The sequence below is a fragment of the Micropterus salmoides genome, unplaced genomic scaffold, assembly GCF_014851395.1.
Source record: "Micropterus salmoides isolate LMB-PRFRI ecotype aquatic unplaced genomic scaffold, ASM1485139v1 Ms_hic_scaffold_15, whole genome shotgun sequence".
In the NCBI taxonomy this organism is placed as follows: domain Eukaryota; kingdom Metazoa; phylum Chordata; class Actinopteri; order Centrarchiformes; family Centrarchidae; genus Micropterus; species Micropterus salmoides.
The window spans coordinates 17796342-17868430 of NW_024040596.1; the positions used below are offsets into that span (position 1 = coordinate 17796342).

The window sequence follows — 72089 nt, forward strand, 5'->3', positions numbered from 1 at the left end:
CTCTCTTGTCACCAGACGGACAAACAGAAAACAGAGGCTTTGACCCCTGGCTATCTTCATAAACATGTCTAACAAGCCTTGACCCCTGCCAAGTCAAGGTCACTGAAGTAGGAGTCACCCTGGACAGCATACCACAACAAAAGGCCAAATGACCAAAGTATGACTGAGATCAACGGCCTAATGACCATGATCAAGATCTTGCTGCAAGGCTGAGGTGTCTGCAGTTAAGCCGAAGGCTACATTCACAACCTGTAACACAACAGGCAGTTGACATATTTTCTTAAAAATCCAAGTCAGTTTTTGTTTTGTACCATGGTTATGTTTTTCTCAAGTGATGATTGAAAATGTCAAGCTTAGTTTACAGCTTGTATTTAATTGTTGTCTGGTGTTTACTGATACATGTGTCAGTACATTTAATAGTACGTTACAGTATGTCCATCCATCCATCCATCAACCGCTTATCCCGCATACAGGGTTGCGTGATGTTGTGTCTCATAACAAATTATTTTGAAGAGAGAATCATTTGAGTTTCCGAGATATTCACTTGCACATTTCATGCATCACTTTTTCTATTAGAGAGCTCTACTACCTTGGAGTGAAATGCTTCAATTTGATCCTATCGGTTGTTTGCTAACACTGCTAAGTTAAGACCTGATTTAAGACTTACAATCACCTTCAGAGAACTGGGGATTATGCTTGTAAAACATTAGCGCAATAATCTGCCCATAATTATGCATAATGAACAAACTGACAGCAAATTGATCAAATAATAATATATAGAATTACAATTTGTGATAACAGGTTTTTTTTTTGCTCAGATGACGTTGCGATGAACAAACTGAATTATAATTAGAGACTGGCCTTGATTGTTGCTGAGAGTTCACTATAGTCAATATATTTCAAACTGATAACAAGAACTTAAAGTTCCTGTAACTGAATATGTTGTGTTTTCCAGAATGTGTTTACGATATAGTGCGGGAATGCGTCAGGAGGTTTGTATCACCCTAACTATTCTCCTGAGTGGATCAAGCACTGAGGCCACAACCTCAGCGACACCCCCTTGACCACAGCAGGCCAAATTCAGGTTAGTTTGGAACACAGTACGCGCCACTAAATGTAACAGAAGCCATACATGGCAAACATCCACAAACATTCTCACACACAACTGTAAGAGAGGGACGTTTGCATCAACCTGGGTTACACAACAGCTACAATCAGAGGTACATACGGTGAGAGCTTTGGCGAAAATGCTTCCCTTTCTTACACACAGGATAAGAAATACTTAACTTTTTGTTTCTACTGTCTGTCCATTTCATATAGCATTGCTGTTATAGGTGGCGAGAAACTAATATTTTTAATAATTAATGTTTTTCTTTTTTCTTTTTATTTTGCATTGTTACTTCAGCATTTGAAGAGGCAATATCTAGCTGGAAACATTCACTTTATATCTTCTTTTGCTGCCAGATTGATGTTTCCATCCTGCTGTAGCTCCATTATTAGCTCTGACACAAAGACCATTAGCAACACCTTTGAAATGGGTTCCTCCCCCATTTCCCCATCTGCTTGTTCATGAGTAAATGATCATGTGTTGACTGGACATGGTGCAACCCTAAGCCCTTTGACCTCTTAAGCCTCCATGTCTTCATCTCTGTGTCAGGCATAAGCATAATTTAATCTGCAGCATTTGGTGCCACTAACTAATTGTATCATGTGTCTTCACCATCCTAACAACTAACCTACAGAGTAATTTTACCCGTATTTCAAAAAGTGGTATCAAGTACAGTGGAGGTGTATGGACCCACAGACCTCATTGTGAGCAGTTATAAGTGGAACTTCTTTATACTGAAGAAATAGTGGTAATGTGGTAATGTGGCCTTGAATGGGGACTGCAGTTCATTGCTCTGCAAGTTTAGGGATAGTAATGAGCTTGATCCTGTGGTCAAGGCCTCACACTTTGGGGCAGGATATTTGGGGTTTAAACCTGGGTAATGATTATTGCTCAGATGAATGTTAGTTCAGTATTCATTACCTAGCATTTCATTTATTTCTTTTTTTCAGTTTTAGGTGTCACATCTTCTGCTTTTTCTATTTTTTCACCATTTTAGCAAAGACATAAAGTCAACTTGTTAACTTAGGCTCAGGAGCAGGGCTACCCCTCAACCGCACTTGTAATCACTGTGAGGGACCAAGCAGGTAAGCAAGAAGAGTCACAAGGGAAGTTCAAAAGTAAGGGTTTTAATTTACCAAAAATGATTACAACAAAATAAAAATAAACTTTTGGGCCCATAAAAGAGGTCAAATAAACAAACAGTAACTAAAGCTCTGAACATAAGAGACTCAAAAATACAACTGACCTACTACAATAGAAACAAAGGGGACTTATATATTGGTTGATCAGACCAATTTTGACACACAGGGGAAGAGTAACAACAACACTACTACATAACTACAAATAACAGCAAAACCTACCTAAAAACTTATTCCAAAAGAAATGTACGTTTACTTAACCTTAACTCAACAAAAATACCCAATATAATATAAATCTAAACCCCAAAATATCTAAGGAGAGAATAAAGCCACCCCCCGGACATAACAAGCAGTGGTAGTGTCCAATTAGGCCACCTCCCCTTTAAAGCTGCTCCTGCTCCAAGTGCCAACCCTTTAACCCAGCAGACTTCCTGGATCCCTCCTGGGTGTGGCATCCAACACTGGTAAGCTCAGAAACAAATAATTATACAAACAGAATGACAATCCAAAAGTAACTAATGGTGCGTGCTCTCAAAAAGATGCTTCTGTATGGTCAACTAAATAAAGTATAATGTATGTGAAATGAACTAAGTGTCCTGTGAGTTATTTGTAACCAAATAAATATTTGCAACAAATGGCTAATGTGTATGAAAAAAGTATATAAACTAATCCTAAAGAAAACAGCATAAACTGTGCATGAGGTTACCGCTCATAAACTGGTTGTAAGGGCCAGGGCTGTGGCCATCACAATCACCAATTAAGCCTATCTGTACCTGGTCTACCCATCCTGATCTGTTTGTCTCAGATTGTGCGACCCACCCTCCCTTTCCTTTCATCTGTTCACTTTTCCACCTCATCCCGTCCTCTGTTCATCTCTACCCACATACCTTCATCCTCCCTTCCCCCTCCCCTCATCCCTTCCTATTCAGTCTGGTGCACACCTGTCTTATGTCTCATAGGTACCATCTGGGGGCCCGTAATAAGCTTGAGTGAAAACACATCTGAGACAGAACCGCACACTGAGTTTCCCTCTGCTCAGTCTTCAGTACATCCTCCCAGAGCAGCCTGACAGACGACATCCTTCTTTCACTATCAACCTTTGCCTTTATATCCATCCATCCTCAAACATCTGTACCTTCTGAATTTCCATTTAACCTTTAAATGATACATTGTTGTGGCATGGTCCTTCCTAGTGAAATTATATCAACACTTCATCTATTACATCGTTTATGTTTTGTTGTACTGTAAAGTGTGTCAAAGATCTAAAACAGGAACAGACTGAAGGGCAAATCCGCAGATAATTCACAAGAGAAAAATAAAAGAGTGTGAAGCACATTCAAACGTTTAATAAAAAATGAAGTTCATAAAGGATCATTAGCATTTAAATCAATTACATCAGTCATCTGTGTCAAAATGACTTTCTTTTGTTCCTTTTAAAAAAAAAGAAAGTTCAGAAATTTCATAGTGTCTCTCACTGTTCAGGTCAGGATTTCACATCATGTGCCAAAGGGTTACATATAATACACATCACACAATTACACACATGAATAATATACCCTTTGGAACACACTGCAAGTGTAGTAGCTTGAGCAGTTCACAGTAAACATCCTCCCTAAACTTGAAAATGAAAATGATACTCTTGAGATTCTTCAAAATATCTCCTTAGGCACTGGCAGATCATAATGTACTAATCTCACCAATTTTGCATGGCACAGCACACATTCTTGTTTCTCACAATGATTATTGGAAAGGGAAGGCTATTGACCATTCTGGGTCGCTATGACTCCTGTGGTTTGCATAATAGGGACTTAGGTGGGAGGAACTAAGTTAAAAATGCATAATGTTTGTTGTTTTTTAGTTAAAATAATAAAACTGTATTATTTTTGTAATTAGAGAGACTGTCGTAGTAATTGGAGAAAAATTCCTGTATCATGTTTTTGGCTCAATTTCCCTTGTAGATGACATAATTCCATCTGTACAGCTTGGCTCTCATGTGATGTCTGATCACGATCTCAGCATGATCGGAAATCTGATGTGCTCGGATGAAGCCAAACATGGTACTTCCTCCTCCTCCTCTGCCATCTCCTCTTCCTCCACAGAAATTTCAACTCAGTGCACAGTGTCCACCCAGAAATATGGAAATAACGTGGCAGTGTATGAATGAGAGGAGAACAGAACGCCTCCACAGCCAAGCGGAGGAGTAAAAAGGAAGAGTGGACGTCACAGTAACAGAGAGTGTGTGGGCAGAAGAGGAAGAGTGGGAGTGAATTTGTGGGAGGATTTCCAGTATAACTCTCAATCTATCTTTTCTCTTTATTCATCTCATATATCACGCTTAATCTTTTAAATAATTCTTTACACTTCTTACGCTACAATGCTTTACACTCAGTACCTTCCGCTTTTATTTATAGGCAAATCAGTACTCTCCTGTAACCCCGCACTGTTATCTATACATTCAATGGCGCTTTGCAATTACCCTAAAACACCATTAGCACCAGTCAATATTTTCTCTAGCCCAAAATCTTGTTTTGCCTCGACTTGCCCATCTGTTGAGGAGACCTCAACAGGAAGGAAGATCCCACTAAAGAGACACTGGCTTATCTCTCTCAGGGATAAACATAAAATGAATAGAGAAACAATGTCATTTGCTGACAGCAAACAACTGCCCTTGATCATGTTATTATAATAATACATTGCTACCTCACAGTTAGCTTAGCTTAGCATAAAGACTGGAAACAGGGAAAAGGTAACAAAATCCGCCTGCCAGTTCTTCTAAAGCTCACTAATTAACACGTTATATCTTGTTTGTTTAATAGTACAAAAGCAAAAGTGTAAAACTGACATGTTTTACGGGGGTTTTAGCAGGGACTTCCTAAAGTCTTGTCGTCACTTTAAGGTTGTCAGACAACCAGTGGAAACTTCAGAACCTCCCTGCTTCCTCCTGCTGAGCTAAGATAACCGGCTGCTGGCTGTAGCTTCATATTTCATGGACAGATATTAAAGTGGTATCTATCTTGTCATCTAACTCTTTGTTTGAAGCACATTACCAAAATGTTGCTAAAGAAGCTCCTGAAGTGTATTCACAGCAATCTCAGAATTTAAGCTGTAGCAGGAAGCAGCACAGCATTTGGGACAATTATTGTGGTAAAATGACTGGCAGTCAGTACAGGACGGTCTGCCCAGCCCTTCTGGACCGTTAGTATGATCAGATGGTTGGCATTCATGGACCTTCCGTGTCTAGAACTGGAAACTGAGACTGAGGAATGGACATGGTGAGTGTGGAAGTCAGACAAAAAGGGAACCATAGAAACGGTCCATAAAATTGGAGGGTGATCTACCAGACAGAAGAGAGAGGGCAAAAAGTTCATGAAATACACTGTGTGAGGTCACATCCCATTGCAACCTGGCTCTGACATCTTGCCTGTCATAACTACACATGCGGAAATCAAACAGCTGATTAATATGTAGAGAAAGCAGAGCAGGAATATTTGTTTGTGGATATTTGGTGTGCCACAAATTCATTTATCTGAACAGAGCATCCGTTATTTGAAAAGGGCCTTTCAGACAGGGAGAATAGCACAGTGTGTGGATGTATGCATCCATTTTTACATGCAGTTCATGTTTGCCGTATTAAACCACAGAGAGAAAAAAGGTACACTCTGTAAGGTCCAGTCTTCACACCAATGAGGAATAGTGATTAGGTACTGTTCTTTCTGAGAGATAGTGGGTGTTGTGTGAACATTAGCAGCTAAGGGTGTGAATGCTCGAATACTCAGTTAACATTACATTTTCAGCACAGCACAACTTTTCCTTCTTGTAATTTACCAGACTTGTCAATAAGGAGAACACACATGATTAGTTGAAAATGATCTGTATTGTAGTCTAAACACAAATAAGAAAGATTGAACTATCTCATCCATGACTGATTATTTCAGTCAGTCAGTTCAGTATTTCAGTCATGATGAACTAAACTAATGGCAACACTTTCTTCAGCTTTTGGTCTTGTCACATCATAATGTAAATTAGCCACTAATTATTATTAAACTATATGTTGAGAAGAAATGCACAATTGATTATGCGTGACACTGCCATCTATCTTAATGTCACTTCATCGTGTAAAGGGTTGGGGGAGAGCTCTTGGCTCACTGCACAGTACGTATCGTGTGTGTTTTAAAAGACTACACTGTGACTTACATTGTAATTTACAGAGTAGACAAATCTATAACAGCATATCATACTTAGTAAATAACCTTTTACCATGTTTCATGCTAAATTACCTCAGTTAATATTACAAGCTGGATGCAGGAATCTCTCACTGACTTGGCTGCTTAATTTACACGCTGAATGAAGTCATCACTTACCTCAAGCACCATTAACAAATGTGCTCCCACTAAAAGAAGCACAACTACAACAGATGAAAGGGCCATGCATGCTGAAGCCAACCAGCAGCTATGCTGAGAATGCTCAATAACTACATGTATGGTGAGGTTGTCAACAAAAAAAGATCACAAAAGTGGGTCAAATAAAACCATTTCACTTTTATATACTGAGGTAGTGCTATACACACCGCACATAATATTGTACCCTTTGTGAGTTGTGACCCCGATTATGTGATGACATTGTCTCCAATGGTGTTTCTTCTTGTAGAAAACTGGATTGTTGATTTTCTCTGCAGCTGCTGAATTATTGAACAAAGCTATCATCACACCAGCAGACCAAGTATTTACAGTACTATTAGGGTTGTTGTGGTGTTAATGGGCCCTCCATTAGCCTTTGTGAAGGCCAGAGTAACACCTGCATCAACAAAAACACATGCACATGTACACACACTCTCACAGACACACATGCTGTCACACAGTTGTTGGGGGGGTTGCTCATGGGAGTTACTTGTTTCTCAGCAGTGGTCTGAGCATGTCAGAAAATGTGCTTACACCATGGCAACACATGCTGGCTCAACAGTATTTCAGAGTGTGGCTGTCCTTCAACATCTCAGGAGACTCTAGATTAAACATACAATTACATACATGGAGCCCTATGGCGACAGCATGTGTGAAGGATGTAACAGCCCTATCAGGACTTCGCCTTTCTTGGTTACCTTCTTTATTGTGTGTGTTTCCAACCATTTATATTTGTGTACTATGAGTCTTTTCCATCATCGTGGGCAACAAGGGTAAAGCTATAAAGGCTGAACCGCAAATGTGAACCCCTCCAGAGAGATAACTGACGCCTTTGACCTTTCTCTGTGCTCTGGAAACTTTAATGTTTACAGTCTCCATCACTGACTCCTCTGCTCCTCTATCAGCTGACAAACCGTTATGTAAAGCAACAGTGGCAACAGCATGGTTTGGCAGTATTTGATTCACTCGTTGACCCAGTCACCCATTTATCATTTCACTCTCACACATGCACAAACACAGACCTCCTCCTAATGAAGACATTTTCTCCCCCCATACCACCTATACCAGTTTTTTTTTCAAACTATAATATGCACATTTATATATATTATACATCACTTTTTAGTTTAAATTCACTGAATAACTGCTTGAAAATTCATTAAATCGACCCTTCCCTGACTGCTGCCACGTCTCTCAAGATTTCGATTCTAGTACCACACTTTTACTTTTACTTTTAGCTTACAGTGATAGCAATTGCAGATTTACCCTACATATTCATGGTAATCTTTTCTTTTCTTTAGTTCCGAAAAAACAAAAGCAGTCTCATTATAGTCGACCACAGTTGTTTTTGTCTGCCGCAATTATGCTTGAGTCTGGCCAATTTTGTCAGCCATAGCTAGCTGCCTAATTAATGCTTATTCAATATGTTTCCAGCTGGCTTTTTATTGTTTCTAGCTTATTCATTTAAATATGAGACAGGGTTCTAAAATGAAGGGCCTATATACCTCCGACAGCTACATATGTGATATATTACTAAAAGACTCAGGCTGAAGCTCAATGTCCTAGGCCAAATGTTAGCATCCTCTCCAGCTGAGACAAATAGAAATAAACATTGCTCTTTTATTGGAGGGTAAAGCTGCTTGGTCCTAGTCCTAACAGGAAAGTCCTAGGTTAGACTTTCTTGTTTTTTCAAAAAGAATATGTTTTTACGAGATAAAAGTGAATTTGGGAAACGCCAAGCTAAGTTTGGGTGGGGGTGCTGAAGTATAAATGTTCCCAAACCAAATAAAGAGAAGGACACCACCACCACAGCATTATCGTAACCTCTGATATAGAAGTATCCAGGACCAGCTCCCACAGCAAATGTGTCTGTCCTGATTAGGGCTTTATTTAACGTAAACTGTAACCACACAAAATAATGAAATTAGCTAATCGTACACTGCTTGGCTTTGGATAGAGTATAACTGTATTTAGTTTATTAAATGTTGCAGTTTTACACATATTTTTATATATTTTGTCTCCTGCTGCTGGCAGTCCTGTTTGTCTCATTTTGTGTTCATTTTTATCGTTTGTCACAGTCTCTGTCATCAGATCTTCTGTGATTTAGGCACTTATTTTGGACATACTGTATATAACAGGTCAGGCTTATCGTCATAATCATCTTCTATTTTTTCTCTGTTATAAATGGAGGTGTTGAAGAGATGTCTGATCCTTTAATCTTGAGTAGAGGATCATATTATTTTATAAAGCAAGACTCAGCTTTGTTGTTGCCAGTGCATGTGAGGCATGTTCATTAGCTGAGAGCCTTTCCTGACTGAAAGTTCCCAAATGATCTGAATTAATGCTGACAGACCCATGCTGTGTCTCGTCTGTATTTATTAAAGGTTGACAGTGTGTAACTAAGGAAAAGGTATTGCTGCTGATGAAGACAAGGGAAACTGTGGAAGACGGTTGTAAATCCTCTTATTTCAGTACCGTCACACATGAAAGCCTAGATTGTCAACCACCCAATTTCTTGCATATTAAAGCTCCTATCACACATTATGACTGTCAAGGCCTATCTCATGAGGCCACAACCTGCAAGACCACTATATCTCACCCAAAAGGCCTCCAAATGCACATATATATCTAATGATGCTCCCCTATGTACAATTTCAGTAAATAATTTATTCTGTACATAAGAGCAGCCATGCGTTGACCAAATGCCTATCTTCTATACCATGCTGGAGGTTTTAATCTTCTTTCACACAGCTGTTAGCATTTCCACTGCTGTTGCTCTATTGATTATTATTATTACTCTTGAATGGAATTTAATGTCATCTAGGGTATGTCTTACTGGAACATCTTTAGCAAATTCATGCAGATTGAACACAGTTCTACGTCTACTAATCAGATTCATATACTGTATACTTTAGGCTACAGTAAGTGCAAATATACATTCATATACCCACACACATGAACATAAAAGAACATACAGCCATGCATTACTGCACAGTAACAAAGTGTTTGTACCTAAGGTATTCATTAACCAGTCCTTACTCTTACCATCTTGTTGAAAGCCCATTAAACAGAGAATGGAATGAGTGAAATGTTGGCATGTGAATGTATGTAAATGAGGAGCTCTGTTATAGCGTCAGTCACACTGAATGGTGCATTTTCAGTATTATGGTAGCTACAGGAAGAAAACCTCAGTGCCATGGTCCTCAAGCTCCCTACCACCTCAAGTCAAACCCTAATGGGGGTTTCATTGTTCAGTGTGCTCACCTCATAATTCTCAACAAAATCATTATATCTTAAATTAGAAATTTTGCTTAATGTATGCACAATTAGGCCCTGTCTCAATCTAAATTAAACCAAGGATTCATTATTGAGCTAATGATCAAGATCTTAAAGCTTCTATATACCGTGTTCCTACTGTATTTGCCGCACGACTGGATGTATAATGTGTTTTAAAACATTTAAGATCATATAGTATTGCCCAGCCATCTTTTACATGTTTTATTTAAGGTTGGAATAAAGTGTGGTGTGTTGAAGATAATGCTGGCAATGTTCTATATTTTTGTAGTAATCAGCAAATCCAATAAAAAGACACACACCTTACTTACTTAAGGACTTGATAGTCTGTCTCTAAATATTGTCTTTCAACCCCACACCCATTCATTCCTTATGAACATGTAAGCCTTAAAAAACATGTCACTAATATATAGTTCTAATTTTTAGAAAAAGAGGTGGAATTCATTTCTATACCACTAGGCACTGTAGTTTTAAAAATTACTTTAACAAGAGTAAATAGTGCATTTTACTCCAAAAAGACAAAATAAAAATGCTTATCGACTTTCGCCGAAACCCTCCTGTACAGCACTGACTTTTATCAGTGGCAGAGCCAGTAAGCCAACATAGGTACTTGGTCAGCATCCTGGATAATAATGTGAGAAAGTTGAGGGGGTTTCTATTTGATAGATTGCTTTTGTCCATTTTAACTTTTGCAATGATCTGCTGGTCTGGCAACCTCAGCATAGTTAACCAAATTAGGCTGGGAAAGATTGTTAAACTTTGCCAAAAGACCGTTGGCACTAACTAGCATTATCTTGGCCATGTTCATCAAGTTAGAGCCACTCACAGGGCAAAGGTCCTTCTGGGCCCTCAAAACCCTCTTCTTGCAGAGTTTTGACCTCTGCCATCAGGGAGGAGGAGGAGGAGGAGTTAACTTTCCCTAGGAGGGCCAAATCAAACAGATGTCTGAAATAATTTGTTCTGTCAGCTGTTGGGTTTTTATACAAACTGTAGGTATAGTTGCTATTGCACATATATCTCTTGATACAGGAATGATGGACACAAAGTGCTCAATATCTAATGCTAACTTTCTTGGATGTTGATAACATCTATTATATGCATTTGTGTCTTGTATTTATTTATTTGTTTTAAGGTGTGAACCAAATTCCCCCTCTGGGACCAAAAAAGGCTATCAAATCAAATTCACTTCAGTGTTGGTTTTGGTCTTTTCGTGGGATTTGTTGGCAATAAAGACAATGTTGAATATTAATCACATTCCTAACAGATTTTGAGGAATGAAAGATAAACTCTTAAAAAAAAGCCTTAAATGTACATTTTCCGTCAGTTGATGAGGGCTGGGTTTGTGAAGATGTTTTTTTCCAATACTGTTGATTCAGGATGCAGACGATCTGAGTTGTTTATCCCACAGGGGGTGTCCAGTGCCTGAGGAGGACATTTCCTGTGTTCTCTGGCACTCAGTCCACCTCCTCACATCCTCCCACCCCCATGGTTGCCAAAACCACTCCACTACTCCTGTAGCCACTACCCACACAGCCAGCCTCTGACTGATGAATGTGCAAGCAGACAGAGTATTTTACCGAACCACATAATGCACATGTGATCTTCTGTGATCTCCACCCACCACCAGCTCAAACATGTTGGGAGAAATATGCCACTAAATCTTACAGACTATATGAAGATAACCTAAAAGAACAGCTTTCTCCTCAATATGTAGAGTCTGGCTTCAAGTGAAGCTGTATGATTCACAGTAAAGAAGGAAGATAGACGCAGATCATTCTGAAATGTTTAATATTTCAGAGCTGCAGGCTTCTGACCAATAGAAGAGAGCAAGGAGAGAAGAGAGGATGGGGGGAGGAGGAGTGAAAGTGAAAAAGATGAGGAAGGAAGGGTAGAACAATATAAAACCCCATCCTTCTAATTTCAGTATAGACATTACATATTTATGTGATGGTATAATCATTATGTATGTGTGTATGTGTATGTGTGCCAGTGATCATACATAGAATCTACCTTCTCCACTTTAATTGCACAAGAGAGCATTGGCTCATATAAATAATTCTAATAATACATTAAAGCAAATATTCTCGTTTTTTAAATTATTTGCTTGAACGTTCTCTCTGGAGTGTTGGATTAATATTATGTAACAGTGTCTGGAATATTCTTTTATGACTGATTGTCATTAGCAGAGCCTGTGTGCACGCACAGACTTACTGGTCTATATGTGCGTGTGTAGCTGTGTGCATGTTCACGTGCGTGTCCCTCTGTCTCCATATAGATTTTCATTACAGCCCCTATCAACGTCCAATTTATTAGATATCGTGTCTCAACTCGTAGCATGTCGCATTTCAAATGGATGAGGTTACGATGCTGTTGTTTGTGTGTGTGAGGGGCATTCAATAAATAATGTTTTTATTACATATTTGAAGCTTATGTACCCTGACTAATAAGATGTTAATACCATTACAAAACAAGACAGATTAATTTCAAGAGCAAAAATAATGACTACAAGGCCAGCTAGGAAGTTTCTGTCTTTGTTCAGAATGTTGCCATCATCTATATAGTGCTGAAGAAAGCATACATTGTCACTCATAACACACTGACCTACAAAACACTAACAACAGGAAGCATTACTTAAATTTGTTGAACTTTTATCTTTGAAATGTGACTGATATTTTCATATAAATCAGTATTTCATTATAGAATACAGTTGTTTTCAGTCACTTCATACATTTCTCAGATCAGAATTGAAATTCTACTTGTTCAACCTCCACATCATCTAGTCGCTTGTGCGCATCATATGTAAAAGCAATTTCTCAGTCTTTTGAGAAATTTGACACATTTATGCAAATTATTATGTATTTGTCTGTTGTTTTCTACATTATCAATTGCTTACTGTATGTCATGTTGATCACAATGTATTACAGTATACTGGTTCTTTGTTGAGAAGTCTTACCCCCCAAAACATCTAGACATAAGTTCATTGCGTAAGTCACTAGATGCAAAATGGTTGAACACGTCATAATCTGCATTTTCCTACATATGTCTATTAGACTTGTAAATGTGTCCTACAGTAAACTGATGAAATTCTGATGTTGTGCTGTGAATAAGAATCTGTTGCCCAATAGACAGGAACATCAACCTGAGGGGGTGTTTTCATGTTTCCATTTCTCATTTTGTAATTGTTTCCGTTGTGCTATGCAGTGCTGTAAAATAGTCTTGTTTTTTTATTTTCTGCATCACAATGACAACAAATTACAGTGCATACAGTAAAATTGTAACTGTGAATCCTGTCCAGTCTCTTGCAATGTTTACTGTAACTCTGTACTGTTGAAATTGATCTATGCCATACAGAAAAAGTACAGCATTGTGCATTTTCAATCATTGTCATCAAATGTTTAGCCATAGTTTACCAATACAAATAGTTTTGAAAATATACCAAAGCAACTGAGGAAAAAAATGGAAGAAACCTGTAACATATTTCACTTTATTGACTGTACTATAGTATATGTTACAAGAATGAATCAGAAATGCATTCAGTAATTTACTTGTGAAAAAAATAAGTTCCTGACATTTTAGTGCTGCAATACACTTTTTTTCAGTTGTTTACATAGTTAACAGTGGTACCTGAGACCCAATGACCACAGTCTGTAATTGATGCACCATCCCCTTGAACCAATTCTGCTAAAATATAAGCACATGTCCTGCTTTAGATTCAGCTTGCAGTTTTACAGTAAAACCACATTCAAAACATTACACATATTTCTCTAAAACTAAGATTTTCTATATATATCAAAATATGCAGGAAATTTGCAAACATTTTGTTTTGAACGTGTTTTGAACAGTTTTGGACACAGTGTGTTAGCATTTGAAAAATGTGCTGCAGATATACAGTGTTTTGCAGGTGGTGAAGTAGTAATGGGAAAAGAGTTCATGGATTTTGGAGAAAGTGGTCATTGAATGCATTTTGTGTGAAAGCAATGAAAAATGATTCACAGTTTGGCCTACATACACTTCTGTTTCGCTGACTGTGTGAAGAATTTTGACAATGTGACTTCAGTTTTGACCAGTACAGGTTAGCAACTGAAAAAAACTGTATTGCTTTTAGGCTTTTTCCTTCTCCTTCATTGAGTTATATACCTTTTTTGTGCATGTAATAGGTTTGCAAAGTGAAAAAGCCCAAAGTCCAGCCCAAAAGGAGTTCCCATCTCCCACAGAAAACACTGCTTTGAACTGCCTGAAAACAGCTTGTTTGTAGTCCAGCCATTTCCCTTTCATCCCTGTGACGTCACAGGGCTGAAAGCTAAATGCACCTCATATAACACTCGCCAAGCAGCTACTCCGACATGCTCTCAAAAACAACGGTGGAAAAACACTGAGCTGCAGCACACACCTCTCCTCTCCCTTCCAAACACTAGCTACCTTCAGGCAGTCAATGGAAATAAAGTTGTTACCGTGATGTAGAGACAGAGCTTAGTTAAAACTTTATGAATGAAAAATACTTTTGTTACAGATTAATAACTCACCACTCTGAAACTCTTGCTCCAGTCTATGTTGCCAAGTTGGTTGGCAACATGTAGCCTACAGCTGAATCGAAGGTGTTCACTGGCTTCTCGTGGCCCTCCCTTCTCCAGCCTTTCTTCTTTCTATTGTACTAGGGTACAGTATGATTTAATGATTGATTGGTATCTATGATGGAGTACATGAGTGTAACCATCCTTGAGAGCCACAGACAGGTTATACAGAACATTAAATTGACCATCATCTTCTACAACTCACTTGGCTGTGAGATGGACACTCCTGGTTTTCAGTTCAGGTGTATTTATTTCAGAAATCTCTTAATCTTCTTATTGTACTACATAAAAAAAATTAATAGCACCCTATCTAACAACATTTACCACTTATCCTTTGGAGGGTCCCACAGGGTGAATATTTGTGCCATGGTTGTGAGGTTATAAACCCTGACCTTTAATATGTTATCCCAAAAGCTGATTACATCCTTAACCAGTGTTGTGTTTATCTTACCAGGTTGCCAGCGTGTCTTTTTTAAGCAAACTGTCCCGATCAGGGTCAAAAATGTGGTATTTGTGTTTTTTCAAAACGTCCTGTGGCACAGACAAACGCAATAAGCACAGGCTTTCATTCAGTCTGTCCTTAACTTGTGGCTGTCACGCAAAGCAGCTGGGCAAGCGCATAACCCATGTGGACCTATAAGACAGGGCAGGATGTGTGTCCACAATGTATGCATGAGTCACGGAATAAAGGGGATTCTTTTTGTATAGTAGGTAGCAGAGTCTAAGTTTTCTTATGTAGATGTGTGCAACATTTTTAATAAAGTGCTTTATATAGTATAATCTCAGTTTTCTTTCAAATGCATAGTATAGTGTAATGGTATCATAACCGAGCGTCCTGGGTTCGCTTAACTGTATGAACTCAATAAAGAAACAATAAATGGGAACTTCCCTAACTTCCACTCCCCTCCCTAACAAAGAAGATTTGAATGACTCCTTTAAAGTAAAGATGACTGGCTTTATCATAGACTCAGTCACTAACATTTTTTACAAACATTTTTGAAAAAACTTTCCTTGAGCATACAGCCATAAATGTTCCTTATTTTTAGAATGTTTTTTTGACTGTCTATGACGGCATGATTTTTAGAAACTGGCATATGGTTAAGAAGTAATGTGTTCCTTAATAGTGAGACCTGAATCATAGTTTCCTTCAGATCTTGTATCCTGTATCAATGTATTCAGATTGTTTTTGCAGTTAGTTAAAGTGCTTTATAGTTCACCTCTGGAAGGGAAATGCATATCAAATATGTCTCAAGTGACCAGTGGTAATTGGATGTTGCTTCCCTGCTCCCACTTGATTTTATCTGTGGGAACAGGGACCATTGCTGCTAAAGAGAAAAAAATACACATCTGCTTTGAGCCATTTAGTTACAGAAGAGGTTTGTTAGACTTCAGTTCTTCTGCATGGACAATATTGACTTATCTTGAGGTTTGCAGGGTTACAGATTTAAGCACACTACAAAGTGGTCCCTGATGGTCGAAGACTCATTTGCTTTCTGGAATACTGTCACACGCACCCCTGATCGCCTCTGAATGTGATACCAGAGACCAGACTATTATAAGGAGCCCAAGTAGAAGTGGAGGAGTTAAAGTATCATTTATTCCCATTATTGAGACTCTAATTTGTGAATGTTGGCTAACAGGGCATAAAGCTACAATGACAAAAGAGACCTGAACACCCAAAATGCATTTTAATGCAAATAGTAAATGCCTATGTAATTTTCCAAGCATCCCCCATTTTTAAATCTCATATTGTAGAATATTTGTTTTGGTCTGTTTCACTTATTATTTAATCAGCTTTTTATTACTTTATGTCCCATCATTTATTCATTGTGCTTTTGTTTATTTATAACTTGCTGTTTTTTTTACCATGTTATATAATAAAAATAATGTACATTGTTATTCATTATCTTGCTATATTGTGCATTTTTATATGACACTTTCTTTAGTTACAAATGTTTTGTAAACAGGTCTCCCTTGAAACTCTTGAAAATCCCAGTCTCAATGGGAATTATCATTAAATGAAGGTTACGTTCCAGTGCTCTTTGTTTTCCCTCTACTACGAGTTACATTGTTTGTTAATCTGTGGTGGGTATTTCTACTCAGCTGAGGTGTTTATTAAGAAACACTGGAATGTAGAGGAGAAACAGGGAGAAGCCAGAAATATTACACAAGCAAAATTTGGTTCTTTAAAGGGATTAGTATTAAAGTGTTGAGAGAGACAGAGAATAAGACAAAGACAGAATGTGTATGTTTTGGAGTAGGGGATGAATATTAGATCAGCAGGTCAGCTGAGATTAAGCCACAGAAAAAATCAATGTACGCTTAAACTACACACACACACACACACACACACAAGCAAACAAGCAGGGGTGGGTGACTTCCCACACACTCCTACTTAGATCAGTTACACTTCAAATACTGTAGACCTACCTTTCTTTGATCTTTGTTCCTCTGCTCTATAAGTGTGGACTATGTGAATAATTCTAAGGAACATCTACACACTGATTATCACTATGCTTCAGCAGACAATAATACTATCTACCACTGCCATGATCCCAACATTTCCTTTAATTCCCTCCTATAATCAATAAGCTACCATATATTATCAGTCATCAGGACACCGACTTGAGTCCTATGATAGCCTCAGATGTCCAAATGTAAACTGCTGTTTTAAAACTGCTAAGCTATACTGTTTGAACATAGACACACTTGAGATTCAAGATTCCCCCCAAACTGACCAAGGGGGCTCATGTATCATTGTCATTTATAACAAACCACATGACTCGGGATAATGCATAATTATGACGAATGACTGATGATGGTATTATGTAGTCTGAATATCATATGCAGTCATATCTGTTTAATCAAAGCTACAGAGAGGTAAGATTTCAGATGGCAGGCTGCTGTTACATCTCTCTGTGAGGCCAGGAGAGTAATTTGTTGGGGAAAAACAGGGTCATGAATAAATATGTTGTCTGTATATGTCTTCAGCCTACATAAACATATTATCATTGGTTTCTCTTCTGGTCAAATAAGAATGCTATGGCTGCGTGTGCCTGATATGTCTCCTGCCCTTCTAATAAGCACATCAAATAAATATATTTCTCGGTGACCTGTGAAATGAAAAACAAAACGAGTCATTTTGAGTGTCTGTACAACAAATGATTTAAAAGACGTGGTGATATTATGAAGAGACAAGGTAGGAATAACAGCAAAGAGGGAATTTTTCACAGTGCAGAAAGATCTAAGGAAAATGTCAAGGGTAAAAAATGTAGCTCCACAGTTCTACATCAAACCTGCACGGCCATTACTACACAATGTAGATGGGGCACCAAATACAACATAGCAACCACTATAATTGGCTTTCTAGTCCCAATTCAACCCTGTGTCCTGTTTGCAGATTAATCAAAAATAGATTATGTCCATTCTACTGAGTTGGTTAACTGAAGTAATCAAAACTGTAATCACTTGTGCTGTGGCTCAATCAAGGCATGTGCAGCCGTGTCCAATACTACAAAGATCTTCATTGGCACATGCTGTCCTTCCTCCAGGTTTGTGATCAATCAGCACAAAAATTAACTAGAAGAGAAATTTCTGTTTTGCAGTTGTTTTACTGATTATAGAATTGAGTCAGTTATGGGTGGCAACATGAGACTGAACGGAGCAATCTATATTGTCTGTGCTCAAGAGCACGGAAAACAGCCTCCATTACCATTAACTGGTTACGGTATTGGGTTTAAGAAATTACAGGGTTAGTAGGTAGCGATGTTTAAATGTATAAAGAAATAAAATGGTGACCCCGTAAAGCTTCCTCCTATTAATGTATTAATTTAATAATGAAGGAAACTCGGGTAGATAAAGAGTGATGTCACTGGTTGTTATATATATATGAAGCCGTTTTCCACATTGTACAGTTTTAACCCTTGTGTTTTGCTGACATTCGCTTTATTTCCTAATTGTTTGGGGTCCCACAGACTACTACTGTATTTGTTAACATATTAATAACTGCAAAATGTTTACTTTATGTATAATTTTTATTTTATTATGACACCATTAAAACTCAAAATGTAGAAAGGTATTGTTCCTTTCCTTTGCCACAAACTCAGCTTGCATGTGATGAAGGTAACAAAACGTAAAGATTACCATTATTGGGTTATGTATAAAACATACATTCACTTTTTATTTGCCAAAAAATAATTCACAGACAAAGAAATGCACAGTATGTTGTCCCATAAATACCCCAGATAGGTCTCACTGACCTCTTGTAAACTGTTAGAAAACTCTAATAACAGAAATCCAAATAGATTAATTTGGGGGCTGTGTTAAAACTGCAATCAACACAGATTATATATAGCTAACTGAGCTAAAGCTCTTTTGAGCTATAAAAGAGTGTCTGGGGTCTCTAGGACCCCTAACATAACATTAGGTTTAACTGAATAACAATATAATAAGAATAATAATCTATCCAATTCAGTCTCTGACACAACAGTCCAGAAAAACAAAAAATATCTCCTGCTCAGGACAATAAATAACAACAGGATGATTTTAAGATCCAAAACATCAAAACAACACTGCTACAACAATATGAATCAGACACCCCAGGCTTCGGCTATAATCTGTTGAAGAGTGTGTGTGATGTTTGGATGTCGACAATACAGTGTTTGTGCTGTTCATTTGATGGGGTCTTATGCAGCAGTGAATGGAGTTTGACTGAGCCTAATCTTTACCCCCCTCCTGCTTGTCCTTAATCTTATCTCATCAGATTGGCTATTCTAATCTGCTTTATGAAAGCTTATGAAACTAATCGTTGCACACAGTGACAGTGCAGTGGGTGACTGAGACGTAATGTGCTTGTGACTCAGCAAATGGGGCAAGCGAGGCTGTTTGTATTTGAAGGCCAGCTTTAAGAGCCTAAATGAGATTAGGCCTTCAAAGCTAAAGGCTACTGAGTGAACTTAAACCATCTATTATACTTTGTTTATTTGCCCGTTTTTGATTGTTTGCTGACATTTAAAATTCAAGTATTAACATGGCTTGCACCATAAAGGACTCCAGAGAGTAAGGAGGACCGATCTTTTTTGAGAACATGCACCCTTAAAGTTACACCCCGTTCCTTTCCTAAATAAATAAACTTATAAAGACCTAATGTGTTCATACCAGGAGACTATGAGTGGGCCCATTTGGAGCCTTGTAAATCAGGTTCATCTGGCTGTTTAATTAACTTGTAAATGAATGCACCATGCTGTGTAAATTGGATGGTGATAAATATTCATGTAGTTACCTAAGAAAAGGAAGAGGACATATGACTGACACAACCAGATTGGGTTTGCAAGCAGCACAGTTTATGGGATAAAGGCCCACCTTGTTGGTATTTTATAGACAGCTGATTTGCATTTCGGATGCTTTTTGCATTGGTTATGCAAAAAGAAAGAGTCACTCACTGTGCCCCTGCTTTTCACTTCTCACCACCCCAATATTTTGTTTATCTTGCCAGTATCAGGCCAGGTATGCGAGCTGTCATGGACTTCTTACTGGGACAATCCATTCATAATTTCTCAGAGTTGTAAGCAACTGCAGATAAATGTTATGTAAAGCAGCACATTCACAATATAGTGATTCTGCAGTAGCTGTTTGGTATCAGAGAGTGTGAAAGTTCAGATCCAAGCCCATGTCTGTCATGTAGAAATCTAATATCAACAGACAGGGAACCCTCTTTATCCTACAGGGAGATATCTGAGCCTTAGAGGTTTAGGCAGTCTGCTCTGCTACATCTATTTATATCAATATGCTTTCATAACACTTTAGGCAACTCAAATAATGAAAAGAAAACAACTGAACAGAACAGAAAATCTACTCATCACTGCAAGTGGACAAAATCTGTAAGCTAAAGGTTATATGTGAGGTGCGGATCACTGATGTGATTCTATTTCCATGGCAGGAGTCAAATCATTGCTTATGGTGGAATAATTGCCCCCTGCAGGGAGCTTTGTACTTTGACACTGGGAATGTAGATTAATCCCCGTTTAATTACAGTTCAGGACTAAGTTTGATTCCTAATGTTGTGTCTGTTTACTGTGTACCTGCACACATAACTGTCAGGACGCACTGTACAGCCTGCTTTCGTCAGTGAAACAGCACCAGGCCTCTGTTGGGGAGGAAGAGGTGAACCTCACTTCTTCAGGAAGTAAAACACATGTTATTGGCTGTCAGTTACGTTACACACTATCACCACCACGCCGCAGTGTCCAGCTGGCTCCCGCAGTTTATCATTACGCACATTACCAGCCACTGACGCATCGAGATCAGGAGACTTTTTTTGCGTCATCATGATCACTGATTTTTTATTTTTTATTTTATGTAACCTTATATAGGTCATTCCTCGCTGAAATGGGGAGGTCTATTTCGGTGGATTAAGCTTTAACCGACTATAACGTTAAACCTAATGGGCATGTGATGTCATCTGTCGCCGAAATATGGTGTTTCTGAATGGGAAGACAAGTATACAGATACAGCAGACGGAAACGGTCTAAAACTGAGCCGCTATCATGGGAGCGCCAGGCAAACATGAATAAAGTCAACTGCTATATCCGCTCTTCCCAAATTATTGTAGCCTACAACTTGTTTATCATGAACACTTTGATGCTTTCTATAAAGACTGAGAGTGGCTGGAATATCTCGTTAAAGCCGTGATGTGTTCTGGCTCGGCGACGCAGAGGGAATATTAAATTCCTGTGACAGAGCTGCAGTCTCGACCAGGTGATGCTTGTTTACCAGAGGACTGGAACTCCCCCTACAGACGCGTTTAATTTGTGAAAAACATCACTGGGAATAAGAATATGCTACGGGAATAACACAACAACAACATAGGTAATAAAATAAACATTTAGAAATGAGTCAGTGTGCTACGCATTGCTAATATTCCGGTTGCTATTTATTCTAATATGTTTTATAATCTACCTCAACTTCTTAAATGACGCAAATGTAGGCTTTATAGGTCAGGGACATCTAGTTTGGTAATATTTAGATGGATTTAAAAAAATCTTCACAGTAGTCAAATGTTGGATCCCAGGACCAGAGCTTCTATAAATAAAGCTCCAGTCCTGACTGACTACGCTCAAATGAGTCGGAAGAGGGCAGAGTAATAGTAGGAGGGCCTTTTCTTTCTCTCTCTCTTTTGAACGGGGCCACCTCACTCCAGCATTCATCCCGTTTCCACCAATAAGCCCAATGAGCTGAGTGCGCACCGCCCACTGTCGATGTGTGTATTTTTTTTATTCTCCTTTCCCCTCTTTTTTTTTCAAAGCAGAGCTGGATGTGTAGATCGTCACGTTGTTTCCCCTCCTCAGTCCGGACAGTAGCAGACATGTGTTATTTATTGCTCAGCTTTGGGAGAAGACGAACGCATGCACAACCGGCTCTGGAAATAGAGGATTAAAATAAAGCGCGTCGTTTCTTTAGCAACTCGTGGGAAGGAAGCATTGTGTCTGATAGCGAAGGACACTAGAATGGCCAGTCCGCCTAACACGGCAGATCAGCCGTTACTGCCCGGTAATACGAACGTAACCAACAACATCAAGAAGTGCGGATATCTAAAGAAGCAGAAACACGGACACAAGCGCTTTTTTGTGCTAAAAGAGCCAAGCGAGGGTTCCCCTGCCCGGCTGGAGTACTACGAGAGCGAGAAGAAATGGAAAAACAAATCGGCTGCGAAGAGAGTTGTTCCTCTGGACTGCTGTCTCAATATCAACAAGAGAGCGGACGCAAAACACAAATATCTTATCGCTCTTTATACCAAGGACGAGTATTTTGCCGTGGCGGCAGAAAACGAGCAGGAACAGGAGAGCTGGTACCGGGTGCTTACGGATTTAATGGCAGAGGGGAAAGTATACGACGGCTCAGCGTCCAACTCTGCGTCCTCGCTGGTTGGCTTCGACGAGGCGAGCTACGGTGTAATAACGCCGGTTGCCGCCGCGTACAAGGAGGTATGGCAAGTAAATCTGAAATCCAAAGGCCTGGGGCAAAGCAGAAATTTGACCGGAGTGTACAGACTCTGTCTTTCCAGCCGGACTATCAGCTTTGTCAAGCTGAACACAGAGGTTGCCTCCGTCATTTTACAGCTGATGAATATCAGGAGGTGCGGCCACTCTGACAGCTTTTTCTTCATTGAGGTTGGTCGATCTGCAGCCACGGGTCCCGGGGAATTATGGATGCAGGCGGATGACTCTGTGGTGGCGCAAAATATCCACGAGACTATCTTAGAGGCGATGAAAGCCATGAAGGAGCTGTCGGAATTCCGTCCGCGCAGTAAAAGCCAGTCATCTGGTACAAACCCCATTTCTGTACCCACACGGAGGCACCTGAACAATCTACCCCCCAGCCAGATCGGGCTTCCCCGGCGGTCACGCACTGACAGCATGGCTGCGACCTCTCCTGTGAGCAAATTTTCCTCCTGTCGAATACGCACGGCCAGCGAGGGCGACGGCACCATGATACGCCCCATGTCAGTGACTGGCAGCCCCGTTAGCCCAGGGGTCCACAGGACCCTGCTGAGCAGATCTCACACCATTACAGCACGCCCTTGTCGGACATTTGAATCTTCTTCCCTCCAGCACAGTAAGTCCATGTCTATGCCCCTGTCTCATTCCCCGCCCGTGGCCAACCCTAGCCTAGAAAAACTGTCGTCCTGCCCAGACAGCAGTGCTCCTCGCCCCTCCAGCTGCAGTGCCTCATTCTCAGGCTCCCTCAGTGATGGTGGTTTCATATCATGTGAGGAGTATGGCTCTAGCCCTGCGGATACACGGGATCTGAGACTAACACTCACCCTCCGTAGCAATACTCCAGAATCTCTCAAAGCTGACACTCCCCCTTCCCGGGACGGCAGCGAGCTTGATGGCTACATGGTGATGGAGCGGCAGAATCAGAATGGTTACCGTAGGTTATCAGAGCTGGACATGGCTTATCGAAAGCGCACATACTCCCTCACTACCCCCCGCCAGCAGAGGGGTCCCCCCCAAGTATCGTCAGCTTCCCTGGATGAGTACACTCTTATGAGAGCCACTTACACCAGTGGAAGCCTGTCTTCTCGCAGGTGTCACACTGCTTCCCCTAAAGGGATCTATCCTGAGGATTACAGGGATGTTCAGATCAGCACCAGCAGTGTCCAAGGTGACAGTGGCTACATGCCCATGATGCCAGGTGTGGTACCTCAGACACTGGGGTCCAAGGATGACCTTTACATGCCCATGAGCCCCATGTGTGTTTCTGCTCCAAAGCAAATCATGAATCCCCGTTCACACTCCTCTTCAGCAGGGATGGCCTCACGCACAGACTCCCCTGGGAGTGTTTCTTTGGAGGACAGTGGCTATATGCGGATGTGGTGCGGAACAAAAATGTCAGTGGAAAGCACTGATGGAAAGCTCAACGGAGAGTATCTGAACATGTCTCCAGTTGACCCTCTGGTGTCTCTCACACCCCCAGAGTACATCCTCAGTCCTCCAGGAGGAGATCCCCACCCCCAGCAACATCACAGACAGGCTTATTCTTACAACTCTCTACCACGTTCACTTCAAGTCCAGTTGCAGCGCAACGGGTCCACAGACACTGACCAGTATGTGGTGATGAGTTTACAGAGACAGCGGATAGAAGAGGAGTCCAACTATTGTCCTGTCTCTCCAGGAGACTCTGTGGCCAGCAACTCTCCAGGGATACCAGGCACCCCATCCTCCACCCCATCACCTCTCAGAGTGGCTCGGGTAGATGGAGGCCTCGTACACCGGAGTAGGGTGTGCCGGCCTACCCGCCTGGCTCTAGAGTCCCTTAGAACATTACCATGTATGAGCGAACATCCCCTTCCATCAGAGCCACGCAGCCCTGGAGAGTACATCAACATAGACTTTAGTAGTGCTACCCGTGACCTGCTGCCATGCAGAGTGTCAGAGAGCTCTGAATCCTCTGTGAGTTTAATGTGTGCAGAGAGGGGATCTCTGCCACTCTCAGACTATGCTAATGTTGATGTCAGCTTGACGGGTCACCTTGGCTCACACCAAGCTGGGGATCCCCCCCCTGCAGGGTGCCTAAACCACATGCCTAAAGTCTTGACTTGTCCTAGTCTGGTGAATGCCCAGCATAACATGAAGGGAGGTGATGAGAAAGAAGAGAAAAAAAGCATAGAGGGACAGGCAGAGAAGAGGGGGATAGAGGAATATCCTCTCCAGCAGCAGGTGAGCCTGGTGTGTCAGCCTGCTCCAGTCAAGGATGACTATACTGAGATGACCTTCAGTCCTCCAGCTCCTCTACCTGCTCTTTGCACCACTGATGCTGCTCCCCTCCCCACCAGCCCAACTGCCTGTGTCAAGAGACTCAGCCTTGAGGACAGCATTGTAGATGGGGTGCCCCCAGTGCCACTGGACTCTTTTCTCCTGGGGGGTCCTTCGTTATCTGTCACCCTAGTAGATCCACATAGGGGGGCCAAAGTGATCCGGGCTGACCCCCAGGGGCGCCGCCGGCACAGTTCTGAGACCTTCTCCTCCACCACCACTGTCACACCCGTGTGCCCATCCTTTGCCCATGACACCAAACGGCACAGCTCTGCCTCTGTGGAGAATGTATCCCACACTGTTTGCAGCTCTGAGGGACCTGACGAGGACTATGGCAGCAACAGCCCCATGTGCAGGGAGATGTCAGCTGGTTATCAAAATGGACTTAACTACATTGCCTTAAACCTGATGGAGGGAAACCTTGGAGGTTGCAGGTTAGGAGACTGCGATGGACTCCTGCGGTTCAAGACAGCCTGTGGCTGCAAGGGGGGCATGAATGGTTTCAACACTAGCCCATACGCCAGCATGGGATTCAAGGAGACTGCTGCTGCTGTGAAAGGTGAGTGTTTTCATACATGGCACACACACTCATTCATTCAGTAGGTTTTCATTCATGAAGGGAGTGGCGTCAGCACTTGAGTAGGACAGAGATCCGCCTCAGGGCTACTGTATACTCTGCACAGATAGGCTCCTCGTTGCTAAGCAGCGCTTCTGAGCTCATTTTCATTCCAAAATTGAGATAATGATTATCTTTTAGAAAACACGCAGAAAACAAACGGCTTCAAGTGTGTGTCTGCAGTAGAGCCCGTGTGTTTAACACTGGCAGTGGATTTAACCAACTGACTGCTAGTAAAAACCTGACACACAGTGTTCTTTTGCTGAACAGCTGCGTTGCACTGACCATAACTGTGACAGACCATCTCCGCAATCTCGCAAATAATCGACAGTGTTATGCAACCAAATGAATCAAACCGCGTATATCAGTGTATCTGTTGTATGTGAACAGTGGTTTGGCTACATACCGATACATGTTGTGTTAAAATAGCAGTTTTCGGTATGTAAACATAGGCTACAGAAGCAGGGAGAAGTGAAGTTATGAACGTGGCGTCTGGGTGTAGGCTGTGATGTTTAGATAGGATTAGTCACTTTCTCGTCACACCCATGACACATCGACAAGCCTCACGGCTGTTCGGTGCTGAGGAGGGCTGTTTGCAAGGTATCTGATCTCCTTCAAACTGCGTTTAGAACAGCAGCATCCGGTACAAGCGTTTCCTTCCAAATAAAAGCTTAGAAAGAAAAAAGTTGCGTAAAACAGTATAATATGCAAAACGATATATATTCATATTCTCCAGAGCATGCTGTTTTTTCAATCCTTATCTGCAGGTCTCCTAAGGGGAAACATCAACTGTATTTTAATTCAGTATTAACTTGACTCAAATCGATTTTTATATCTTATTTATTTATAGTAGCCTATTATTTTGTAACAGCTTTATTTTGAAAACTGTAGCCGGACTTGGAATATTTTATTCTGGCTGGCTTGATGCTGCTGTTGTGTGTTTGTGTGAATGGTCTGCTCTGGTCTCCCCTCAGTGACGCAGTTTTATACCACGTCAGTATTTCAACAACAAAAAAAAAGTCTGATCCAGTGACGCATGCAGCACTACACATGATACTCATGTGGAAGTAGCTAGAACAGGCAGAAAGAAATACATGTTAATGGAGAAATTGTATAACACTCTGTAATAAAATAAAGTATTTCTGATTAATGTCGCTTTTATAAGGCTGGCATGTGTGTGAATAAGCCATGAAATCCTCATGACAACGTGTCTTTGTGGCACAGGAACAGTTCATCAAAATATTACCTTTCACCTAATCTTGTTCACTGTTGCATCAGTGCCTTTTCACACACCTCTAAATGGCAGGGATTATTTACAGGGATAGATGCAGGGGCATGTCAGAAGTTGCTGTTGTTGTTGGAACAGAAAATACACAGTGTTGGAATCATTGTGAGTCAAGAGCCTGTGTTCCTGATGGTGAAATACAAGAGTTTAATTGCTCTTTGTGGTTTCACAACCAAGTTGTCCCTGTTTGTCTCTTTCTATGCTGGCTCTCATGCTGTGAGCACAGCCAGTGGGGCTTGGAGCAAGTCATCGGGTTCCCCAGAAAAACAAGTGAGTCAGTTGTTTATCAATTGTCAGGTACTGGGTTTCAGGACTGGAATGTGGGCAGTGTGCAAAGGTTGCTGGGAGAGGTGAATGCTCACTTGTTTGTCTAACCTGGTGGGATGGACTCAAAAAGGGGGGGTGGGGCGTTTGAAGGATTGATTTTTTGTTTTTTTTACTGTGAGTAACTTCACAAACACACTAATGAAACAGTTTTACACAGGCGTGAACACTCGCTAATGTTTTGTATAAACACAAGTTTTTCCAGTCATGCGCAACCTCACCCGTATTTTGAACCTCCCACTTACTGTGACATCACTTTAGTGTGTCCAGGTGTGTTTGTGTTTCAGAGGACAGGCCCTAAATCTTACATTTTGTACTTCAGTGGAGACGTTGGATCAATGATACGCGAACAGGGAAGGTGGAAAAAAGGGAGTTGGAGGAACAATGGTGAAGGATGGGTGACTTGTTTTGGTTTTCATGTGCAACAGAATAAACAATAGAGCTGTTGGCTGAAGGCAGAGAGAGAGAGAGTGAGATGGGGAATAACCAGAAAAGGTTAGAGGAGAAACAGAGAAAGCGGTCAGTGTCACTAAGAATGGCAAAAGTTTTCCTTTTCTACTATAGTATCTTGGTTATATAAGCCTTTCCTAACAAACAAATCTCCTTGTAATAGTCAATGACTCAACTCTGATCAGGGATGTGACCAGTGTGGCAAGTCATCAATACCTTCAAAACACAAAAACACTTCTGTTGCGTGTGTGTGTGTGTGTGTGTGTGTGTGTGAGAGAGAGAGAAAACAGGGCAAGACTGTTTACTACAAGATAGCTCTACCACATTCTCTGGTTATCATAGTTTGCATTCCCCAAAATACATCAATTTGAAACAGGCAGATTAGGAAATCAAATCACCTGTCCTAATTTGCCAGCTGAAGTCATTGCAGTGTAAGGGAGAGAGGGAGGCGGGCATTGCTCCTCAGCTCAACAAACATGCAAATATGTAAGCATATCTTGCCTGTCTGTATATAGAGGTTTCACATAGCTCAGTGAGGAATGGTTGACTCCGTTAGTTGATGGGTTACTTTTGTTGTTTGGGTTTTGGCCCTGACATGCAGGGAGAGGGGAGGTAATGGGGCAAAGGAGGGGACTGTTTAGCTTTCAGTGCATGGCTTCTGGCCCTGCAGACAATGTCAGTTTCTTGACCTTTGAACTAACACTGTGTGCGTGCAAGACTCTGCCATCAGTTGTGTATTTACAACTTTTTACTCCCATTCTTTGGCTCTTACCTGGGCTTTTAGAGTGCAGATCTCTTGTCCCTTCTCTTTTCTTCATAAAAGCTTCTTTATCGTTCTCCTGTCATCTCCTCTTCCCACGTCTGTCCTTGTTTATCTAATGTCTCTCTCTTTGGCTGAAAAGCAGTCTTGCACGGGTGCAGACAGGGGAGAAGACTGACTCACGCTCTCCATGCCTTGCATTTGTGGGCCCAGACTGCCCACCGCCACCAAAGAAACATGCACACATTTCCACTTTGGCTGTGTGTCTCCCTCTCTTGTGTGCGTACATATACACAGCCATCAGCAGATGGTGGTGGTGGTGGTGGTGGTGGTGGTGGGGGGGTTAGGGGTTTTGCACCTGCCTTGCCAAGCAGTGTTCACTGGTTATCTGGCCCGTCAGAGGAGAGTGACAATACGCTAATGACTGGCCACCATCTGCCACAACAACAACAGGGAGAAGGTGGGGGTGTGGCGAGGCAGTTTCAAGAAGCCATACTCCAACCCAACCCCCCCCCCCCCCCGCATCCTCCTCCCTCCTTTCTCCTCTTCGTCTCTCCAGACATTGGTTTCTGTTTTTCACAAATCATGTGATTCAACCCCCCACCCTTCCACACACACACACACACACACACACACACACCTTCTCCACACCGGTGCGTTTGAGCCTTGTGTTTTTCCTTTTGTTATCTGACCTCAGTGGACTGTCTCTGATTGGCTTTTAACACCAGAGGCCATGGAGGATTGTATAATGATGCATTAAACAATTAGCTAATCATATCTGATCAGTGCCACTAACGAGACTCTCACTCCTCTTGCTGCTTGGTTTATCTCACACCGTAAACAACAGTAGCAAACAACTAATGGCCGGCTGCTTTGAAGGATTGATTCAAAATGTCCAAAGCTGCATCGATTAGTTGATCAACAGAAAATAAATGAGCTGTTTCAATTTTCAAGCTTTTTTCAAGCAAAAATGAACAAACCTTCTCTGGTTCCAGCTCCGCAAATGTGAGGCTGTGTTGCTCGTTGTTGATTTATATCTTTGCGTTATTTTAGTCTAATAAATCAAGACGTTTTGTTTTTACTATTTTGTAGACAAAAACAGTTAGTTGATGAATCGAAAAAATAATCATCAGATTAATCAAAAATGAAAATCATATTAGTCGCAGCTCTAGAAGTGTCTTTAGTTATGGTGTGTTTGTGTGCTGATGGGAAAGCCTGACATCTCAGAATCAGAAGCTGGCTGCTAAAAAATAACCTTTTTAATGCGAGAGCAAACTGAATTAACATGCTTGTCTGGTTTGATATTTTTTGACAGCAAAGCTGATGCATGCAGTGCGTTTGTACTGTATTTGTACAGTATCTAGTTAACTGAGCCTATTGTGAGCCTAGAACATTTAACTCTGCAAACAATGGCTCTACATGATTATTTGATTACATACAATCTTTTGAGGGACAAACTGTCCTCACCTGTTCTGTGCACCCCTCCCCTTCAGACACGCATGCTCCTGGCCGTCTGATACATAACTCTTTGAGTAAAGTAGGGCGGGATGTTCCAGCACTAGATAAAAACAAAGTCAACCTACCATCCTCAATTTAGCTTGGAGGTAAGAAGGATTACATTCACTTCAGGATTAGACATTGTTGAGTAGCTTGTTTTGTCTAGAGCTGGAGAAGAGATTCTGTGTGTGATATGAGTGCACATGCCATATAGTACTTACTTTCATTCTTACATATAGTACACACCTCAAACACACACACACACCAGGTAAGCTCAGTCTTCAGGCTTCTTGCCAATTAGTTTTTCATTCATAAACCGTCCAACTCTTCTCAATCTCTCTGGTCCCCAGTGGTGTTTAATGCTACTCAGTAGAGGTGTATTATTTAGTCAATCATAAGATTAGGCAGTGGATATTAAAAAGCCAAACAATACTTAGTTCCAGGCTCTCATCTGTAACAATTGAAAATGTTTTGTGTTTTACAGACTGAACAAGACATTTTAATTTGTCAACTTTGGCTCTAGTAGACTTGGCTTCTCTCACGAACAGCATTTTATAGACTGAATGCTTAATCAAGAAAAAATGTCAATAATTGTTAGTTGCAGCTAATGTTTAAAAAATTGGATAAGACTGAAGAAAATAATCACTCGTGTTATCTGGAATATAGGTAATATTGAGTCAGCAGGATAACAGAATTAACAGTGGTTGTTGTTTTTGTTTTGTCGGTCGGACAGAGGTGTGGGAGGTCAGAGGTGAGGAGTCAGTGTTTGTTTGGTGGAGTGCTGCTGTAGATCAGGGAGGAGCCAGCAGGTCAGGAATGTAAACAGCGCTGATCTGAGCCTGCTGATCTCTCCCTATCTGTAGGAGGAAACTTGCTTCTAACATTGTTTGCAGAAGCTCATTTTCTAGCATACATATATAATAAATAAACAGTTCCTTTCTTGCTGTTCCGAAATACACTTGGAGCAGTTCCACTAAAAGCTCATTCATTTTGCTCTGCGACAATACAGAGCTGCTCAGCAGGCGATGCATCAACAGACATGGGGACATGTTTACTCTGCTTCTGAAGCACCAGAGAGGAGCCTGCAAATACATGCCTGTGTGTGTGTGTGTGTGTGTGTCCTATCCCTGAATGGAGCACGACTAAATTTAGCCGAACTAAATAAATAATGAACAGAGCGTGTGTGTGTGTGTGTGTGTGTTTGTGTGTGTTTGTGTGTGTTTGTGTGTGTTTGTGTGTGTGTATGTGTGTGTATGTGTGTGTATGTGTGTGTTTGGGTGGCGGGGGGGGGGGGCTTGGGACAGGAGGGGAGGGGCGCAGGGATGTGTGTATGTGCTCAAAAAAAGAGGAGGGGTTAGGAGCCATTGGGTTCATTCCCCTGCCGGACTTCTGTCCCCTTCTCTAAATAACCCCCACCTCCCCAAAATCTCCATGCCCACCCACACTTTTCTCTGATCACCATGTGTTTCAATAGCAGTGTGTGTGGCGAGTCCTATATGCCACATTGTCCTATTGTGCCGTTGTTCATACAATAATAATAATGTTTTTGAGTGTTTATGTGTGTGGCTACACCTGGTTGCTAATCTGAGCTGTTAGTGATTCAGCTCTCCTTCCCGGCAGATCTCTGTCATTCTCACCCAAGTGTCTGTCTCTACAGGCCACTGACTGGCCCAGCCCCTCCAGACACACACACACACACACACACACACACACACACACACACACACACACACACACACACACACACACACACACACACACACACACACACACACACACACACACACACACACACACAGAGTGTTTTGGACCGTCGGTCCCATGACCTCACTGCATTCCTGTTCCTCTCTGTCAGGTTGATTCTGTTACTGTGGTTTTTCCACCACTTCCCACCCAAGTGTTTCTGTTTTCTTCTGTCTCTGACACCCGTGGCAATGAAGAGACAGAGCTCAGCCAGCACAGGTGGCCTCAAGAGGAAAATCAATGACTTTAGTTTCCAAATTAACTCTGTTGTTCCATATTTTTGCATCTCCTCAAGCATCTGTGGAAATAATGCGTTTTCTTCCCACTACTCTATCATGTTTTGGACATCAGTAAGTTTATCAAATGTGTAAAAAGCAGATTTTTATGTATGTATAGGGCAAAGAGAGAGAACAGACGTGTATGTGTGTATGCATGTGTTTGTGGTGGAAGCAGATGAGGAGGGGGTAACAGTGTGGGCTCTGAATGAAAGGTTTGTTTTAGAGATCACATCCAGCTTTGTGAAAACAGCTCTTGTTCGTGGCTGGGGAAGAGGGAGAGGAGACGGCGAATGAGGGAAGAAATGCAGCCGCAGAAAGGGGCTGTGTGTGTGTGTGTGGGTGTGTGTGTTTGTGTGTGTGTCAGTGTCAGTCAAGACTTCCGCTCCCATTTGATAGCTCTGCATGCAAATGAAACCTCACAAACAAGTACACCGGGGCAAGGGTCAGCACAGCTTTCCACTGGGAGAAAGAGTTTATAGTGTGTGGAGTGAGCGGAAATACACATCTGTGGTGTGTGTGTGTGTGGGAGTGAACGTGGCATTTTTTTGTTTATTGGACTTCAGTAGGTATGCAATCAAGGATACCTGGGTGTGTGTTTGTTGGTGTGTAGGAGTGTTGTTGCTGTCTCTTTTAGCGTCATTGGAGACTGCCCCGTGTCAGCTGCACAGTGCTAAATGCCACTCTGTTTTTCCCCCTGCCGTGAAAGCACCTGCCACTTCAGTGTCTACTAGCTGAGGAATACACGCACACACAAAGGCAGGCCGCTTGAAGAGCACTTATTCCTTACTTGGTAACAGAGTGGGGGTATCCATTTGACCTCCCCCCTTTCTGCTTTTGCTCCTTCCTTAGTAATAAATCACATATACTGTATGTACACACATCTAAATTAAGTTTCTGAAGGGGGTATTGACCAATAAATCTCATTCAGTTAGATTCAGCTTTATGTCTGTAAATCACATCACAAGAAACTCACTCTTGTTTTTTTTATTCTTCTTCTTTCAGAATGAAGGCTGATGCCCTCCTCCCTCCTTTTCCTGTGAACGTAGGATTTTGCTGCAGCCAAGTGACGAGATCGCCATGGCGACAGCTGGACCATGCGCTGCAGTCGATGTCCTTTGACCTCTTTGCCGCCTTCAAGGGTCACGGGGATGGCCATCACCATGGCGACACGAACACTTGACCCTTGCCCCAAATTCTCTCCGCTTTTTGTGGCACCAAAACATTCAGACGCCATCGCTGCTGCTGTGCTAGATTACTTAAAAAATAACAGGAACTATTAACTCTAACCGTAGATAGGTAACTATTTATCTTTGTGTGTAGGCCTGCAAAACTATTCTGCAGTGTAATGTTATGTTAATGATTATTATTGTTGTTATTGCCATTCATACAGCTGGTTTTCTTTTGGTTTCAGCCAATAGTTGCCAGATACCCTCACCTGAAAACCTGTGAACCAAACCTGGAGAGCATAGTATGCACACACATACACGTAAAAAAAACTTTGCATACAGATTACGTATATTTATTTATTTATCATGTATGTATGCATTTAATGAAGTGTGTGTGTGTGAATTTGTATACAGATTATACTGCAAAAAGAGGTGGCATTTATGAACATATTTAAAAATAAAAGTTAACATTTGCTTAAAAAAACCTACCTCAGCAAAAACCAGGTTGGTACCAATTCACACAGTAGAAATATATATAATATATTTATTTTCAGAGGTGAATGTTTTTTTTTTATCACCAATCCAAAGCCTTACTCTAACTATCAGCCCCAGTCTGATGGACCTTTTAAGTTTGGACCTATAAACATGCAGTATATCAAAGATCATCTTATAGACTGAATGTTCATCAGAGCCGAATAAGAGACAGTTTCTCTGAGATTAAGTTCCTTCTCTCCCCGTGGTACACTTATGTCAAGATTATGTATTAAAGATCCATAGTAATATATTTATTAATATGCCTGAGATGGAGGATCCATACACATTAAAATAATACCCAGAGAACTTTAGAGGACATCACACATGCATGCAGGTGACTCATATCCAAGCATTGCAGCATGAACCAGGTCCTACTGGATCTAACCACCAGATCTGTGGCCTGTCTGAGCCCAAGACTCAGCACCTTTATACACTTTACCTATTCACCCATTGTTCACCTGTGATATCCTGAACACATCCACAGGAAGTTATGACCTGTCACACAGGTACACGAATGTTTGAAGTTGTTTATGGAGTATCGGGACAACTCCGAAGCTTACATTTTCTCACCTGACGCCTCTTTGCGGAGCTCTGTCACATCACACGGTTGGCTGGCAGGTGTGGACAGCGCTGATTGACGTGGCGAATGCATGAAGCAGTCTGTCTGGCTGTTCGGTGAGCCGCTCGATAGCCTGAATCCACGGCCTCCTCTGCCACTTTGGCCTGAGAGGGAGAGTCAGCCAGGACATGCCGGAGCTAATGCATGTTCTTGCACTTACAAACTTTCTAGATTGTAACACAAGAGACGTTGAATGTAGTACATGCTGTGTCCCGAGCTTGGGGACACACAACCAACAAACACCACAACAACAGCAACAATGAAACATGCAGAGGTACTGAATGGAAACTATGACACAGATACAAGTCGAATAAGAGAAACAAACCAGGGGACGTATCTCTTTATATATCTGAATTCACTGGTACTTAACCTTTGCCTATATACTGTAAATAGAGCGATGTTACAGAGAATTACATCTAATGAAAAGCTGAGAAATTTGGGAGATGTTAAGTTAAATAACTTATGTTGTTTGTACTGTACATAGTATGTTTTTGAGTGAACTTTCTGATTCAACAAAAGCACTAATTAAGTTATATGCTAAACAGTATGGTTTGGCTTTGTTTTGTTTTTTTAAACTGTCATGGGATAGTCTTGTGAAATGGATGCCACTATGAGGACATTTTCTAATGCTGTAATTCTGAAAAAAAAGTTAAGAGAAGTCATTAATACTTGACATAATTAATTCTTAGTTACTTAGGTACAACACAAATGGCATATATGCAATATTTACACTTTTGAAAATTAGTTTACAAAGACGGTACCAAATGTATAAATACTGTTAATAATGTTTCTTAAACCTTAAAATCAGATTTTTTGCTGTTTGTACGTTTTTTTCCCTCCAAATTTGAAATGAAAACTTTTTTCTGTGTGTTTTTGCTAATCGAGCCTCTTGATGTTTTGAGCAGTGTTTTGCATTTGGATAATGTTTTGAGTTTTTATTCAGCATCTAAAGATTACGATATGGGCCCTGGCTTATCATGCTGTGTCTTTCATTGTAAATATTTCATATCTTGCATATTGTGATGCTACTAAGAGATGATAATTTAAACTTAGTTCATTGCTTGAGATTGTATTGATTCTTTATAGACACATGCAATAAATAATGATGTTATTTAAGAAAGCCACTCGCCTCTGTTTCCGTTCTTCTCTCCCTCCTCCCTGTCACATCACAAACAAGCACAAGCTTTTCATCTTTCATTTGAATAGCCAGAGCAAATGGCTCAATTCAGTTTCCTGCCTCTTTCATTAAGAAAACCCCTCATTAGAAAAGAGGGAAGGAAAGAGAGGACATATCTTGATTCATCGTTTCCCATGTCCCTCCTTGTTTTTAAAGCCCTGCTCCCCATTGAGAAAGAGTGCATCAAGAATTGGGTGTAGGCCTAACCTAGCGTTGCCTCCAGCATTAGCATTGTTATTGTTTTTCTGCGCTTGGCTCCCAGTCCCCACCCCCAGCAGTAGTAATTAGACCAGCATGTTGAAACAGTCGCTGGAACTGGGAGGGAATAAAAAAACACTGTGATAGGATTATGACTTTGCCCCCTTAGCCATGTGCTGTCAGATTATTCATTCTCACAGCCTTGCTAATTAAAATGGTAACTAATGCTGAGAAATAGGTCTAATTGTCTACTATGGGTTAGTGGTGTGTGTTTGGATGGAAGGAGGGGTTGGCATGACATGTTTGTAATTAAATGTTATATATGTGAGCAGTAGAGATGGAGCGAGTCAGAAAGAGAACAGCTGGAAAGAAGGGGCGGGTTGTAGAGAAAACCAGACAAAATGATAGCCTGAAGGTAGGTTTCCTCCATTAGCCAGATTTGTCCCTGCAGCATACATAGAAGCTCGAAGGCTAATGAGAGAGCAAAATCCTAGGGAGCAAAGTGTGACATATTCTTTGTAAACCAAATCTCATCTGTCACTGTGTCTTCATTGCTCCTGATCTCCCTCTTGCTCGACTTGCTCCTAAAGTTTAATTAAAGAAACTAATGTATCTCATTAAATCGTAAAGAAGGGATAGAGAGTAAGCTGCAGACCATTTAGTCTCTCTTTAGTGTCTATATCCTCTGTTCTTTTACCACTCACCGTCAAAAGACTGATCAGGAGGAGAGGAAACCTGTAATACTTGCACTTCTGTGTGCTGAAAGAGTCAAACACAGAAGTTAATATCTGAGCATGTGAGGGAAATTGACACATGCAGTCAAGATAAAACCATGCAAATCACTATTGCAGTGAGATAATGCAAACTCAATGAACTATCTTGTCTGTCAATGTCTACATGTCAGCTGGTGTGTGAATGCATGTGTGAGTGGCTATGTGTGCAAGTGTGTGTGGGCAATAGTAGATAGCTCCATACAAGCAGCGTAAAGTAGCCAGTTGCCCCAGGGACTCATCAGCCTTATGGACAGAGACCTGCAGTAGCTCCACAGGAAATGGCATACTTCCGGAAAGCTGTCTTGGACACGGTCACTACATTAGTTGCAGCGTGTGTGTGTGTGTGTGTGTGTGTGTGCTTTTAAAAGCTATGTGGCCATTTGTGGATGTCCCCCACAACAATTGGTCATCAGTTGGTTTGTGTGTCAAGCCTCGGCCAATGTGCAACAAATATTTTCTTCATAATTGCGTGCACAAGGTAGGATGCGTGCATTAGATTAAACACATGCAAACCTACGTATATTTTCCTTATTTCAGATGAATTAATTAAAAATTACATTACTGTTGTAATCTCCATGAGGGGAGTCCTTAGACTGCTACATACTGTGTGATAACCACAATATTGCAGGTTCACTACATGTAACAGTGTGCGAGATTGGTTAAGTTGGGAGACGTGTAAATATAAAGAAAGAAAATGTAAGCAGAGACAACATTTCTGACACTGGCTCTGTTTTGGTTGTCAAAGCTCTAAATCAGCCGCTGCGAGATGTGTTTCAGAGTGAGATAGGGCAGCTGTTGTGGATTGACCACGTTTCTCTTACGGTGATTATTGTAGCCTAAAATCACAATGTAAAGAAGGTTTTTGCCTTTGTTGCCTGTTAATGGTGTCGATGTTCTGAGGGTAGCCTTTTTGGTATGTTTTTGAGATCTTCATGGATCAGGTTGTAGAAAGGCCTTTTCCCAAGAAACACTGCTGTGGACGGGAAGTTAGTTAATGTTCTCAGCATTTAATTTACTTAACCTTTTAAAGTAATGGCTGAAATCCACATAGGCAACACGACAAAAGGTGCCTCACACAGAATGAAAAGTGTTTCTTCTCTGATCACAAGACGAATATCTGGATTTCGTCAAACTTGGTGAAGTGTGCCTGCAGATGTCGTCTGGTGCTGCATGGATTCATTTATAATCCAGTTCCCATTTTTTTCCCACAGATCCAACAAACAGGAATGCAAACATTTCTGCATACAGGAATGTTTTCACCATATTTGTATATCTACTGCTTGGGAGAGATGACAGGTTCATGGGAGAGAGAATGCATACCCTGTGTGTGTGTGTGTGTGTGTGTGTGTGTGTGTGTGTCACAGATCCTTCTTTAACCTATTCAAATAGCACTTCCCATGTGGATGAATTTCAACCATGGTCAATGACTATCAACAGCTTATCTCTCTCTCTCTCTCTCTCTCTCCCTCACACACATACTGTACACATGGAGCTCCTGAACACACTTGTGTCATCTTTTCAGTGTTGCATTGTGTGCCAGCAAAGGTGCTGTAAACAAGGGCTAACTTCCTCTTTCCAGTGAAATCTGAGAATGCAGAAACAGTTTCTTCCCCGGCCACTTTTACACACGCACATACAATCACACAAACAAACACACTGTATGCATATTGTACTGAGCCTCCATCAGTCTCTATATAATTATACTGTACACTATATGCTAATATTTGTACAAAACCTGGCTATATCCAAACAAAGTGAGTCAACAAAGTCTGCATTAAAAGAAGGAAAGGACTATATGAATATTTGAAAGAGCATGGAAAGACAAAGGTGGAAGGATTAACTCTTTAAGGACTAACTCTTCTGTTGTCTGCAAGTTCCCAGATCCAAAAGCTAATTCTTGAGAAATGAGTCACTATAGAAGTCCCACTTGGGTCTGACCTAACATGTATTTTAGAGGAATGTGTGTGTGGGAGTGCCTGTTGCTTACTTGCATGTATTAGTGTATGGATATGTGTGCGTGTTTGTCAGTATATGCATGTGTGTTTGGTCAGCCTGTTCAGCAGACATTCCCAGCTGTTTTCCAGGTAGTGTTCTCACGCTTCTTGTGCATCTCCTGTTTCTCACGCTGGCCGCTTTGACTGTAATCCCTACTAAAAGTTATACACACACACACGCACTGCCCCGCCTCTTTACCTTGCCACAAGGTGAACAAAATCCCACTTCACACACTCATGTAGACACCCCTTCCTGTTTCTGATGATAGAGAGGCAGCCACAACAAAGACCGGACAAGCAAAAATAAGACACACACACACACAAACATTGGAAGAGGGAATGGTACAAGTAAGAGGTGAAGAGGGAGAAACAGGAAGAAGCAGGTAAGAGAGATGGAAAGACAAAGACAGAGAGAAAAGGGAGAGGTGGAGATCAGATGTGGGAATGCGCGGGATCTGACAGGATGAGCTCATGCGCTCTTCTGGCCCCGTCCACCGTGCGTGACTCATACTCGTGTGTTTACAGCTGCAGGTCAGCCCAGGGTGTGTCCTTATTAGACTGCTGGGGAACATGTTTCCTCAAGCACAGGTAGAGCTATTCATCACACCAGTGTTTCAACACTTCCTTATTACCACGCTGCTTGGTCTAATCAAAGTGACTTTGAGCAACAGAAGGAAAGGCTTTAAAAAAAGAGACTTACATTTAGAACATACATTTAGAAAACAGTAGCCTCACAGAGTGCCTGACATAGTGGTCCCTTGAAAGTAACCACATCCCTTCTTAGAGCACAGTATAAGGGAGATTTATTAGGAGCAGGTCTTCTGTTCCCCTCCCTCCTTTTGCCTCAGAGTGATGGATGTGGTTGGTGGAGATGGCACACGACCTGCAGACAGCTATCAGCTCCTTAGAAGGGAACATAATCTGCTTCTTTGGCTGCTGAGTTTCAATGAGCTGCATGTGTATATTTCATTGTGTGATCATGTCTGTAAGTGTTCAAGGTGGTGACAATAACAGAAAGGTTTGGGTTTTAGAAAATGAGTTGAAGCTCTGGAAAACTCACAGCTTCCATATGACCAGTGTTGAACTCACTGGCAAATAAGGATGCATTACTTTTATTGATTCAGTGTAGGGTTTCCTGCTTTGAAAAAACTTTGTATGTTGAAACATGCAAGCCAAGTTTCTTATAACCAGTTGACAGACATTGTGGTAAATACCAGCTTTTAAAAGCCTCTTCAGCATCTAATTCTGAAATTATGTCAGTCTTGATTGTTATCTTTAGTTTTCTATAATGCAGAGAACAAAAGGTCAAATCAGCATGTAAACACCATGACTAGGTCTTACTCAAGATTAATTCTACTTCTGTTTTCTGTCCAGGATAGCGCACAGGACATTGCTCATTACCCAGCTGGGTGGCACATGCTGTCAGTGGGGGGTACCCAGTGTCCAGTTGGGTCAAACTCAAACGGAGAAACAGTTTTAGCATTTTAAACTCACTAACATGCCAGCATTCTTTATAAAAGTGTGTATATTGTAACTTCAATGCACGCAAATCTGACTTGAGGGAACAGAAATTGAGCATAGCGTTGGTTCAGGCTCACAATCCTAGCTACATCAGCTAATAGCAGTTGATCTCAGTGCCAACCCCCATCAGCTGATGGCTCAGTTGATTCTGTGCATTCAGTTGGTGAGTACAGAAAAGTAATTAACTCAAACTGACATCACCCAGGTCAAAAAGAAGTGCTCTTAAAGGCACTGAAAATATACTTGAAATTCACATAGTATGCTTATAGTACATTCATACTTTGAACATGCTTACTACAAGTATATTAAAGATATATTCTCCTGAGCTTTAACATACTTCTCAAAAGTATACTTTGAATAAATTGGTAATATATACTTAATTGAACTTTTATTCAAAACATATTTAACTCTTAGTAAATACTCTTTTGGTGTAGTTTGTGGAAGTACATTGTTAAACAATTACACTTTTAGTGGGTTAAAAATATATTTATGCCAAACATGCTTCATTGTGTAGGCTACTGCAAAATATTGTAATTATGTATGGTAATGGCCACATGTTTCAGCCTGATTTCCAGAAGTATGATTTTTAAAACATTTTAACACTAAAATATTTTTCAAAAGCATATTTTTTCTCATTTCTTTCCTCTTCTTTTTTTAATCCGGTAAATAGCTAGTTGATATTAGAGACCTCTGTTAGAAGGGTGGGTTGGTGTGGGGAAATAGTGGACCCAAATGCAATGTTTGGTTTAAGCAAGTTTTATTGAGAAAAGGGGGGTTAGGGACTGGAGCCGAGGGAGAAAAGATTACCGGGGAAACGCAGGCACAGGGAACCGAGGAGACTAGGACCAGAGCTGGGGAGCATTGAGGCCGAGGAAGCGGGGAGGCAAGGAAGGACTGGGAGGACGCCGTGAGGGAAGTCCGAGGAGGAGGGGACCGCAGGTAGAGCCCAGCCGACTGGACGGAGGACGAGGGTGAGTGAAACTGGGAGGAAAGCAGACAGAAAGACAGGGTTAGTGCGAGGAATAACCAGGAGCTGGAAAACAAAGGTTATTTAAACCTGAGCTTGAGAGGTTGGCACCAGGTTGGGAGCAACGACGATCAAGCAAGAATGGTGTGGAGAACTGGGGTTGAAATACATGCAGGTATGAGGTTGACTACTGGCAGGTGTGGCAGGCTGATGAGGTGGCTGATGAGGTGCAGGTGCGGGTCATTGGCTGGGCTCAGGAGCAGAGGGAGAGAGACCACACACAGGGGAGGAAACACAGGGAGGCAGGCAGAGAACAGAGAAAACCAAGGAAAAATCAGAATAACTGAAGAAAAGGAGAGAAAACCATAACAACCTCTTTCATAAGGGTAACCTGGCCTAGAAGGAAGCAGCACGTGTTCTTAACTTAACAAACAACAACATATAGAAATAAGCATACTTTAAATCATAATACAGTTATACTTGTTTCTGTTTGTAAAAAGTAAACGCTTGTGAACAGAGGGCCGAAGTGTGCCCTCCCGCCCAACCCACTAGCACAGTGCATTCAGTTGGACCAATCAGAATCAAGCTTTTCAAATCGACCACCCAATCACGCAGCGTGAAAGTCCGCTTCACGAAAGTTAACGTGTTTACTGTCGTTGAGAGAGGGAAGCTATGTTTGGCCAGAAATCATTTTTTTTCTCAGGTTTCATTTGTTTTACTTTACGGTGGACACCACAGACATAATAAGAAAAGAACACAGAAGAGAAGAATATCCGGTCAGCTCCCTGCAGAAGTTAAATGTGAAAAGAGCTAAAGAGGCGTGCCTGTCAAGTACAAGCAGGAGAGGACAGACACAGATACTCGTCTTTCTTAGTAAGTTTATTATTGTTAGCAAGACAACACAATTGTGTAAGTTAACTAAAGCTGAGCTCACTCTGGGTTTGGAAATATTTTCCTTGGTGGATGTGCTGGTGTGCATTAGCTAATGCTAGCACGTGGATTAATATATTTGTTAGCTAACGTTAGTTAGCATTTTAATAGCTTCACAATCGAGACAGCAACTTTCGTCTGCCTTAAACAGTGTTGGGAGTAACGCGTTACAAAAGAAACGCAATTAACGTTACAGTAATGTTTTGCTTTTTGCTGTAAGGCAGTTTTTAATGTTACTAAAATTTCGGTAACAGTCAACAATCTTAGTAACCCTGTTGCTGGAATTTTATGCATGAGGTTTTAATAACAAGGCAGGCCTGTGCATGTGTGTGTATGAGCCTTCAATTCTGCTTTTGCACTGTTAAAATGACCAGTGAGGTCTTTATCAGAGTAATAAATGCAACTAATATGTTGCTGTCTGTGTGCTAAAGGTTCACATTTTTATATTCTACCTTAATACTCACATTTCCATGTTTACAGTAAGTTATTGGTCACTATAATCATTATTCCTGCCCATATAGTCTGTAAAGACATCACACAGTTGTCATTTTTGTATAAATTAATTCTAAAGTTTAGCGGTGTACACAGGTATGTGAGAATTGCTTTAAGACGCACTTGAAATAATGTTTTTATGTACTGCAATGCGTCACTACACGATATAATAGCTTGTGATGTTATGTAAAATACTGCTCAACTTTATGTCCATTTGTATGGTCATAGATCCTGTATTCAACTTTTAAAAGTTGAACCTACCCTTTGCCAACTTTAACCAACTTAATGCTAAACCCAGAGTTGGAACTTCCTGCCTTAGCTCAAGAAAATTAAATAAAGAATAATAATAAAGATTTGCTATAATAATAGAATTACAGTGTTTATAATGATACGCAAATGAAGAACTAAACTAGGTGGAAGTACTGGCCTAACTGAATATTTATTATATCTCATTTGCAACTGCATTTCTTTTCTTTTAGAACGTCCTGGGATCATCGCCTCAGAGAGGGCTTAGAGGCCAGGAAAATCTCAAAGGACCAGCTGGACCCTCACAAGCTCAGTGTGCTCATGGGTATGTCTGGCTCCTGCACGAACATTGTTCGTACTCTCAATACATGTCAACGGGGTCAGACTAAATAAACAAATATTCTTGTGAAAAAATAATTTTATTTAAAATATTGTTATATATTAAGTAATTGGCTACTTTTGTACTTCACAAATTGACTGCTGTGTTTCTATGTGAAATGACATGTAGACAGCACAGTTATGAAGCAAGTCTGAATGTTTGTTATTTGATGTACCTGTTTAATAATAATTTAATAATAACCATATACAGCTCCTTGGCTGAATACACAGTAGTGTTTATGTAATGTTTATGATTATGTTGTAATGGAAGAACTGAGTATTTACTAGGTCCCTTGTGGAAAACCATTTGACCTCTGTGTTTCCCACACATAGGCTTTACTTGGGCGGGCCGCCCAGGTAGATTAACAGCCGCCCAAGTAAATTTAAACAGTGCTGCACAGCGCATATTCGCTCTCTTCACTCGGTCGCTCCCTCTCTCCCAGCATGTAAGGAGTATAGCCAATAAGGATAGCTATGTTAACTTTAGAATGGGCCTACAGCTGTTGAAGATAGCACGCTATTCATAACTGGTAGTCAGTTGGTGCGTTCGAGATGACTGCGGCTGACTTTAGCCGATTTGATAGGCTAGTCTAACGTGAGATACAGGCGACTGTGGGGGTGGGGTATTAAAACAGCGCCGTCAGACACAATCTACCTCCGGTAGACTGCGTGAGCTTACTGTGAGCTTAGAACAATGATCAGGCAAAAGGTGGTTACAACTTTGTGCAGCCAGAGAAAAACAACCGCATGCGCCAGACTGGGCGCCTGCTACTGCCTTGCTCCCGCGAGGTAATGTTATGTCATGGTGATGTGACATCATGGTGACGTTTTGTAGCGCCAGGTGTTGTGACAAATTCTGCCTGCCTGCCGAGAATTAGATGTACCTCGCGTGTGGTAACGCCCTTTTATGCTGAGAAAAGAGGTGGACGCAAATCTCGGCAGGTAAATTAGCCTACATCATCTGTTCTGCCTAATTATGCATCCACCTGTATAGGACCTTTTAAGACTCTTTGCTGTGCTCATTGATTAACTGCAGTTATCATTACATATTTATTGCTAAATCTCAAGGAATGCTGCTTCTACTAACTGTAGCTAATAAAATATCAACAGCTCTAAACTACTCTAAACGTTCATGTAGGGCTGGGCGATATGGCCTAAAAATAAAATCTCTGATTTTATTTTTTTTAATTAAATTTACGATTTTTTCCGATTTCCCCCCCTACTTAAGGAAAGCAATAAGGTTTGTTGGTCAGTGCGGCTTTGTTCATCGCGGAGAGACTGGCATTTTTCATATTCGGCTGGATGTCTCTGTTTCAGGTGTTGGAATAGGTTTGTGGTGCTGCTGCCTTTCACTGCGATAGGCTTTAGGCAAATGTTGCAGCGTGGTGTCTGTTGTTCCACATCTGTCGCAGCAAACCCATACCAGTTCCAAACAACAGATGACTTTATTCCTTTCTTGGGAACAAACTTCCCGCTCTCACCGGTAGCCATTTTGTCGCTTGCTGTTGCTGTTTAGTGTATGATGTTGTCGCTATGGGAAACGAACACTACGGAAACCCCGGGGAGCCAAAAATGTGCTATTACACAAAAACTCGATTTACTTATTTTTTAAATCGCCCGCAACAAAAAATTCGAATTAATTCATTCAATCGATTTTTCGCCCAGGCCTACGTTCATGAAATATTTCGAATCATTTACCCCACAAAGAAAATTATAACTTTTAAAAACAGTATTTGGAAGTGCATGTAATTCTCGGCAGGCAAGCAAAATTCGGCATATCACCTGCTGAAGTTGCCTCCTCCCGCGCCACATTTACAGTTAGTACCTTCACTACAGTTGAGTAAGCGCTTGGACTGCCATACCAACGAGCCTGGCTCTTTGCCGTTGCTGTCAAAGTTGCATGTTTGGCACCCTGTAGACCTGTGTTTGAATCTGGGCAGGGTGACTGCTCAAGCTTCTCAAGGTTTGCCGTGAGGTAATCTGAGCCGTGCCCAGAGTCCGAACCGTATGAGAGACCCCCATGGGTTTAATTAATGATGGGATGTGTATAGTGTACTTTTCAGTGATACTGATCATATGTCATCATTTTACTGGTTTTATTTTTATTTGAAGGTATTTTGGGCAAGATGTGATACATGCTGCTGTACCTTTTTTAATGTACAGGAATTTATTTTTGTAATGTACACAAAATGAAAGGTTTTTTTTAGTTGTCTGTATGTGTGTTGTAAAATACTTTTTTTACTGGTTTTTATCATTATGCTAAAAGGGAATTTTGCAAGATATTTTTAATGCATTAATAATGCATTATTCTCATACTGAATGGTTTCATAAAGCAGCTTCCCAAGCCCTTGGAGTATACTAGTAATAAATTACTAATATGCTAAAATGCTAATAAAAATGTTCAGGGATCACATTTAAAATATATTTAAACTGTTCTATAAGTATAGCACAAAAGGGTATTTTAAGTTAATTTAAAAAAAGTATATTTAAATTACAATAAAGGTACTTAAAATAGGTCCATTTTAACACAACTAAGTATATTAAAATATATTGCAATTATCTTAAAGTTGACTAAGTATTTCTAAAATGGCACTTAACATACTTTAAGTTGTTCCAAAATAACACATATACACTTAGTATAGTACAATAAAAATATGATCATCCAAAAAAAGTGCTACTTAAGTGTATTTCTCTTTTACTTGGGCAGTAATTACATACATTGCAATATCTCATAACCCATGCCACCATAACTATTGTTCATACCAATAGCTCAAGTGCCAACATTAACAGTAGCCATTACAAGCAATTGGTCATACTAGATCAAGCAAGGCTGTAGTGGCAAAATTCCTCAGTGTATTAAGTTGAGCAAGAGTGTGTTTCATAGCTTATGAATTTAACTTTTCATTTGTGAGAGAAAGAATGTGTTGTTTCTTTGTTCAAAAGTTACATAACTGTAAAACCTGTCAGAAAAAAACTCTGTAGAACCATCAGAGACGCAAAAACCCCATTTATGGTTTTACCATTTCAATGCCATAACAAATACTCAAAATACTAATGAGTCTCCTGCCTCTACATGCAGATGTTTAGTGTTCTTCAAATTACAGTTAAGAGTCTGGTAATGTTCACACTGTCAAACAGTGGAGGAAGCAACAGTGGAGTAATTGTCGTCTAAAGTTTGACAACCCAGCCTGAGAGTGCTGTAATGTCTTTGTTGTTGGTGTTAATGTTATATCCCTGCCCCTGTAACAGTTAGGCATTCATCAGTCAAACGTGTGTGACAATCGTACAGGGCAGGACCTTTTGGGAAGAACAAACAACGGCAATTACAACAAATGTGGAATAGTATTTACTAGGGCTGGGCACTTGACGCGTTATCACGTTAACGCATTAATTAATTAATGGCAACAATTATTTTAATTGCAAGTTAACGCAGTTAAAAAAAAACAACAACATTATTTTGAAAGTCCATTGCTCACTGGCTCTGAATACAAATACAGTCAAACCATGGGTCACAGGAGGGGTGGCATATTGATGAGCCTGGAAATCACCCACCTAAACAAGCAGCGGAGGGAGGCTGGATTCAGCGTGTGGGAGAAGTAACACAGTAAGAAAGTAAGTAAGACAGCCCTTTGCGAGTAAACGGCAGGCAGTCTGAGTCTCAAACTGTATTCCATAAAAATCTGAAAATTATTTATTTCAGACTAATGGGCCTTTAAACATGAAATGAATGTTTACATAGTTACCTCCTAGTGATCGTCTTTATAATCTTGACCACTCTTCTCTCCATTCACCACTCTCTTCACCTTACCAGTCCCTTAAATGCATTTGTCATCTTAACTGATGTTGTGGAGACTTGTTTTGCTGTGTTTTCTGTTGTACCTAATGATGTTGTTGTGATTGGTTTCTTATTGTTGCTTGGTTATCTGTTTGATCCTGCTATCTGACCCTGTCTTGACTAGGTCTCACTTGTAAAAGAGGTTTTAACCTCAATGTGACTTTACTAGTTAAATAAAGATTAAGAAGAAGAAGACCGCAAATGTTGCAGTTCCTTTAATCTCTGTGCCGCCTCTATCTCCCTTTTTCTTTATCTCTGATAATGTTCTGAATTCTCTGGGGTCACACTTTGTCTATACATGACGCACAGAGGAGCACAGACATGCATTTTTTCTATGCTACGCTGAGACAATGTCCTCCAGTTGCCTATACCACATTGACTCCATGCTCTTTGCGCATGTTTCTATATTTGAGAGCAATGGATGGATAGGAAGAGAGAGAGAACATGAATGAGAGCTGAAGAACAATGCCACATTGTTTACGGTTACATTTTGAGTTAAAACACCTCTGGTCACAAAAGACATACTCAGCGTGTGAGTTCGAATCCTACATGAGGTCATTTGTGTGTATATGTGAGAGAGAGTCCTATACAAAAATACACAAGAAAGTGGTAAACAGGATAGGTGGATAGGCACGGTAAGCAGAGCTTGTGAAGAGCGGGAGGAGAAGTGAGGGGGGAAGGGAGTCTCATTTGGGATTTAACACATTATTATAGGAATGATGGAGGCTGGTAGTGGTGAAGGGAAGATGAATAAATAATTAGGGAAACGCATGGTTGAGCAACACAAGGCTTCTTCTTTTCAAGGAAAAGTAAGAAAAACAGAAGCAGAAAAAACAAAGCGCAGACACATTCATAAACCAGGTGTGGATTGATTTCCCCACTAGACTATTCATTTCATTGACAACAATAACAAAATGGCATTTGAGATACAATAGATTTCCTTGTTTTGCTTCTCTTGTATCAGTGTAATGAAAGCTGTTTTCCATCATTGAGATCACACAGCAGGTTTACTGGGCGCTCCAAAGACACTGACACTGTCTGGAAGTGGGCCATCAGTATCCTTCAATCACCCTAATGTGGAGGGCTGTGTGGCTGACAGCCATCTATAGCTGGGTGATACCCCCCCAACCGAAGTGCTAATAAACAAACACACAGCCTCCCCCAGAGTCCCCCAGGTGGTCTCACTCAACACATTGAATGGAGCATCACTCAATGATGGATCAAAAGAAAGACTGTCCACCCATCGCTCATCTTCTCTTCCCGCGTCCTCCCAGCTATCCTCTCCTCCGCTCCTGTTCTCTCCTACTCTTTGATCCGCTTTTTCTTGCTTAACCCCCCTCTCATCCATCTTGGGTGTCCCTGTGCTGCTCTGAGCTCCAGACAGGCCAAGCGGCTCTAGACTTCATCCCTCACTCGCCTTTCCCTGCTGGGACAAATAGGTCCCTGAGCGCCCCTGGTAAAGGATGAGCCTGTTACACACAACCACCCTCACCCCCCACCCCCGCTAATTTCTGTGTCTTGTTCTGTCATGCATGTACTCTCACATTCAGATACATCAAACTCAGCTCAGGTTTTCTATATAAATTCATTATATACAATCCACCACTAAGTGATTTGTTAGAGCGAGTTGTCTCTATACCCACAAAAGTTATCCATGCTTGGTAAGTAATGTTTTCCTTCAGCAATACACACAGTTCATAATTATTTCAACCATGAGTCTATTTGCTGTTTACTTTACAAAGCGGGATATGTCAAACATGTATGACCCTGTGTGTCTCAAATTATATCACATTAAACTTAAAGCTTGTAACAATCTTTGAAGAAACATATTGTGGAATGTGATTACAACTGGCAAATTGGTGTTCATGGCCTCATCATCCCAGAGAGCACCAGGCAGGATACTGAAAAGGTTAGCCTGCACAGCAACGTTACGGTGCACAGGTATTAGACCGTAACTGTAGCTCAGTACTAACCTGTTGAGGGCCCTGATATACCAAACTGACTTGAAAGAACATCACCTGACTCCACATCACCTCATGGTGATCACCTCAGCCCAAAGTCCATTAATTCCTACTCAAGATGTCAAAAGTGTCATGAATATATACTGTATTTTTTTAAAAGCCCACAGCAGACTGCTTGCATGCATGCGAAGAAATAACTAGAAAGAGTTTGTACTAGCCAACCATTTTCACACCACAGAGGAACTGACAAGAGTGTTTTGTCACTTTGTAAATACAAATTCTGTCTGATAAGTTGATGCTGTAAAGGTTTGCATTTCTTTATTTTCCACTGGCATTTTCAGCCTGTGAGGAAGACACTAAAAAAGACACTAAATTGGTAAATCAATGTTTCACAACAGATCAGCCAATCATAGAGCTCTTTCTCACCACCTATTAAACATGCTGAATCGGCAGCTAAAGAGAGCTTACTACAGCCAACAGGACTGGACACACCAAAAAAACTAAAAGCAGTGGTTGGCCACAAAAGACAGCCCTTGTCTCACACCCGAAGGGTGGACTGGGAGGAGTAGTGTGTGTTACAGCCACCCCCTTCCTCTGCACCTTTCTGACATCGGAATAGAAGAGGCTGCATTCAACAATTTTAGTAGCTTTCCGAACCTGACAAGTTGACATTTCATACAATGATTGGGCATGTTTGCAGAGGTAAGAGAGTAAGCAGGGTCTGAACTTCTCTCTCTTCGTATGTACAAAGTGCAACACCATCAATGCCCTCGAGGAAAGGTTGTCTGAGAGAGTACGCTATTGCCCCCATATTTCAGCGATTAACTCATCTCTGTCAACGCTGTGCCAGCAGGCTATTTGCTCCGCCCTTGAGCGTGGCGGTTCCAGATAACTGCCATGCAGGGCCTGGTGAAGTAAAAGTACATTAAAAGTGTACATTAAAAAAGAGAGCGACTGGTAGCAGCACAGTTTAGATTAGCAGGGCCAATAACGGGCAGGCTGTTATGCAAGTGTTGGCCTGGCCTGAGAACAGAGCATCATAACAGCTGTAATGAAAACCAGAGACAGAGTGAGAGACTCAGAAAGAGAGAGAGAGTAGGCCAGTGAAAAGCAGCAAAGCTCCCATCACAAATCCAACCACACTGAGGAGAATTAACTACCTCCCCGGTTTACCATTAACAGTAATGGGCTGTTTTTCTGCAAGTACTTTTGGCTAGGGCCACTTTCCTCTTTTATATCGTTTTTTCCTTCTACTTCTCTTTAAGTCCCTGCTTGACTCTGTCCTCTCTCCTGTCTTTCTGTACGTCTCTCTCTGTCTCTTCTTTTTCCTCGAGCATGATAGGTTTTTCTCCCTCCGAGTGCTAGCAGAGCAACAACACATTCCTGTCCGCATTCCAGCCTCAGGAAAAACAGTGTCCGGAACATAATAAAAGGCCAAGCATGTCATTTGTTTTTAAACCCACTTGCTCGCTGGAACAAAGCTGCGCTGAGGGCAGGATTGGGCAAATGTGTTTGTGAATAAGAGAAAGAGACATTGAGAGCGATGTGTTTGTGTTGACATGAATCTGTGTGCATGTGTGTTTTCTGTTTTTCTCTGTGGTGATGACAGCGTGATGAGCTTACCCCTGCGCCACCAACGACATACCACAGGGCATCTGCCTAGCGACCTAAAATACAAATGTGTGAAAAAAGGTGTGTGTAGGGGGGAGCATGGCATCCAAACTCTGATCATATCTCTAGTTGTAGAAGCCTGTCAGCACATTATGTTTTCGTTTATACCATTACTCTCCTCTGCCTCTGGTTAGTTATTGACACCCGTCTCATTTCTCTTGTGCAATCCAGGTCACAGGAAAATCCCCAGGTCACTGTGACCTTGTTTTGGCTACCTGCACGCTCAGGTATCTGCTGTTCAAACAAACGCAGTGGACAATGGCACGCAAAGACGGATAGACACACACACATATTTGGCTGTACACACAATCAGCTATCATCGGACTGCTGATAAGATGAGTGTTGGACATTTTGACGCTATGCAAGTCTCAGTCTCTCTACCAGTGGTGGCAGGTTGAAGGTCAGGCCAGTTTTAAATTGAGTGTTTTCGCCATGGTGTATCCTTGGTCAGAGAGCCTCTTGACCTCCACATCCTGTGTGGAACAATATCACTTTCACTGCTCATCCTTTAAGCCAGCCATCACTCTCCAAGCATGACTGTGACTGATTTCTGTGGAAAAAGCCTCCATGTTGACATTTGCCATCATTCACCCCTATTTTTGTCTTTTAATCCCCCCCCCCCCCCCCAACTCTCAATTTGTAAATAAATGTCTCGAGGTCAACCGATAGCACTGCTGACCTCTTCTTGTCCTCCTCTACGTCTGTTGCTCCCCCCACCGCCGGTCCCATCAGCTCCTCAGGAAGCTAATAATCTCCTTCCTGTATTTGACACAGGATGTGGTGGCCAGCGGAGCCCATGTGTTAAAGGGGTGCATGTTTACATGTATGCACAAGCCCATGCACTTGTGCAGTCACAGACACAAAGCAGGAAAAACAGACCAACAGAAAAAGCTAATTAAATAAAGAGAAACTGGTAACCTAAACCGACAATGTTCATGTGTGGGAAATGGGAACTTGCCCCAGCTGTTTAGAAAATGATTGAACCTTTTTCAAAAATGACCAGGGATGCAAAGAGTGCTTGAATATTTTATTCAAGTAAAAATACTGTTACTTTAAAGAAATTTAAGTAAAATTATTTGTGCAAATATGTACTTTAACTAGGTCTGTTAAAATTTACATTTTTTTAGAAGAGGAGGGGAGGGGGGGTAAAAGCTAAAAACTAAACAACACATAAAGAACATATATAGGCTACGAAATAATGTGCATTAACATGTAAACTATTCACTAACTGAACATCACCCCACAGTTTTCAAAACCAACAATATATTCGTTTCCTATAGATGGCACTTTGTAGCCCGAGTTTACAACTGATTGTAAATTATAAATATACAACTTGAAAAGAGGATTATACTCACATACAAGTGCAATAAGCATTACCATACTACATAACTTCAACATCTTGAATGAACAATGTAAACTTCATAGTTGTTGCAGCCTTCAAACACACATTAAATGAGAAAAAGAGCATGTACCGTTGTTACACGAGTCATGCTCACAATGCTACTAGTTACTAGGCAACGCAATGGTTGTTGAGGTTCTTACAGAGAGAGAGAGAGAGAGAGAGAGAGAGAGAGAGAGAGAGAGAGAGTTACAAAACCCTGAAAGTTTATTGTTTTACTTGTCTAAACGGCATTCTGTGTCTCTGCACTGCAAAGCCCTCCAGAATCTGCTCTAGGTGATCGTTCATTCTCAAAGCAAACTATAACCAGTCCACTCTGCCTCTCTGTCCTACTATAACCAGTCCACTCTGCCTCTCTGTCCCACTATAACCAGTCCACTCTGCCTCTCTGTCCCACTATAACCAGTCCACTCTGCCTCTCTGTCCCACTATAACCAGTCCACTCTGCCTCTCTGTCCCACTATAACCAGTCCACTCTGCCTCTCTGTCCCTCTATAACCAGTCCACTCTGCCTCTCTGTCCCTCTATAACCAGTCCACTCTGCCTCTCTGTCCCTCTATAACCAGTCCACTCAGTCTCTCTGTCCCACTATAACCAGTCCACTCTGCCTCTCTGTCCCACTATAACCAGTCCACTCTGCCTCTCTGTCCCACTATAACCAGTCCACTCTGCCTCTCTGTCCCTCTATAACCAGTCCACTCAGTCTCTCTGTCCCTCTATAACCAGTCCACTCTGCCTCTCTGTCCCTCTATAACCAGTCCACTCTGCCTCTCTGTCCCTCTATAACCAGTCCACTCTGCCTCTCTGTCCCTCTATAACCAGTCCACTCAGCCTCTCTGTCCCTCTATAACCAGTCCACTCTGCCTCTCTGTCCCTCTATAACCAGTCCACTCTGCCTCTCTGTCCCTCTATAACCAGTCCACTCTGCCTCTCTGTCCCACTATAACCAGTCCACTCAGTCTCTCTGTCCCTCTATAACCAGTCCACTCTGCCTCTCTGTCCCACTATAACCAGTCCACTCAGCCTCTCTGTCCCTCTATAACCAGTCCACTCTGCCTCTCTGTCCCACTATAACCAGTCCACTCAGCCTCTCTGTCCCTCTATAACCAGTCCACTCTGCCTCTCTGTCCCACTATAACCAGTCCACTCAGCCTCTCTGTCCCTCTATAACCAGTCCACTCTGCCTCTCTGTCCCACTATAACCAGTCCACTCTGCCTCTCTGTCCCACTATAACCAGTCCACTCAGTCTCTCTGTCCCTCTATAACCAGTCCACTCAGCCTCTCTGTCCTACTATAACCAGTCCACTCAGCCTCTCTGTCCCTCTATAACCAGTCCACTCAGCCTCTCTGTCCTACTATAACCAGTCCACTCAGCCTCTCTGTCCCTCTATAACCAGTCCACTCAGCCTCTGTGTCCCTCAATAACCAGTCCACTCAGCCTCTCTGTCCTATAACCAGTCCACTCAGTCTCTCTGTCCTCTATAACCAGTCCACTCAGCCTCTCTGTCCTCAATAACCAGTCCACTCAGCCTCTGTGTCCCTCTATAACCAGTCCACTCAGCCTCTCTGTCCTACTATAACCAGTCCACTCAGTCTCTCTGTCCTCTATAACCAGTCCACTCAGCCTCTCTGTCCTTCTATAACCAGTCCACTCAGCCTCTCTGTCCTACTATAACCAGTCCACTCAGCCTCTCTGTCCTACTATAACCAGTCCACTCAGCCTCTGTGTCCCTCAATAACCAGTCCACTCAGCCTCTCTGTCCTACTATAACCAGTCCACTCAGCCTCTCTGTCCTTCTATAACCAGTCCACTCTGCCTCTCTGTCCTACTATAACCAGTCCACTCAGCCTCTGTGTCCCTCAATAACCAGTCCACTCAGCCTCTCTGTCCTTCTATAACCAGTCCACTCAGCCTCTCTGTCCTTCTATAACCAGTCCACTCAGCCTCTCTGTCCTACTATAACCAGTCCACTCAGCCTCTGTGTCCCTCAATAACCAGTCCACTCAGCCTCTCTGTCCTTCTATAACCAGTCCACTCAGCCTCTCTGTCCTACTATAACCAGTCCACTCAGCCTCTCTGTCCTACTATAACCAGTCCACTCAGCCTCTCTGTCCTCTATAACCAGTCCACTCAGCCTCTGTGTCCCTCAATAACCAGTCCACTCAGCCTCTCTGTCCCTCTATAACCAGTCCACTCAGCCTCTCTGTCCACTATAACCAGTCCACTCAGCCTCTCTGTCCCACTATAACCAGTCCACTCAGCCTCTGTGTCCCTCAATAACCAGTCCACTCAGCCTCTCTGTCCCACTATAACCAGTCCTCTCAGCCTCTCTGTCCCACTTCGCTCCTCAAAGTTTCAAAACATTCTGAACTAAATGAGGCTCTGTAGTCGCTATTTGTGAGTAAAGTAGCAGAAAGGCCTCAAACAGCCAGCGTCACTTACCTTGCTTTCCAGGCGGCGCATTAAATCAGAGTGTTAATTGAGGTAGATGCACCCTTTTTTTCACAGGGGTACGGAAATGCTAATCTTAACCCATAACTATGTAATTCTTTATTGCGTTGCATTGTTGCACTTTTTACAAACTGCTAAGCGACTGCATATCTCACACCCCTGACACTCGGCCAGTGATCGTTTACATTTAGAGCATAAAGTTTTTCCAGAGTGTTACCTCTCTGGATATGAAGCTTTCTGGAGGCCACATACACATCTTCTTCACAGCTTTTTCTCTGCTACTGATTTGGCTCCTTTTCCTTTGTTTCATCCTCACATGGTTTATGATGACTTATTTTGTGTGAGCTTGTTTTTTACTCTGTAACAGATGTGACTTGAAACGTAACCATGTACACTAGCTGGGATAAAAAAATACACACACAAATTGAGTAACGTTTTTTTAAAATATTTGATTATATCTTTTCATGTGACAACACTGAAAAAATTTGCTACAATGTAATGTAGTGAGGGTCCAGCTTGTATAATAGTGAAAAAATTCTGTCCCCTCAAAATAACACATCACACAGCCATTAATGTCTACCGCTGGCAACAAAAGTGAGTACACCCCTGAGTGAAAACGTCCAAATTGGTGTCATGTGTTAAATTTGGTGTTATCAATCGCACACTCCCTCATACTGGAAGTTCAACATGGCATCTTTTGGCAAAGAACTCTCTGAGGATCTAAAAAAAGACAGGTTCGACTCAGAACAGGCCTCGCCATGGTCGACCAAAGAAGATGAGTGCACGTGCTCATGATACACAAGAAAGTCTGCAAACAGTTTGCTGAAGACAAGCAGACTAAGGACATGGATTACTGGAACCATGACCTGTGGTCTGATGAGATCAAGATAAACTTATTTGGTTCAGATGGTGTCAAGCATGTGTGGCAGCAACCAGGTGAGGAGTACAAAGACAAGTTTGTCTACATTCAAGCATGGTGGTGGGAGTGTCATGGTCTGGGGCTGCATGAGTGCTGTCAGCACTGGAGAGCTGCAGTTCATTGAGGGAAGCATGAATGCCAACATGTACTGTGACATACTGAAGCAGAGCATGATCCCCTCCCTTTGGACACTGGGCCACGGGGCAGTATTCCAACATGATAACGACCCCAAACACACCTCTAAGATGACTGCTAAAGAAGCTGAGGGTAAAGGTGATGGACTGGCCAAGCATGTCTCCAGACCTAAACCCTATTGAGCATCTGTGGGGTATGTTCAAACGGAAGGTGGAGGAGCACAAGGTCTCTGACATCCACCAGCTCCGTGATGTTGTCACAGAGGAGTAGAGTAGTGTTGCTCTCACCTACTAAAGAAGGTTTGCAACAGCAGTCAGATCTGGGCCCTGACAGTAAACACAGCAAAGACTAAGATAATGATCTTTCAGAAACAATACAGAAATCAGGTTACACACAATTTCTATTTAGACACCACTAAATTACAACACACAAAAAACTACACTTACCTTGGCCTCAACATTACATACACAGGGAACTTCAAAATGGCTGTGAAAGATCTAAGGGACAAAGCAAGGAGAGCTTTCTATGCAATAAAAAGCAAAAACATTAAAATATATATTCCAATTGAAATCTGGCTTAAATTTCCAATTTGTACTAGAACCAATAATTCTATATGGCAGCAAAATTTGGGGGCCAAAACTTAATGAATTTGACAAATGGGACAAAACAATCATAGAATCTTTCCATACTGAGTTCTGTAAGAGCATCCTGCAGGTGCAGAGAAAAACACCAAATAACCTGTGCAGAGCAGAGCTCGGCCAATACCCCCTCTTACTAAAAATACAGAAAAGATCACTTAAATTTTACAATCAGTTAACCTCCAGACATACCATCACAAAGCCCTAACATACCATGAGCTGAAACCAGAGAAGAGTCCCCTCAGCCAGCTGGTCCTGAGGCTCTCTGCAGTAACAAGTCCCCAACAGCCTCAGGACAGCAATGCCAACTCAAGCAGACCAAACCAAATTATCAGCATGCAGAAAGAAAAATATATTGATTACTGGAAAGAAACAATCAAAACACAAAGTAAATTACAATGTTATCTGACCCTAAAAAGAGAATTCACACTGGCAAATTACCTGAGTACAATAAAATGTCCTAAACTAAAAAAAATGTTGACAACATACAGACTGAGTGAACACAGCCTGGCCATAGAAAAGGGTCGCCACAGACAGAGCTGGCTACCACAAGAGAAGAGACTCTGCTCCCAGTGTGACAGGGGACAGGTAGAGACAGAGCTGCACTTTCTAACCTCATGCCCCAAATATAAAACACTAAGACAAAAACACCTTGCAAACATTTCCCAAATATACCCCGAATTCAAATTCATACCAGGCACACAGAAACTCCCCTATTTACTGGAAATGCCTAAATGTGAAATAATTGCTGCAAAATATGTCTCCTCATGCCATGAAGTGAGGACAACAAGTGGAAACTGAAAAGAAATTGTACAGATATTCAAATTATTATTTATTATTATTTTGATCGTTTGTAATTTAAGTAATTGTTTGGTTTTTACATTTGATACTGATTTCTTTTTAAAAATGTATTATTATTATTTTTTAATCAATTAATTATTTTTTAAATTTTTTGTCTATTAATACACACACACACACACACACACACACACACATTACTGTTTCATTTATTTATTTTATTTTTTTATATATTTTTATTTTTTTAACACACACACACACACTTACTGTTTTATTTATTTATTTTATTTTTAATATATTTTAATTTTTTTAACACACACACGCTTACCATTTTATTTATTTATTTTATTTTAATTTTTAATATATATATTTTTAACACACACGCTTACTGTTTTATTTATTTATTTTTAATATATTTTTATGTTTTTAACACACAAACACACATACACACGCTTACTGTTTTATTTATTTATTTATTTTTAATATATAATTTTTTTTAACACACACACACACACGCTTACCGTTTTATTTATTTATTTTATTTTAACTTTTAATATATATATATTTTAACACAAAGACACATACACTTTGATTACTTTACGCTTTAATTACTTGTTTAATGAAATGTATGGGGTTGATTGTTCTTATGTAGTTTGTATGATGCTTTGGCAATATTTTTGTTACACATTCATGCCAATAAAGCTAATTTGAATTGAATTGAACTGAGTAGAAGAGGACTCCAGTGGCAACCTGTGAAGCTCTGTTGAACTCCATGCCCAAAAGGGTTAAGGCAGCGCTGGGAAATAATGGTGGCCACAAAATATTGACACTGGCCCAATTTGGACATTTTCACTTAGGGGTGTACTCACTTTTGTTGCCAGCAGTTTAGACATTAAAGGCTGCGTGATGTGTTATTTTAAGGGGACAGTAAATTTACACTGTTATACAAGCTGTACACTCACTACATTGTAGCAAAGTCTAATTTCTTCCGTGTTGTCACATGAAAAGATATAATCAAATATTTACAAAAATGTCTGGGGTGTAGTCACTTTTGTGAAATACTGTATGTCTTCAGTAGGAACAATGGTTGACTTTCATTCTTGGTTGACAATAAACAAATTATAGAATAACACCAGCCTTATCCAATTGTAAGTGACCTCAAAGAGTTATTCTGTACAGGAAATATCAAAACGCCAATGTTTAACAATCCACCAATAATCCAGCAATTCCAATATCACACTACCACTCTGTTTGGACTTTAGGGACCGACTTGTGTCATTAATGACCGCTGGTTATCCTGCCTCTTACCAAGACATATGTCATAAAAGAGGAAGAAAAAAGTAAGCACCACCCGTTTCCCCCCTGTCTCCACTGCTCAAGCCATCTTCTTTTACGTGTTTTACCAGACATACACACACAAACATATGCACATTAGTACACTAAATGTTTCCAGGCCGCTTCATCTCTTAGTTTTTTTTGATGATGTCACTTGTCTTGGTAGAAAATACGACTATTTCATGGTCACAACAAGAGAATATGAGTTTGAAAACGCAGAGGGTAATAAATTTCTATCTCTTTCTGACGCTTTCACTAACTCTACTTCTGTCTTGCCCTGCTTCTTGTTTTCCCTGTAGTGGTCTTGATTTTGTAATCCACACCTGGACAGGCGCCAAGCATGTCTGCAGACACCTGCGTCAGACCGACTGAGAAAAACAAGGGTGAAAAGAACAGATCCCACCCCTTCGTCCTTCTACTCCCTTTGTGTTTATCTGTGTTTCTCTACTCCCCACGCCTTACTCTCTGTGAGTTTGAATGGGTCATGTGACTTCCTTCCTGTTGTTCTGACCCTGGGGTCAGCCTGCCTCATGGTTAGTGCCCCCCCTTATTATTAAACACAATCTTAAAATCTCAGTGTCTTTTGCCCGGAGCAGGAGAGAGGTGGGCCTCTGCTGAATCTGATTGAACTTTAGAGGAATTCAGTGACCATTCTCTACTTCTCTTTATGGCGCTCTCCGGCTGACCTTTCTGTCTGTAGAGGACGGCAGACGGTGGGGGGTTAGGTGCTTGCCTCTTATTATGGCTAACTCAAATAAAGAACACCTTGTTTTGGGTCCAAACATTGGCTCTTGCCTAAAGACTACTATTAATATCTGCTAGCCACAGTAGATACATTATATTCTTCCTCTGCCCTATCAGCAGCATATAAAGAATGTCCTTCACACTATTCTGTATTTCATACAACGCTTCATTTCATCACTAGGGCAACTTTTATTGGCTTTGAGAAGTAGAAGGTGTTGAGGTCAGTAGTAACAATCCAATCCAACGTCATCAGAACATAAAGTTCTCCCAGAATCCCTCTGTATATTAACGTGTAATCTCTTGAATTATCAAAGGTCCTGCTATCTCACAGTTTTCCCACAGCAGCAGGCTTCTGTTCCTATCTAAACACCATTCACAACACTTTGCCAATTCAGAACAGGCGTCAGAGGGCCCAAAGTGAATCCAGCGTGTTGTCATGGTTACAGATAAGGCAGAGCGTTATCACTCTCTTTAGCTATGGAAAGCACATGACCACGTATTGTAGTACAATTGGTTTATGTGTGTATTTGTGAATGTGTGTGTGATTATGGGCACTTGTGTATGTGGACACAGTGGCGGCATCACAGGCTGCATGAAGAGAATTCTTAAAAAGGGTATTGGTGCAATCAGAATTACACTTACTGAACTTACAACAGAGCTCATAGTCACCTCAAAAAAGTTGTCAGACAATGTGCATAAAAAACATCTCTTAACTTATCAGCGGAAACTTTCCTGTCAACGATGAACTGGTATTTACTCTGAGGGAGGAACACTCTAATCTTGTGTGTGCGTGCACAGCAAATGCTTTTCACTGCATATACTTCGGCTAACTGAGAGAAAGGTGTGTTCCTCGCACTGCTTTGGCAGCTCTGGGGAACGCAGCCCAAATTAAACCCTCCTCTAGCTGTGTAACGTTCTGTTCCCAGCCTGGGAATTATGAGCAACCTGGCACAGTGGCAAACAATAGTTCGAGTTCTTCTCAACACCTTATCCAAGCAGAGCAAGGTGACCTGCTAGTCTGCCATTCGTGCAACAAGAGAAGATGACTTTCTCCTTGTAGATGCTAATGTTTATCTGTTGATAGAGATACAAACAAAGATAAGCATTTTTTTTCTTCCAGAAATGTGTGACACTGCTGGATTTATCTCTCTGTAAAAGTAATGGCTTTGGGGCTTTCAAACATGTGTCTTTTACTTAAATGTTCTGTAATACCTTCATGCAAACATGACAGCACCATGACAGTCAGCAATAATTTTAGCTAAACCTGGCAAGCTCACTCTGAGGTGCCATCTTGGCAGCTAACCTAATGTAGTATGAATAAGTGACAACCACAACATAATAATACAATACATTTTTGATGAAAAAATAAATCTCCTGACACCAAATCTAGATATTTGGTGATGACCTTGATGGCCATGTTGGTGAACAGTTGAAGAGCTAATGGTGAATTCACATGTTCATCAAATGGTCCCATTTCCCGAGTTGTAAAGTCCTAATTCCGACTTCTGTGTGTTCATGTGCTTTTAAGTCGGAATGTAGAAACAACATGGACGCTATCACAAAGTGTTGGATTCGCATTATCAGAGTAAAGATTCATATCGTCATCCAGGTATGCTGAAACAGTTTGAAGCTTTCCATTACAAAGTGATTTTTGAATGCATAATAATTTAAGGTAAAGAATGTGAGAATCCTTTGTTTGGGGCCACGGGCTGTAAAATCATATGGTGGCGCTGAAAGCTCAACATACTACAACTTAAGAAAGTACATGCAAATAGACAAATCAAATGCAAATGGAGAAAACAAATTCATCAATTTCACAGCACGTATGCAGCGTCAAGGAAAAAACTACTGCAAAGTGAGATAACAACCAAATACAGAAAAAATGCTGCAAATGCTTTCCAAAGTTTTCTGTACTTCTGTACAGGAGGCAATTAGCCTAGCTTAGCATAAAAATCAGTCCGCCAAGAATTAGTTACAACATGTAACTCTTAACTAACACGTAACTACAAATTGTTGTTTTTGAATTTCTGTCTTGTTTCCAGGTGTCCACAGCATGGTACAGCTCTTTTGTGTTTCCATTGTGGATAATTCAGCTGTTAGAGTTAGTTCGTCAATAAACGCTGCAGCTTCTCAAGACCAAAGTAAAGTTCCTGTGTGTTGTTTCCCAACTGCTGGAAAAGTGAAGGGAGTTATCGCAAAATTGTTGAAGATGATCAGGCAGTTTCATGCGACATTAAGGGGTACCTTCTGCAGTGGAAAACAAAGTAGAGAGTATCTGGTACCAAAAGTGAGTAGAGTCAAGTCGAGCCGTACAATGCAGTGGAAACATGGCATATTTCTGAACTTGTGGTATCAAGCTACTCATCTAACCCTGGGAAAGAAAACAAATATGGCAAGCTGTTGCTGTCTTTAATATGATGACCATGATCAGAAAAGTCACTCAGACGCTTATGCAAGCTTTAGGCCGACATGTACAACTGCCAGCACATTTACATAATGAAGTGTGTGTATGAGAGGTGCTATACAAAAACACAGAGTAGTGCATGCAAACATTTTAATGCTTTTAGGAATGCGGCTATGGGCCCAGAAACTAGCCACAATGTTTTTAGACCACATGGGAGTTCAGCCTACTATGAACTTGCAGGTTATGCAGTTGAAGGTGGAGAAGCTGCTGTATGAGCGGTGGGGCTCTCCTGGGTGAGAGCAGGCCTCTGTTAGAACTGCATACACACTTCACCGCAGTCAGTCAGGAGCCAGCAAACTCTAAACTCAGCACCACACTCCCTGTCTGTCATTCTCTCTTCACACAAACTGTCAAGACTGCTGGGCAGGATGTGATTTGTTTATTCATTATATGACCAGTGAGACTTCTCAATTCTCAATGACTGGCAGGTGTCCATTCATTTCTAGTAACTGGACAATGTAATTGCACACCTCAGAAGCAGGTGTTTGTTTGCTGTTATAATTAATGCATACAATGTAGTTATGGATGTAGAAACTTCAGTGCTTTAGCTAAAGAACTTTGGGTTTGCGTTGTACACATAAGGTTTTGTAACCAATGAAAAGTAGGTAAATGGCCTGATAAGAACAATTCAGCATATTGACTTTGTCCTGATCATAGGGGGTATAAAAACATATAGGTTGTTTTGGAGGGCCGTGGTTTTGGTTTGGCTATGAGGAGTTACTGGGCCTCTATGTGGAAAAAATGAACAGCGTAATAATTGTGATACAATAGTTGCACAGTTTAGGTTCCCTAACTGCCGTTATTTCTATGCTTCCCTTTTATGCTCCTTGTAAACATTAACACCAATAACACTTGGCAACTTGGCAACCATGGTAAAGCACATAAATAATCACAAAGTCATAGCAGACCTTGGTTGAGCCCTAAGTTGGATTCACAGAAATCTGGTTTGATATTCCAGCTTGTGTAATGTGGAGTAGAAGTTGTAAAATGTCTGGCCTGGAAAGAGACACTCATGCTAATTGCTATTGCAAGTGAGCATGCTCACAACTGCCAACTGTTGTTTAACAATTACTGGATTGTCTCTCTCTGAGCTATTTCACACACGAGAGGAAGCCTCAGGGCTGCAAATATTACATATTTCAATTTAACAGGACCATGAATGCACATTTACTGTAAATCACATTTTCATGCCTCTCCCAACCCCCCTATCTTGTATCACTACCAGATGGGTTGCAACCTCCATATGGAGAGCCAGTGCTGTAAAGTGCAACAGTTTAATTCAAGCATACTCACAAATGCTCAGCACAGTGGTTCTCTGTTGCAATAACTGTTGTAGATAATAGAGCGGATTAATCCCAAAGGCTATTTCCTATACCAATACCCTAAACAGCAGGCATTACAATGTGACAGAAATCAGATGACAGAGGACTGGGTAGAGCATCCGTATACTAATACACAGATCTAGGGGGGATATGCAGATTAGGATCAGATCACACTGATAGGATGAAGAGACGAGAACCACCAACTGGGAGGACTTGGACTGGAATGGTGCCAATAATAATAATAATAATGATGATTTATATAGCGCTTCTCTAAATATTCAAAGACACTTTACAGGTGGTAGGTACTCATACATACTTCACATGCAATGTATATGAATGAAAAAGTCAATGGATTAAAGACTGGACAACGGCGTGGACAAAATTAACACGCTTGTAGTTGCATGCCTGCTTCACTGTAATGTATGCAAATATTGTGCCAATATTTCAAACGTGTCAAGGGAGTTGTGAAAGTGCACTGCAATGTGTAAATGTGGACTGCCGTGTTTGCTAATGCATTCTCATGACTCATTTGCCCAATATAAGTCAGAGATCAGGATGTTCTGATGAAAGTTGCTGCCAGAGTTTTAACCTTTCTTTGTCCCTTCTATACTTGGAAGAAGGTGAAGTCCTTTCAGAAATCCCTACTCTGCTTCTACTGTCCCTGTCTCTCCTCATGTTTGCTGTCCCTCTTAAACTAATTAATACTAACTAATATGAAAATGAATAATGTTTAGGAAATAGAATTGAAGGGGATTGTTTATTAAACAAATTTAGATCAATGTTACGTCCCCGCTGTCTAGGGGTAGGAGGGACGTAAACATAAACCAGATGGATTTGGTATGGGTGGAAAGATTATTTATTAAGCAGTCTGGTACACACAAAATAGTCAAACAGAAAATGGGCAATGGGTGCTGCGTAAAACAAAGAACCAAATATAACAAAAAGAGATCCCTCCTACGTGGGGGATTACTAAACTACTTGAAAAAAGATAAACAAAAACCTCTCTAGCCGTTGTTCAGAAGTGGAAAAAACATAGGGAGGCAGCACCCCTAAACCTAGTGTCACTAAACAAATATTTAACTACCAGGTGTGGGTAATCAGTGAACGAGCTTCCCCTAGCCCAAGTCTGTAGACCACCTACTGGGATCAGCCCAGGTGAGTTACCAACTCTCAGTAACACACAGATCTCACAAACACAGAAGCTGTTTCCACTGAGGATACACGCACACACAGAGTTCAAGGTTAGGACCAGCATCAGGGCAAACCACATGGCAAAAGGTAGCTGCCTCGAACCAGCAGCAGACCAGCCTATTTGAAGGGGAAGGTACGAAGGCGGTCCTGCAGGCAGCTTGGCGATTGGAGAAGGGGTGGTGTGCCGCTCCAATCAGAATCGTCGGAGATGGGAGGCGGGATCAGCCAGGCTTGCCGAAGTCCAGCCAATCCCCCGCCTCACAGTGTAACACATGCAGGGAGAAACACAGGCAGCAGTGACACACAGACAGCCGTAACATCAAATAAAGACAAACCAACATCTTTCTTATTGCCAAAGTTGTACTCTCGGGCTGTTAATTGCTTCTAAGCAGCTCCACCTATTAGCAAACCATGTCATCCAAAATGTTTAATATTTATGGTGCTTACATACATATTCAAATAGTATTTATTTCCACGCACACATATATAGTGTCCCACTTTCACACAAAACCAACAATACTGATTTATGTGTGCGTGTGTGTGTGTACATGTGTGTCTTTCTGTGCTTGTCAGAGCTTACCCCTTCAGTTTTTTTGACAGATAATAAATGCAGATGACCTGCAGGTGACACAAAGGTAAATTAGGATTGACTAAGCTGCTCACTGTGGCACCATTCAGCAGCTTCTCACTCACCCATAAAGAGGAGCTAGCCATACTAATTAAATTACTTATAGCCTACCTCTTAAGTAGGGCAATTATGAGACTTAATTGGTTAGCAAATGGTTAATTAGATAGTTAACCAGTGCTTGATTAAAAAAGTGCTACAGCACTATGCGTCGCTGATTGCTGTCATTCACACTTGGGGGAGGGTAGGCATGGGGGTATAGCTCAGATCTTTTTAAATAAACACAGGTCGATTTGTACACGTAGGATCAAAAGTGTATGGTAGGGTGTTTTTCTCTCTAGCACTGTTTCTCCGTCAGATGGTAAGTGTATAAATTGTCTGGGGTTTTCTCTAATCTTTCATTTTACTGCTGACAGCAGAGATAAATGAAGGAAGAAAGCTTGGCCACCACAAATGGGGCCACGGAATGAAGCCGAGAAACATGTGACATTTTCCTCTTGACCAGACATTGTTGCTTGCTGAGCATTTGCATATACCTGAGATTTTACCGCATATGGAAGGCATAAATAATGTCACCTTCAAATGTACAGATCCACGGAGTCGATCTGTATTTTCACAAACCCCCACTGAGTGAATGAGCGGCACGTGGAATTTCCTTCTACAGCCCTCATCACAGGCGTATAGACCACAATATAGGATGCCCTATGTTTGCTTTTGTGAGTGGAGCGTTCATGTAAACATGACATACAGCAAGGGGAAATCCTTGGGCAGATGGCTTAGTGGTTACGCTGCACTGACAAGGCCTCCTGTTGCCAAGGTAACAATACAAAAGTTATTGACATATTTTTTTGAGTTCCCAGGCATCCTATACATTTGCATAATTTTGTCAATTTCCTTGATGCCTCTACGTTAGAGCAACTGGCAGCAACAGCACCTGAAGCTTTATCCATACCATTTTAACATATACTCCTACAACATAGGAGACCCAATAGATTGGTAGAGGTCTGTTTTCTTTATTCCTTTTTGAATTTGTCTTAATACATTTAAGAAATCTGCTCAACACATGTCTGTACATTACAGAAACAGTTACACCTAATTACAGTTTTCCCATGAGCCCCTTTGAGTACCTTACCTGACACACATACAGTATATGCTTATATCCCCCTGTCTATAGGAGTGGAAAAGTGAAAATGATCTGACTGACTTCGTCAGCAATATAGAGCCTTGTTAATTGCCATGTTAATTACCTTTATCATCAAAACGGCCTCGGTGTCTGCCAGTCTGCTGACTGCTGGGTAAAACGGGAATGCAAGGAGGATGATTTCAGTGGCTCCCATATGGATTCAGGGAGGGTGGAGCAGACAGGATTCATCTTCTGTTACTGATCTGCTAATGATTTATCACTTTGTTTTCGTTTTCTAAAAGCATTTCTAGTTCCACAAGAAGACACAGATAGCAAGAGAGTCTTTTCGTTGTTTATCAAGTTCAGATGAGGGAAAAGATTTCCATGGTGGGTATATTGAGAGGGCATGGTTGTCGAGCTATTGACACAATACTTAACCTACTGCATGGGGGCTGATGAGAACAGTGTTTGTTGATAGTTGTTTTTTAATGTGTGTGTGTGTGTGTGTGTGTGTGTGTGTGTGTGGTGGGTGGTGGGGATCAGCATGGAAAGTAAAAAAGTATGTTTACTCAAATACTGTACATAAGCAAAGAGTCATTGCCCTACAATGTTATTACGTGTACCATTTTGTTGTGAGACATTTGCACATTTACACATACAATTATGTGTGGTTGTGAGTCATTTTGCTGATTAAAATTCAGCACGCACTACTAGCTGTACATGGACCACACCAATTTCCTTCAGGATTGTGTCACTTTTCTACAAGCAATAAATTATGGCATAAGTAATTATTAAAACAAGATGCAATAATCATAGAAATATTCAAGAAAACAATTTTTTCACTATGTTTACCAATTAACTTGGTAACTTTGTCTGTCTGCTGTTTGTTGCGGGGCATGTAGCGTTCATAACATCTGTCTAATGTGGCTGGAAATAAGGATGATGGAGCAAAACCAAACCAATGAAAATATATATATAGCTGAGAGGAACTGCAGAGTTGGATAATAAATCTCTGTAGGTTTGTTACTACTAGCTAATCTCTTTATATTCCACATAGTGTTGATCCATCATTTGTGTATAATATTCAGAAGTGCAGCTTTAAAAACATGATTTGAGTGTTTTTTCCCACCGCTGTGAGTGGTGTTGTGAACTTAGGGTGTCGGCTGTGCTTGTGTTTGTGTCCAAACTGATGTTTCAAAGGCTGATCTGATGTGATGGATGTGTCTGGAGAGACAGACCTCAAAGTCGTTAATTGAAAATTGAGACAGTGTTGAGATGATGTTATTGATTTTCACACTCTTAGCGAGCAGTATACGGAAGTCTGTGCCACTGTATGAAATGGTTGAAGAGGGAACAACATTGGGGTTAAAGCAGGATAGAGAAAACTGGGTGGGGGAGGAGGAAGAGCAGAGAGGGCAAAAGGAGGCGAGAACGGGATCATGAGGTTAGGGTAGGCAGTAAAGTGAGGTTGAAAGATGGGCATTAAGGGGCCTTAAAATGCTTGGAAAAGCGACTTCATGTATGTTACGAGCATAACCCTAAACCTCTGGCTATTATAAAGCCAGTGAAGGCTCACAGCAACCCTTCTAACCTGTGCCTTTTCTTTGTTGCATCGATCAGAACCAGTCCCCAGGCTGTTTATAAGTCAACATAAACCTGAAGCCCTCCAACCAGTGCTCAAGTAATCAATAGAGGTAGAAATCGTGTTTACTCCTATGTATCATGGCCTTTGGAATGTCTGAAAAGAAGAGACTCTCACGGCTTGCATCTGCTTCATCTCTTTCGTTGTTCTCTCTTTGTCAAGCACAAACACAATCCTATAGACACAAGGACAAACAATAGTGTATGTCAGTCGGTCTCTGGTGAGTTCGTAAAGGTGGTTTGTGAAACAAAAACAAGCACAATATGATCAATATCTTCCTTCTTATTGTGCAAGCCACAGACAGTAGTTCCCTCTTTCTCAACACCCCCACCCGCCCTGTTGAGCAACCGCTGTGCTTCCTAGGAACAATAACAGTCTGGTTTGATCCAGCTTTTATTAATGCTAACATTTTATGCAAATGCTTTTTTGTTTGTCTGAAATAAAAATACTCCAGAATACCATGAATGGAATCTTTGTGTTCCACTGAACTGAACACAGAACAATTGGTTCAACCACAAAACATCTCTTATTACTAGGACGTCCTTGCTTGTAATGGTCAAAGTTTATTTAAATCTCTATTTAAACCTCTGCATGTGGTGTAGCATTTTTTGCTCACACGCTCTTTTCATCATGCAAGTAGATAAGACCCACTGACCCCTTAGTTGGTGTTGATATGCCTGTCAAGCTTTTCATTCAAGCATCGCTCATATGCTGTTTACACTGATAGCACCGGCAAATTTACCACTCAAAATTTCTTGAAAAAGTTAATCTTTGATTGCAGACAGAGGTAAGCAATTGGCAAATTTGACAGCTAAAATAACAGCTGTTAACAAATTGTATCAGATCTAGCTAACTTAACATTTACAACTGCATGGGTTAGTTGAAAAAGCTTTCTCCAGCTGACTGGTTTTATATCGAGAATCCTGCAAAACGCTCTTATTAGGCGTGGGTGGGTTGCTTTCAAACGACCAAATTAAATTATTGTTCATTTTGGTTTGAACTTGGTCATTTGAGAAAGTGAAGGACCTGTATATTCCAGTTCTGTACTAACATAACCTGTAACCCCACAAAATTTTATGCTAACTCTTGGCTCAACAGTTAGCTACACATGCTATCGTTTACAGCGCATTGACAGTTGCTGTTTGGGGGCTAGTTTAGTGAATAATACTTAATGTTCTCTGCTGCTAATACACTCAACGGTCCACCTCCATTATCTTCTTCAGCTTATTTTATAGATTTCTTCTTGACCATCAAACATTAAAACATCTACAAATACTATTTATAGACATGATACACACTAGGTATAAATGGCTTCCTAAAGTAGCCCTGAGGGAGTGATGAAGACCAAAGAGAATCAGGAGAAACTGAGGATATATAGCAAAGGTGACCACAGTCGGTTCCCTAAATGGACGACTGAGAGGAAGGGGATGTGTTTTTCATTCAAGGCTTATTGGTATAGCATCAGGGGGCAGCTTGGTCCAAATTACCTCTTGGTCATTTACCCCCTCCTTCTGTGTAATGGTGGGCCTTTTCAACCCAGAATAAATGACAGAATGGCCCCCACTGCCATTTCTGGTGGTGAGAATAAAGTAGGAAAAAAACCTCCTATGGTGGTGGTTTGGATTAAGATCAATGGTCAACAAATGTAAGGAAACACCATCACTGTCCCCGTGTTAATGATAAAAGGGTATCCCTGGGGGGAAAAAAATGCCACGCAGTTGTGTTGAATGGAAGTATTATGGCCACTGCAGCACAGCACAGAGTAGTGAAAGGGCAAAAATACTCACATACCTTCACCAAGGCTTCACAGTCTAAGTTTGTTATTTAATTAGAGAAATAAATACGTTTTAATCTGAAGTATACACCCTGATGACTACCTTGCAATTTTGGAAAATACCTCAATTTGGAGAAAATTAGGGCCTTTTACAAAGGTAAATTTCAAATGAGACAAACCTGCACAGTGTATAGGTGGAACAACAAGCAATAAAAATGCATCACAAAAACATATCCAAATGCATTTTAATTTGAACAAAACAATGTTTTATAAGAAAAAACAGTGTGCAATCAGTAGAGTTTTTGTAGTATAGTGTGAGTTTTCTTATATAGATGTATGTGTGTGAATGTTTTAAATATAGTGTTTGTGTGTTGTAAAGCCTCACTTTTCTTTAAGATGCCATTGTAACTGAGCAATCTGGGTTTGCCTAACTGTAAAAACTAAATAAGGAACAAGTACAAATCTCTGAATTTAAACATTGTTATTTATTTAGAACATTTTATTGTAACACACCACGCAAAATAAATCTCTTCCCTACCTCCCTCAAAAATGTTGCACGCAACAGATAAGGTAAACCTTGTTTTTAGCTTTGCCGATTGCCAGAAATGGCTTTTGCTTTGTCGTAACTTATACCATAAAATGGCAAATACTGCTGAAAAGACGAAAGTCTTAGCTTTAGATAGGCTCAGCCAATAAAACAGTTTTTTCAGAAATTGTGAATCAACTGCAAAGTCGACGCAGTTATCTTTGAGGAGGTGCAAGTGAGGCTACAGCGTAGGGTACGCGGCTACGCATATAGGCTACGCTGCTGATTCAACACAGAAGTATAAATCACACTTAACGACCTCCAGACTCATGCCAACAGTGAAAAGGAAACAGGGAAACAAAGGGAGGGTGTAAATTGCCGCTTTAAATTGGAAAAGCATCCATTGCATGAAACCAGGTTATTTGTAACTTTAGATTTACCAACACTAAAATCCCCAAAGTTACCTAAAGATACAAAAGCATTCATAGAAATGAAAGGGTCTGTAACCTTGCATAACTGTGTGCACCTGAATGAGTTTTCCTACACAGCCCTGGCTCTGTAAATGGAAACCAGAGAAAGTGGTGTGAACCTTGCCACACAACATTGTTCCAGCCAATTGGCACCAGTTAGTGCTTGTGCACAGGAGTGACGGGGCAGTGGGAGAGTGGAAAAGATCTGAAGAGTATAACAGAAAAGAAAATTTACATGACCAGGCAACGGTGAAGCCGTTTCAGTGCTTGAGAACTGAAATTTGGAGCGTGGAGCTTCTGAGAAAGCACTGAAGGGAGGGGTGTATTTGTTTGGCAGGTGAGTTCAAACAATCAGCAATCCTTCCGCAGAATTACCTACTCTCCCTTTAAACCATCCAGTGCCGTTCTTATAATCAGATAAACCAAATGTTACGTGTAAATCAGAACCCTTCTTTAACATTTGATCAAGGAAATTATGCTGTTCCTCATTCCTGCTCGCTGCATTTGATTTGTCAGTATCAGGTGTTGTTTACTTCACACCATGTTAACATAGTAAATCTAAAACAGGGGGTGGAATCCTGGCACTCGCCAGCACTCGTTTACTCGTGTTGATTTTGGTACCACTGTTAAAAGTTTGCCAATCGTTTCAGATCTCCTTATCTTTACAATATAAACACATCCATTGATCTTGTTAACTTGATGACAAAAAAAAATTGTCTTTCCAGCTTCCATCCTCCTAAGTTCTTTTTAAAGTCTCAAGCAAATACTATACTGTACTGTGTGTGAGTCAGCACCCTCTAGTAAAAGCTGTTTACTGTGACACATAAACTTCAAACACAGGCTCCCACACTTTGAGGTGAAGCCTTCCAGTGACTACTGCTTGGGGGAAACATTCCTCTAAGTTACTATAGCAGATTATTAATGTGGGAAGACACTGTTCAATTGTTTCAGATGACATGACTTGTGCTTGTCTTGACCTGATTCTCAACAGAAACCACTGCAGGTTAGTAAATGCCTGGAAGGGCAACCTCTCATCCTGGGAAATGTCACTTCACATTGGCCTTATATTGGGCCCTGCAAACATATTGAACCTCTTAAACCAGGCCTATTCAACTGCCGGCTCGCAGATCAGCCCTATTTATAAATAAATAAAATGTAAACTCCTGTTTGCCACAATAAATCCTTCAAACCTTCAGCTCCCAAACGACTCTTCATTTAGTACCACTTGGTCACTGTGTGAGTTACAGTCTTATTTGCTGAAATGAATATGCAAGATTCTTCATTTGCAATACATTGAAATATTCTTTCATATTGATGGTTAAAAAGTAAAATGTCAATAACAAAAGGCACCCTACTAATGAGCTTAAAAGAGACGGATCATAGAGCCGACTCGTTCAAGAAAACGGACAGAAAACATGAAGGAAGGTTTTAAATGTTTACAGGAAATGCTGTGGTGTAGTTAAGTAAGAGATGTCAGAATTGATCTAAATTCGAACTACATGCCAAATGGCTGATATGATGTTTTATAGAATACATTTGTTTTTATGATTAGGCTACTTTTGCAATGTAGAAAATGTGGCGGTGTGTCAAGTGTACATACATAATGAGAATAGCAGCTCGAGCCCCGAGGCCGCAGCTTTCTGAAAAATGTATCTTATCATATATGTATGTAGAAATGTATCTGTCACGGTTCCACCATGTTACTTCTCCTCTCACTGTTGGAAAACATTCATATCAATGACACCTCATTTTGCTCTGCACATCAATAGTGGGACTTTGTTCTTTATGCAAATTTAGCGATACTTGAAGCGATACACACACACACAAAGCCAATAGTGGTGCAAGTATTTGCATTTACTCATTTGGTGCTTTTATCAAAAGCATTTGAAGAACAAAAAATATTTTCTCAAGTACTTAGCATCATTTTAAACTACTTGTACTTTACATTTATAAAACTTTATACTTCTACCTCACCACATGACTGGAAAATGTTTTTTTTACTCCCCTATATGACTACTTTGGTTTTCAGATTTAGCATTACACTTCTCGGAGTGATGAAGCATTCTTCATCCTTGTCAAAACCTGGTGCCTATATTACCCGCAATGCAACTCGACTGCTGACAGTTTAGTTGGAGAGTTTTGCTAGTAGAAGCTAACATAGCCTCAAGCAGAAATAAGGAGCAGGCCACAGAGGTCTGGTAAGCTCACTTCTAACTCCACACCCCCAAATTCATTTTCACACTTGTAGTCCTCAGACCCAACTGATGCTGACTCAAGTTACATCAGATTTTGCG

The 72089-nt window shown here is 41.0% G+C and overlaps 1 protein-coding gene and 1 long non-coding RNA gene across 2 annotated transcripts; one reads left to right on the forward strand and one right to left on the reverse strand.

The window, feature by feature from the left end:
• Positions 1-21706: 21706 nt before the first annotated feature.
• On the forward strand, positions 21707-35218 carry irs2b (insulin receptor substrate 2b). The gene is made up of 2 exons (XM_038720730.1): positions 21707-25381; positions 32778-35218. The coding sequence occupies exons 1-2, from the start codon at positions 22012-22014 to the stop codon at positions 32780-32782; spliced, it is 3375 nt and encodes a 1124-aa protein (XP_038576658.1). The 5' UTR covers positions 21707-22011; the 3' UTR covers positions 32783-35218.
• Positions 35219-40497: 5279 nt separating this feature from the next.
• On the reverse strand, positions 40498-40942 carry LOC119904236. The gene is made up of 2 exons (XR_005444672.1): positions 40836-40942; positions 40498-40738 (listed from the first exon to the last, which is right to left on the reverse strand). It is a non-coding gene; the product is annotated as an uncharacterized LOC119904236 (long non-coding RNA).
• Positions 40943-72089: the final 31147 nt, after the last annotated feature.

Bases quoted from the DNA above. Each gene is read 5' to 3' on its own strand.
- irs2b (XM_038720730.1), top strand. From the start codon at position 22,012: ATGGCCAGTCCGCCTAACACGGCAGATCAGCCGTTACTGCCCGGTAAT.